The sequence below is a fragment of the Abrus precatorius genome, unplaced genomic scaffold, assembly GCF_003935025.1.
Source record: "Abrus precatorius isolate BTA unplaced genomic scaffold, Abrus_2018 Scaffold2, whole genome shotgun sequence".
Lineage (NCBI taxonomy): Eukaryota > Viridiplantae > Streptophyta > Magnoliopsida > Fabales > Fabaceae > Abrus > Abrus precatorius.
The window spans coordinates 25959529-26030457 of NW_020874362.1; the positions used below are offsets into that span (position 1 = coordinate 25959529).

At 29.1% G+C, this 70929-nt stretch overlaps 10 protein-coding genes and 4 non-coding genes across 17 annotated transcripts in view; 7 read left to right on the forward strand and 7 right to left on the reverse strand.

Annotated features, from left to right (window-relative positions):
• The window catches only part of LOC113858008 (zinc finger CCCH domain-containing protein 13), an 8744-nt gene extending 8351 nt beyond the window's left edge, over positions 1–393 (forward strand). The window contains exon 13 of one of the 4 annotated variants that reach the window (XM_027490400.1): positions 27–335. In XM_027490400.1, the coding sequence (XP_027346201.1) occupies positions 27–104 (78 nt within the window). In that variant the 3' untranslated portion in view covers positions 105–335. Of the gene's footprint in view, positions 1–26 lie in introns of all 4 variants that reach the window. The other 3 variants (XM_027490398.1, XM_027490399.1, XM_027490401.1) reach the window with 3 other exon arrangements.
• A 2666-nt stretch (positions 394–3059) lies between these two features.
• On the forward strand, positions 3060–7798 carry LOC113858459 (traB domain-containing protein). Its single transcript, XM_027491124.1, has 9 exons — positions 3060–3600; positions 3844–3891; positions 4020–4079; positions 4611–4694; positions 4831–4935; positions 5731–5844; positions 5943–6043; positions 7067–7178; positions 7486–7798. The coding sequence occupies exons 1-9, from the start codon at positions 3142–3144 to the stop codon at positions 7612–7614; spliced, it is 1212 nt and encodes a 403-aa protein (XP_027346925.1). The 5' UTR covers positions 3060–3141; the 3' UTR covers positions 7615–7798.
• Positions 7799–9731: 1933 nt separating this feature from the next.
• Positions 9732–9858, reverse strand: LOC113860458. Its single transcript, XR_003503910.1, has one exon. It is a non-coding gene; the product is annotated as a small nucleolar RNA snoR80 (small nucleolar RNA).
• A 143-nt stretch (positions 9859–10001) lies between these two features.
• Positions 10002–10108, reverse strand: LOC113860448. The gene has a single exon (XR_003503900.1). It is a non-coding gene; the product is annotated as a small nucleolar RNA Z152/R70/R12 (small nucleolar RNA).
• Positions 10109–10182: 74 nt separating this feature from the next.
• LOC113860447 lies at positions 10183–10266 on the reverse strand. Its single transcript, XR_003503899.1, has one exon. It is a non-coding gene; the product is annotated as a small nucleolar RNA R11/Z151 (small nucleolar RNA).
• A 151-nt stretch (positions 10267–10417) lies between these two features.
• LOC113860446 lies at positions 10418–10515 on the reverse strand. Its single transcript, XR_003503898.1, has one exon. It is a non-coding gene; the product is annotated as a small nucleolar RNA Z157/R69/R10 (small nucleolar RNA).
• A 1595-nt stretch (positions 10516–12110) lies between these two features.
• LOC113859040 (peroxidase 3-like) lies at positions 12111–13606 on the reverse strand. Its single transcript, XM_027491857.1, has 4 exons — positions 13367–13606; positions 13085–13276; positions 12603–12765; positions 12111–12523 (listed from the first exon to the last, which is right to left on the reverse strand). Exons 1-4 carry the CDS (start codon positions 13580–13582, stop codon positions 12111–12113), a joined length of 984 nt encoding a protein of 327 aa, XP_027347658.1. The 5' UTR covers positions 13583–13606.
• Positions 13607–25455: 11849 nt separating this feature from the next.
• Positions 25456–28754, forward strand: LOC113858006 (protein translation factor SUI1 homolog). Its single transcript, XM_027490395.1, has 5 exons — positions 25456–25516; positions 27700–27801; positions 27899–28104; positions 28291–28344; positions 28438–28754. Exons 2-5 carry the CDS (start codon positions 27765–27767, stop codon positions 28480–28482), a joined length of 342 nt encoding a protein of 113 aa, XP_027346196.1. The 5' UTR covers positions 25456–25516; positions 27700–27764; the 3' UTR covers positions 28483–28754.
• A 1779-nt stretch (positions 28755–30533) lies between these two features.
• Positions 30534–33860, forward strand: LOC113857577 (putative pentatricopeptide repeat-containing protein At5g37570). Its single transcript, XM_027489617.1, has 4 exons — positions 30534–32430; positions 33021–33226; positions 33415–33468; positions 33562–33860. The coding sequence occupies exon 1, from the start codon at positions 30733–30735 to the stop codon at positions 32377–32379; it is 1647 nt and encodes a 548-aa protein (XP_027345418.1). The 5' UTR covers positions 30534–30732; the 3' UTR covers positions 32380–32430; positions 33021–33226; positions 33415–33468; positions 33562–33860.
• On the forward strand, positions 32421–33697 carry LOC113859716 (protein translation factor SUI1 homolog). The gene is made up of 4 exons (XM_027492421.1): positions 32421–32430; positions 33021–33226; positions 33415–33468; positions 33562–33697. Exons 1-4 carry the CDS (start codon positions 32421–32423, stop codon positions 33604–33606), a joined length of 315 nt encoding a protein of 104 aa, XP_027348222.1. The 3' UTR covers positions 33607–33697.
• A 10744-nt stretch (positions 33861–44604) lies between the features above and the next one.
• Positions 44605–47526, forward strand: LOC113859247 (isocitrate lyase 2). The gene is made up of 3 exons (XM_027492057.1): positions 44605–44634; positions 45558–47160; positions 47432–47526. The coding sequence occupies exons 1-3, from the start codon at positions 44605–44607 to the stop codon at positions 47524–47526; spliced, it is 1728 nt and encodes a 575-aa protein (XP_027347858.1).
• Positions 47527–52892: 5366 nt separating this feature from the next.
• On the forward strand, positions 52893–53528 carry LOC113859717. The gene has a single exon (XM_027492422.1). The coding sequence runs from the start codon at positions 52893–52895 to the stop codon at positions 53526–53528; it is 636 nt and encodes a 211-aa protein (XP_027348223.1).
• An 8483-nt stretch (positions 53529–62011) lies between these two features.
• LOC113859277 (vascular-related unknown protein 1) lies at positions 62012–62853 on the reverse strand. The gene is made up of 3 exons (XM_027492087.1): positions 62497–62853; positions 62290–62355; positions 62012–62176 (listed from the first exon to the last, which is right to left on the reverse strand). Exons 1-3 carry the CDS (start codon positions 62851–62853, stop codon positions 62012–62014), a joined length of 588 nt encoding a protein of 195 aa, XP_027347888.1.
• Positions 62854–65233: 2380 nt separating this feature from the next.
• On the reverse strand, positions 65234–67881 carry LOC113858391 (RING-box protein 1a-like). The gene is made up of 5 exons (XM_027491038.1): positions 67633–67881; positions 67494–67544; positions 67347–67406; positions 65689–65760; positions 65234–65590 (listed from the first exon to the last, which is right to left on the reverse strand). Exons 1-5 carry the CDS (start codon positions 67760–67762, stop codon positions 65553–65555), a joined length of 351 nt encoding a protein of 116 aa, XP_027346839.1. The 5' UTR covers positions 67763–67881; the 3' UTR covers positions 65234–65552.
• Between the last annotated feature and the right edge of the window lie 3048 nt (positions 67882–70929).

Here is a 70929-nt window from a genome sequence, read left to right on the forward strand (position 1 = left end):
TAACAGCACCTTAACTGTATGTGCAGTACGAGGGTAACGACGAGAATGTTGATGTGGATGGTCTTGACGAAGATGCAGCAGGGGCACATGTGGACATAATGTAGTTAATATCGGCTATTTCTAACTTTTTCTTTTGGTTTGGTGGCTCGAAGTTAGTTTGTTGAAAGCGTTAATAACTTGAACAGGAGTATTTTCAAATAGAGGGATAGTATGCAAAATAGTAGCACAAGAAACAAAAACAAAAGACTTGCAAGGATCTAAGGATACATTTATATTTGTGGATATAAATTTCATAGCATTCATAAAAATATATGCCAGCATTTGTGGTGGTCCTCTAGCTGATTGTCTATTGACTGCAGTACGTAATCCTCTAATGTCTATGAATTTTTGTAGTTTTCCGGATCTAAATTATTGGGAAAAAAATAATAATTAATTACCGAACACGTAACGTGCAATTTTCTACATTCAACAAACCTTTTTCTGTTTTTGTTTGGGTTCTCCATATCGAAGAGACTAATGGGATTTCCGTTTATCAAATTTACATGCAGAAGGTCCCTTTTCATGATTAGTTATGAAGGGTTTGAGAGTTGTTTCTGATCAACCTGGTTGAGGGTAAACACTCTTTCGTTTTATCTTTGTAAGGACAATGTAGAACGTGACGGGATGCAAAGTGAAGAAGTATTACCAATCTTTGTAGAGAGAGTTTGCATTTATCACGTTCCAACTAGATGTGTTGGGATTTGACCTTATGACATGCAACCGACGCGACTTTTTTCAGTCGATCAATTCCTTACACAGGATTTGGAATGGATGGATTTTTGATACATTGATCTGGATGATAGATAAACAAACTTTTTTGTATAATATCAACATTAAACTTACTCGTGTTCAAGTGTTTAAGAACATCGCACATAATACCAAACATATACGAGGCAAATCTTAATTGTAATGTACGAAAAAGGGTTTATTTAGAAAGGTAGTTAAATTTAACAATTTCTATGTTTTGACATAATCAATCTTTAATCATAGTTAGAAAACACCCTTAATGCATATAAAAAACTCCGACAGGAGCACGGTAACCAGTGGTAAAACACAAAAATATAATATGAAGCCCATACGACATTATCATAGTTCCTTATACTTCCTAATCTCTCTCCTTCAGTCCTTGTCTAATATTAATTCGCCTCATTTCCCTCGTGGACTCGGTGAATTCAACGAAGAATCCTCGAGTTGACTAAAACTGTTTGGTGTCTAGTGACTAGTGATAATAAACCTTGTGGTAGAGCTACCAAGTAATGCAACATATGATTGGGACGAGGCCCTTCTACTATTATATACTTTTATTATAATAGCCAACATCAATGTATTACGACTTCCAGGGTGATATTTTTGCTTGAGATTTGTTGTATATTCGTTATCTAAGTTGGGTCTATATCACCCTTACCAGCAAAATTATATGGACAGGGCAATTTTGAGCTATGGGCAACACCAATCGGGCGAGCACTGTAGGAATTGAATTTCTGTTATTAGAAACAAAGAATTTAATATTTGAAGCTTAGGAAACTATATGTTCGACGTATCATGTCAAGTCCTTCACTGCCAAAGGTGGTGAAATAGAGTAGGGAGATTAAGGAAGACATGCTGCTTTAGAAATTATCCCATTCCTTCAACCTGTTAGAACATTCCAATAGGTTCCCTTGAAAATTCATGTCAATCATAACAAAACAAGCATAAATTAGGTGAATTTCATTTTTCATAGATCACGGGACATAAATAAGACGTGACATGGATATATAGGAATATGATTAATTTTTAAAAATTATAAAACACCACAGGATTATAATATAACACATAAAATTAAAATGAAAATTAAGATAAAAGAGAATATACATTCATCTTTCTTTCTCTTACAAAATCCTAAACCGATGTCTATTAGAATTCTTGGTGAATGTAATGTGATAATATTTTTCTAGCAAATTGAATGTTCCGTGCATGTTTTCAAGACAGTCATCTAATTTGTATGAGACTTGTTTTGTACAACATTGCAATTCTCTAAACAAATCTTGAAAAAAGAGTTGATGTTTCCAAAACGAGTATAAGTTATTGTAAGTACCATAAATATTAAATTTTATCTAATTATTATGATATTCACGAGTATTCATGTTAATTTTAAAAACTACAAAAAAATATACAATGCAATTGTATTTAAAGTGTATGTGAAATATATAAAAATAAAAATTATTTGATTATATTATAATTGTTCAATTTTTGCCGAATTCAACAACAATAATAATGATGAATAATTATAATCTAATAGTTTAATTAATAAAAAAAGACAGAATATTAACTAATGTTCCTAAAGTACTGGGTTAGGAATTAAAAAATAATAATAAAAGACTCTCTTTTTCAAAATTTTAATGTGTTTTTAATAGTAAAAAAAATTATATATATATATATATATATATATATATATATATAAAGCTTATTTTTACAATTTTTTGTTAAACATTTTCATGTGTGATTTCTGTGAGTATAATTATTTGTGATTAATTTGCAACAGAAGTACCTTAACTCCATTACCACTTTTTAGTAATACGCAATTGATAGAGAAAAGTGACCAAAAGATTCGGTTTAGGTAAAGAGAAAGAAGTTTAAGTATATTTTTAATTTTTAAAATATATCATATTTTAATTTTAACCCTGGTAATTTATTTTATTTTAATGCTTATGTTTTTAAAATAATCAATTTTATACCTTTACTCATGTGACTTTATTAAAAAGAAAGAAAGATACACAATATAAAAATATCATTAATTACATTGTCATTTAGGAGTAACTAAAAAGTAAAAATTATAGTTAATAATTTTTAAAATATAATAACTCAAAGAATAATTTTATAAGAATCCAATTTAAAATATAATATATTTTAAAGTACAAGAACAAACACTTTTTTGTTTTTCAAAAAGAATATTTCAAATAGAAAAAAAAAAAAAAAAAAAAAAAAAGCTCTGTAATTCCTGAATGGAACACGTTATTAGCTAGCTCCTCGAACACTCTTGGAATAACGAGAGGGAGAAAAGGGTCCACACGAATGCACTATTTTCACTTTCACGGAGAACCCAAATTCAAGTTTCTATAGCTTATGACTCACCTGGTCACTCACACCCAACTCGCCCGAGTCACACCGTTCATTCATCGCTTCAAGCCTTTACTCGGAACCCCAATCTATCGTTCCCAAACCCTTTTTTTCGCCCAATTCTCAACCAAAACTGCCACCATCCGCCGCCGAACTCACCCTCTTCTCCGGCCGGCGATGGACGCGCAACCGGCGGAATCCGGCACGCCCGCCGTCACGGGCGAAGACTTTGTCCACATCGCGGATCTGAAAATGGAGAGCTTGTCCGAGAGTATGGTTCGAATCGACGTGACTTCCGATGCCGACGCCGCTTCGTCCGGTCCTGAAGCGCCGGCGGATTTTGATCGCCGTCCGGCGATGCTCCCGGAGGAGCTCTGGAAAAACGTAGTGGTTCTGTCGTGCGAGTCCACAGCCGAGGGCGGTGTTTGCGATGTCTACTTGGTTGGCACCGCTCATGTCTCCGAGGTATTTGTTGCTGTCATTTGGAAGAAGGTTGTAGGTTTGGTTGCATTATACATTGTCACCGTCTTGAACCAGAACAAAAATTTAGGGTTTCTGCTCTATTCGCGTCAATTGGAAATTTTTATTATGTCATTTTGTAAAGGATGAATGATCTTGTCTTCTCTTCATCATGTTGAGTCTTGTTGTAATAAATTAGTTGGTGAATTCATATTTAGAGCTTCATATTTATGCTGAATTTTGTTGCAGGAATCCAGCAGAGAAGTTCAAGCTATAGTGAATTTTCTGAAACCGCAGGTGTTTTTTTCCCCTTTGAACTTCTTTGATGGATAGATCATTCGCAGCTTGCTTTTTATTGCATGCTGCCCCTTCTTCACCTGGTAAAATTTTGATGATGAAACCCAATGGGCCTTTGTTTGCCGCAGGTTGTCTTCCTAGAATTGTGCTCGAGTCGTGTGGCAGTGCTTTCCCTTCAAAATCTCAAGGTTTCTATTCTACTCTTTAACCTGGTTCTTTTTGGTAAATTTTATATCGCTTTCTTTGTAGCTTTCTACCCTTTTGTGCTGTCTTGTTTCAATTTGTAGTTTATGAGCATAAGTATGCAAAATCTGGGAAAATATTTTACTGTTAGATAATTTCAGCATCCTTCAGTTCCATCTTAGATGAGTGAGGGTTTGAAAGATGAAGTGTCAGATCGCTAAATATTTGTATGGCTTACTGGTGTTTCACTAAAGGAGGAACATTGTCAGTTGAAAAAAAAAAGTTGGCTTATTTACCTTGAAGATTTAAACCTTTTAGTTTCAACTTATGAACAGTTTATTTTGCCTTTTTCACAAAGGTGAAACAGTCATCTCCTGAAGCTGTAAAATGATAATTACAATTATTGGTGTTTAATGACCTATATGCATGATTCAAATTTAGCATCAAATTTCCTTTATTCCATCATTCATAATTTTGGTTCTCATTCAGTTATCTGTTTGTTTATATACTTTTAAATTTTCTTTTGCTTCTTGTAGGTACCTACTGTGGGAGAAATGGTTGCAATGTTGAAGAAAAAACATAACATGTTTGAAGTACTTTATGGCTGGTTCCTTGCCAAGGCAGGTTTCTATGTTTGACTATCATATGTATCATTCCTGTTAGATTTTCAAATATTATTCTTTGACTCCTTCTTACTCTAGAATGCTGTATTTGATATTTCTCATATACCATGCTTTTCTCTCCTTATACTGACAGATTGCTAGTAAGCTTGAGGTCTTTCCTGGCTCTGAGTTTCGTGTGGCGTATGAAGAAGCCATCAAGTATGGTGGCAGAGTGATACTTGGTGATCGCCCTGTACAGGTTGGATGAGTTTTTGAATGATGGGAAGAATTCTAGTCCTCATTTGATTTAAACTTTTTCAATAAATTATAGAGTCAGTTTATTTGAATGCATTGTTCCCAGAATATGACTCCTCCATGTACACATTGTGCTGAAAAAATTGTTTTTTTAACACTTTTCTCTAGAAGCTAAAAAGCTGGTAATGCGAGTGTACTGTAATGTATTATATGTTAGAATGGTTTGGACTCTTGGTATACTCTTGAGGTTAAATTCATGTTGCATAATCACTAGAAAGGTTGATAGTACATTTAGTGACTGGACAAGGATACTACATCAATTTTTTGGGTCGGGGGAGTGGGGTGGTTTTCTGTGTTATAAGAAGTTCCTTATCTCCTTTGTAGCATATTTTGTAAATTAGAATACACTTCATCTTCGGAAGTAGGGTTTCCCCTATATGCGGTATGGGGAGGGTTAGAGTCTGTCACAATGACTAGAACCCATGGTCACTGTGTAACAAGGCAGCATTTTAAGGCTTGCCCTCTAACTCTTCTATCCTATGCAAGAAATACATTTTCTTGTTGAAATTCTCAATCTCTTAAAATACTGACTGGACAATGTTCAATGCTTACAAATTACTTTTAATTATTTTTATAAGCATGGGAGAAATGTTGAAATGTTACAGTTTAATTCATGTAATTTTTAGTTTCAATATTTATTATTTTATTATGTGTGCTTTCAACTTGATTCATGATGGGTGGGTATGCCATGGAACTTTCATGCTTACTAATTAATGGGTTTTGACTTTGATTGAGACAGATTACATTAAGGAGAACATGGAGTAAGATGCCACTTTGGCATAAAACAAAATTGTTATACTCTCTACTTTTCCAAGCAGTTTTTTTACCCAGCTCAGACGATCTTAATAAGATGGTAAACTTCATAATCCTCATGCACTAATTATAAGTATGAATTGATTGTGATTGTGCTAAGTTGTCGTCTAGGTCCTGACTTTGATTTGCTTTCTTCAGCTGAAGGACATGGATGACAGTGACATGCTAACTCTTGTAATTCAAGAAATGAGTAAGGAGTTTCCAACTTTAATGGAGACACTCGTGCATGAACGAGATCAGTAAGTCCTAGTGCACTTAGTTCAATTACTGTTTCATTTATTGCTTGTTACATGTGGCCTGCTTTCTCTTTCTTTAAAGAATGCTTTGGTGAACATTTGTCACCCCAGTTGTATTACCATTTAGCAGCTGGGTCCTTGGAGGGTATCCCGGATGTGGTTCTCACATTGACATCATCTGGATATTCTAGCATGGAAGCTTGGACTAAGACCTTGAGTGTCTTTTTGTTTCAGAGCATAGGAATCATAGGATATGGAAAAGCCTTTGAATTGATTGTTCTGTAGAGATATTTTTGGGGTGGGGGTGGGGGTGGGGTTGATATTGTCTAGCTATGTTTCTTGACTAGTCCACCAGACAGTGGTGGTGATAGATGAGAAAATTTTTAATGTTTTGGGGATACAATGCTTCAGAAATCTAAAAAAAAAAATTGTAATCTTTTATGATTTGAAGAAATTTAAGGGGGCTACTTGATGCCAGGGCATACTGGGGGTTTAAATTAAATAGCTTCTTTACAAATGCAATCTGCACTATATTATAGTCCCTATCAGAAGGGACAAACCATTTTCCAAAAAAAGTATTTTCGGTGTCTATGATTGTGGACTGTACGTGTATCCATGAAGAAATTAGTGCATACTTTTCTTCTCTATTTCTTAGTGCTTTAAAGTGCTTCTATGATATTGGAACAAAAGAAAAATTGACCATAATTGTCTGAAATAGCATCCTCTGCTTTCTAATGGTGTTTTGGATGCTATTATTAATATAAAAAAAATCTTTGGTATGCCTTTCTTGCTTTTGATAACTCGAGCGTCCTTGTAATGTCTACTATCCGACAGTCTCTTCTCCCATATCTACTTAAAATTAGACCATGCAGAGACATTGTTAATGGTTTGGTAAATTCTTCAGAGTAGCACCGAAGATTATGCACGTTCAATTAGCCTTTGCTTTGTCAAGAGTTTTTATACAATTATGTGCTTATATTGAGTTCATAAATTATACATGATTTGACTTGTACTGCGTCTATCCAGGTACATGTCCTCCACATTATTAAAAGTGGCAAGTGAAAATAGCTCGGTTGTTGCTGTTGTTGGAAAGGGACATCTACAGGGAATAAAGAAGCATTGGAAGCAACCTGTTGTGGTTGGTTAAGTTATTTTTATTGTATACTAATTGCGATAAATGCCAGAGCTTATCCTCTGTGCGCTTTAAATCGGATATACCTGATATATATATATATATATATATATATATATATATATATATATATATATATATTAACTGCTCCAAAATATTATACAGTATTTTTAAATTTTGGCTCCCATTTTACCAATTCTAAAAGGAACCCAATTTTTCCTTGTTTTGCAAAGTTTTTCTTTCCAAAATCATAGAATTATTCTTTTATTATTCGTTTAGATTTTAACCTCAGTTTACCTATAAATTGTTTCAGATGAAGGATCTCATGACAATTCCATCTCCCAAACCAGCTATCTCTGCTATAAGAATCTTTACATCTGTTGGTGTTGCCGTGGCTGGGGTGGCTATAATATCAGGCGTCTATCTTTCATGCAAGAAATGACTTTTCTTGGAGAGATATTGTCATCTATAGGAACGCTGACGGATGAATTTAATTATGTAACCGATGAGTCAATCATCAACAAAGTTGATGCATAACCCATTTAACTTTTTTTTTTTTTTACATATATATCAAGAATTACCTTTTTTTAAAATCATTCCATGGAAATCTTTGTGAGATAAGAGTTAATGACAAATCAAATATGATACGACTAAAATCAGATAGTTCCTTTTTAAGCGGATGCCCCCGAGGGATAGAAAATTTTGCAGTTATTTGAATTTCTTATGCTATTTTCTAGCTTGCAAGATGATTTTTAGACCTACACTAAATAACAATGCATTTTTCTCTTTTTTTATGGGGGATTTAACAGATGAAAGGATTTTACAATTGGTAATGTCAAATAACACTTTTCACACTTGTATATAAACTAAACCCTAGATAGATGAAAGGATTTTACAATTAGTAACGTAAACACTTTTCTCACTTGAATATAAACTATATGGGAATAAATTCTTATATACTTTATCTGTCATGTTTAAATTGAGCGTGTTTGGAATAATTGTGAAAAGTATATTATTTTAATACTTGATGTCTAATTAGTTATTGTAATTGTTTATTACAATAGAATTTCTTATTAGATTTTATTTGTTAAAAACTGATTTTAATATGACCTATTTCGCTTGAATTGTGTAAAAAAATTATAATAAATTTTAAAATATAAAGTAATTTGTTTATGTTAATATTTTTTTAATGCGGTAATTTTCACATTTAGTATCAGTCCTCTATTACAAAATTGGATTTAACTAGAATATGTTTATTCTAATTGGTTTTATAAGTAAATTAATCATAGATCATCATTATTAAAATGGTTAATTTTATGATAATTATTATAAATTTTTTCTCTATTTGAGGTAACTATTTAATCTGCTACTGGTGTAAAAAGTTTACATTAATAGTATATTAAAATTGAATTATATAAAATATCAATACTAAAATAACCTGCAGTTAATAAAAATCTCATCATAGAATAACTTTTTAACTAAAATAACCTTTGAAGTTTTCATCAGCACCCTCCTTCAAACACCTCAATTCTCAAGGTTTACCTTCCGTCCACTGCCTTTTTTTTTTTTTTATTTCAGAAAATTAAAAAAGGTAAAGTGGTCTAAAATTAAAAATAAAATGAAAGTTTACGATTCGCCATATAACCAAGGGTTGAGATAGTTTTACATTTAATAACTTAACCTTCACAGAGAAAAATAATATATTTGAAAAACTTAGTTTAACGATTGAATAGCATTGAACTAGAGTGTTAAGTTTGTATCTGTAAATAAAGGATTTAGGATGATTGTATACATATTATAGGAATTGGAAATCGCATTCCATTCGGAAAAAAGTATATATACACATACGAGGGCAAAAAAACTGTATACGATACCCAGACCAATGTTTCATCAAATTCAACTCCCTTGTGATATGATTGCATCAGGCCTTATTTATCCACAAGTTTGTTTCAAAACTGCGTTTGTGCTTTAGTTTTCCTGGCATCATGGGTTGAACATCTGAATGCTATTTGGATGTTTTTTAACTTGCACGGAAGAGGAAATTATTCTTATATTACAAATAAGAATCTTTATTTCATCATAACCCTCATACTATATTACAAAAACCAAGTGTATTTAGTGTTTTTAATCTTATTTTAAATTCCAAATTTATTAAATTCAAATGGAATATTAATTTTTTATTGTCCGATATGTCTGAACTGGAATAGTAGAATATGCCACTCAGTCTGAGCTAATGAACGTTTGGCTGCAGGAATCACGCACTCAGCAACCAGATTCCATGTCACTCCTCAAGCCTGTACATGTTCAATCTGGAAGATTTGCTTTGAAATTATAGAGTTCAGGAATAAACACAAGTTAAACACATTTTGTCCTGATTCAAAATAAGTTTGCTGCGAGATAAGCATCACATGTAATTTAAGATATTTTAGATAAAATAATCAAAATAAATTCTTCCTACCTATAAATTAAATAAAATTTTCACAATATATATTCCTAGAGGATCTCAATTCCCAGATTCAGCTTCAAAATTATTTAAAATTGAAAAAAAAAAAGTGATTAAAATGTTAGTGGCGTTTCCAAGACCAAATGGTATTGAGAAGAAACCATCAATCAGGATGACCACATGAATGGATATGGCGTCCGAGCCATTATACCAAGAGAAACAAAAACATCCCCCGGAATTGGTAATGGACGCAATGAAAATATAGAGATAAAATATTGAAAAACACAATATAACAACCACAAACCATCAAAGCAAAACAATTAAGCTATTATAATCAGGCATTCATTCAATTTATTCACACTTCATAATACAAGTTTATCTACCAAAGTGCTCAGTGGAAGGAGAAGTCGTTAAAAATAAGGGCTCACGGCGAAACCTTGTGGTATCGTCCACTGCCCAAAAACACCTATGTGCTTCGTATCATCATTGCACCCATTACAACAATTCCTAGTTACAAAACAATTAATAACATTCATCAGAACACAAATAAAAATTAAATTTAGATAATGGCTTCAGTGTGTGTAACAATCAGATCATTGATGGAAATCTCACTGAAATCCGCTAAGATAATTAAATTATCATCATAAGCCACATTTAAATAAGCTTTGCGAAAAAATCAATGATCTTGGAAAAAACTGAAGGCTAAAAAGGAAAATAATTTTGGGAAAGAAAATTTTGGGCAGATCAAGAGAATATGAATTATTCACACAAATCCCCTAATTACCAAGAAATTGGGAAATTTGGGTGTGCTCAGACAGCCAAGGGTTTGATAATCAACTTCTGAGTAAATTCCCAGATCAGAAACTCTAGTCCACAAAATTGCCTCGTCACAGCACACACAAAAACCCTAAAACTGTAATTTCAAAAGAGAAGGAAAAGATTCATGGCACAAATCATAGAAACAACGAAACCCCATTTCAAAAAGATGAAATCTATATGAATATTTTAGCTACGCATGGCACAACATTAAGAACCCCATTACACTATTTGATTGCGCTGACGAGAGAAGAAGAAGAAGAAGAGATTGATTAAAAGGAGTGGCAATAGGTTCGATTATATAGGCAGTGAAGGGTGAATCCCAAATTAGGGTTTATGGAGTGTGGGCTTAGCATTGAAAGATGCCCGTAATGTAGAGTGGGCTGGACCTTCAACTCCAAATCCAAAATCCACTTCCCTCGTTTTCTTCCAATATGCAAATAATTTAATATATTTTTATTCATTTATATGCATTTTATTACTGGATCTTCTAGCAATTTTGATTTCCTTTTATAAATTTATATAAAATATTAAAGTTTTACTCTCTCTCTATCCATATCATCAAAATTTGAATATTATTTATTTAGCTATTTAATATAAACAAATTGTAAAAATTACCAAAAAAAATAAATTATGTGTAGAATCAACAGAGCAGCAAGTATTTGACATGTTATACTTTAATGAAATAAATATAAGATGAATAAAGAATTATGTTATAAATAACATTAAGGCCCGTTTCTTCTTCTTTTTTGTGTCTGTGGAATAATTTTTCAGATCGTTTACAATAAGTAACTATTTTTAAATTATAAAAATATTGCTAAAAAATTTTTAATTTTATTTTTTAAAATTACACAACTATTGCGAGTTTTTAACTAGAAAAATACATTTTCTTTTCCTTAAAGAATACGAACACTGAATGAAAATGCAAAACTAAATTACCCAAAACATAAATTATAATTAAATTAGTTATATATAGACCCAGTTTGAGAACTAAACTTCTAGATAAAATTTTATAAAAATAAAATTTAATATAAAAAATTAAAAAAATATCTATAAATTTAAAACAACTTGTCTCATTAAATTTTAAATATATAAATAAAAGATTCAAAAAAATAAAAAAACATTAATTAATTTTAATTCATGAAAATAATTTTATTCATTTTACCACATAATATTTGACTCATATGAATAGTTATTGAGTTATCCGAATTAAGCGATTGGTGTATATATATAATTGTGGTTCAAGTGGAACAAAGCTATAATTTGAAATAGTCTTAAGTCAAGACATATAAAGCTTAGTGTAATATTTCAATTAAATCAAATCTCATACTTTAACCGCATAAAAGGGAAAACAATCGCGTCTGAAGAAAATGCTAAAAACCTTATACCCAAAATCAATAATAATGCACTCTCAATGCAGCAAAGGATTTATTGTGCTGATGACCTGATGTGTATCACAAGACATTCTCTCTTTCTCTTCTCCGCCTCTTATAACATGACTTCCCATCATCCCCCATTGGTTCCCACATTACTTGCAAAAACAACCACACCATAGGGTATCATATCATATATTATAACACCACTAGCTTAACATAAATAACGTACAAGACCAAAAATAAATAGTGCATGAAAAGTAGACGTAGAAATTGCACTAGGATGGGTCATTATCAACTACTTTCTTAGCTATTTACTAGTGCACAATGTTTCCTAATCTCTGCTTCAGTCCCAGTCTTGACTTTATTTCGACCCATTTTTTCCATGGACTTGGCGAATTCAAAAAAGAATCTTTGAGTTGACATACGTTGTTTGGCAATAATAGACCTTGTGGTAGAACTAGTAAGCAATGCAGCATCTGATTGGAACAAACCCCTTCTTTTAACAACTTGATTATAATACCCAAGATCAAATGTATTGCGACTTCCAGGGTCCATCTCAAGAAGTGTGGTGTTATCATTGATATTCTTACACTTAAAGGTCTTGAGATTTGTTGCATATTCACTATCTAGAGTTGGGTCTGTGTCACCCTTGCCAGTAAAATTATATAGACGAGTCGCAATTGTTGAGCAATGGGCAACACCAATCGTGTGAGCACCTAAAGGAATTCAATTTTTGGTGGTCAGAAACAAAGAATCTAACATGTGGAGAAAAGGAAGCTTATGTTTTTTACATACCGGAAAGCACGACAAGGTCATTTGCATCAAGTCCAGCATCGCCAAAGAGTGTTAGGAGGGTGGTGAGGTTGTGAAATGGAGCAGGAAGGCTACGCAACACATCTGCTGCTTTAGAGATAACCCCATCCCTTCGACCTGTTGGAACATTCCAATAAGGTCCCCCCTATAATTTCATGCCAATCATGGTAAAATAAACAAAGGGTCATTTCCATTCTTTAATTGTGAAAAAAAAAATGTAGTTAGATTATAAAATTAACATAAAACATAAGTTCCATTGAAGAGATGCCAATGTAATTTGTTTAAATAGAACTTTATAGTTCCTTTAATTATTGCAATATTTACATTAGTATTGTTATATAAAAAAAGTAAAATATATAAATAAAATGTAACTAGGAGTATTTGAAATGGAGGACAAAAATATGTGTCAGATATGGATAGGCATGACTCTACTTCCATTTTTGAAGTGTCGAATAAATACTTACTATGGAATGGACAGAGTCTCTGGCAGTCAAAGCTAATATATCAGCACAAGAGACCACCCCAGGGCATTCAGCTTCAACAAGACTCTTTATTTTGTCTATGAAGCCAAAGCCTCTAAGTGTAAGATTTGGAATAGAGTCCTTTTCAGCTTGATTGTTTTTTGTTGAGTTCAGAAGCACTGATCCATCACAACCCTGAAATCAATGCTAGATGTTAGCTCCTCTAAATTTACAAAATAATCATTAACTATAAATGAAAAATAAATATGAAATGAAAGCACAAACTTCAACAAAACAGTCATGGAAGTGAAGTCTTATGAGAGCAGCTGCTAATGATGGAACATGGGGGATATGCTCTTCAACATACTTCAAAATGATTTGTTCGGCTTTTGGACAACTTTTAGTATAGAAATCCAGTTCTAATTGAGCATGAGTTGATCCAATTAACGTTACAAGACAGATAATCAAAACCTTGAAGTAACCTTGGCTTCCCATTCCCATGTAATTGGCAAAGACCTTAGTTACCAGATATGGGAACAACTCAAATACTTCTTGTAAGAAGCAATTTCATTTCATTGTTCATTCCAGAATATTGTCCAGTTATTTATAGTCCTCAGTTTGGGTTACAATTAACGGGGCAAATCATAGAGATGGTCCACGCAGCATGTGATGTACATGTTACTTTATCATATAGTTCCACATAATAATGTTAGTAGTCAGATAAAAAAATAGTTAGTTGGGCATGTCCTTATAGGATAAGTGTTAATAAATTCCAAATAATATATATAGACCATTTCTTTTACATTTGCAATATCACATCTTCTTCGGACTGCATAGCTTTAATTTATTGGTCAGATTGAATAATAGTTAAAATTTTAAGAGTTTCTTGCGGTGGTTAACATACATGTACAAAGAATTGATGTGTATTTCCTAACAGCAAATTGAATGACTGTTTATAAGCAGGATTTAAGGAGAAATTTAAGAATGAATAGTTGACTTACTTGCTTTATATATGAACCCATATGCGGTATCCTGTCACACAATTGAGCTGTCCATGGCTTAAATTAAATTAACGATAGCTTCCTGTTGCCACCTATAGACTATTTGTTTGGACATATGAAATGAGAACGTGGCACATGAATTATAGAGTGGGTGAACAAACAGTTGCATGGTTTTAATCATTATGATTATGTATAAACACATAAAATACTAGATGATGACAAAGGTAAAGACAACACAGCTGGGGAAGTCTTTTAGTAAATAAGTCAGGAACAGCTTCTTAATCAGTTCTTATTGAATAGGTTTTTATTGTTCTAATTCAATGTCAAAGGAAAATAACAGTTGTAAAATACTGTATATATCCATTTGGTTTATCGTTAGAATAAATTTAGATAGAACTGATATATATATATATATATATATATATATATATATATATATAGATAGATAGATAGATATATAGATAGATAGAGAGAATATATCTAAGAAACTAAAGTTATTGGAGATTAACAAAAAACTTTAATTGTAATTACTAAACAGTACTAAGAATATCTAAGAAACTGCACTTAAGTTTTTTGTCTATAAAAATGGAGAAAATTATATTAAAATGTGTATATTTTTTAATGGAAGAATGTGATAATTTTTAAAGGTAAAATGAATGGGCCAGTGTCTTGATTTACAAGTGCCTGTTTGTTAAAACTTGAGAATTTGAAATTGTGTTAATTTGCAGGGATCTGGTCTAAAGGCACGTGGATGTAAAGTTGACTACAAGCATGCATTACAGTGATAAGCTTTAAAATTACAAGTCAAAACTACGTAGAGGGAGATAGTTATGGCTAATGTAGTGGAGAGAATATTGTAGCGTGAGCTTGACCAACATTTCTTGCTTAATATGTAAAACTATGACCTGGCTTTCCCTACCATTCAAACGAATAAGGATACCGGAAAGCTTACACCGGACCACCCCAGTACGAGTTGAAATTTGTCTGTATAAAATCTCTCTCTCTCTCTCTCTCTCTCTCTCTCTCTCTCTCTCTATATATATATATATATATATATATATATATATATATATATATATATATCAATTAGGGTATCAACTATAAACTTGATTTTTCAGATTCTAATTTTATTGCTATCATTTATCAACGTGTGTTTAAAAAGTCAAATTTCCGAAATATGACATCAACTTCAAGATATGATAAACTAATGGAGCATAAAACAGAAAATAATTAACTCTATTTAGCACTCAATGCAAAATAAAGTTATTTTAATATTAAATTCAAACACAATATCTCTGCATGCATGGCTAATTTCAAACCATAAAAAAGAAAACCTTAGAGTTCATAATTTATATGTAATATTTTACCACAGAAGCTAAAGAAATTAATAATATATTCCCCGTCCATAACTCCATGTTGTTGATGCAATCTCCAAAGATAGACCTTTAAAATTTTCAAAGGAACTAGCATCTATACTAGCTAGTCTTAATTTTAGTTTATTTTTTAGCTACAAATAAAGGCGAATAACTTCTCTTTCTACTCGTTTATTATTATTTGATTAAAACATTTTAAGAGTTACATGTAAAAGTGATTTATTTATTTATTTATTGCTTGTAACTGTTATACTATATAAAGTTTTATTTTTGTGCGACTCATGTCATATGATAACATTAGATTTTTTCCTTTTTCATTCACTCTTTTCCTTTCAAAATTTTTTATTATTTTTCGTCAATTTTAATTACAGCTTGATAATAAATAATAGATATATATTTCAATAAAAATCAATCAATCAATTAGACACCAGTAAAATATTATTATGGTAAATTTAAATATTAATATAAAAAATTAATACAATATTGATATTTTATTGCGTAATCAGAGTTTGAAAACTATATTATAACAATATAAAAATTTAAGTCAGTCTAAAATCACCCAAAAAAAAATCAATTAATTAAACATGAGTCCTCTCAATTCAATTAAATAAAGTTTCACACATAAAAATGATCTCATTTGCAAATTGCACGTAATTCATCAGATATTATAATTATTTCAAATAACATTTCTTTTTAAACATATAGATAATTCACACAAAAAAAAAAATTCTCTCGTGTAATTTTTGTTGCTCAATTTATCATTTTTTTAAGTCTCGTCTTTTTTATTTTTTATTTTCTTTTTAAGATTTTTTTTATTTTTTCTCATATTTAGCATTTAGTTAATTTTGTTTGCTTGTGTTATTTTGTAACTTCTACATTTTTCAATTATTAAAATGGCACGAAAGTTCAAAGAAAGGATTTCACAAAGAAGAAAAGGGAGTCATATTATACTGCAAAATAAGGTTAAATTTTTTTATCATAGTATTTTATTTCTATAAATATTTTCTTCTTTCTCAGAGGAATTTAGTGTTTTCATTGTTTAATTCATTTTTTTAAATTTTATCTTTTTACTTTTTCTTTTGATTTCTAATCTTCGTTCTCTAAGCTAAGCTAGACTTCTATGTTTTAGCGTTGGAAATAAATGAGTATACTTAATTAACTGTTAAATGCTTTATATGAATAATTTTTATATAAAATTAAATCATTGAAAAAATTTGATTTGGCCTATACTTTAGCATAATATAATTGAAAAATTAAAATTTGAAAAAGTCACTTCCTTTAATAAATCAATTCGTTTATTAGATCCAATAAAATTCATTTTGACATAAACAAGATTATGGAATGGACTAATAAATAATTTCAAATCAAAATTTAAATTAATATTAAAATTAAACTCATAATTAATTATATGTAAAATTAACTAATTTTATAAGGTATTAAATCAATAATATAAGTAACTACTCTACAACGTAAACTGCGAGAAGTAGGGGAATACATTGACCCCAAAATGGAGGACGGATTTTAAAACTGTCCAATTGCTGAATTACATGTTTTAAATCTGCCCCAAATGAAGAGGTAGCATGTCAAAGGTGAGACTACCATAGCCAACTTGATGTGTAAGGCAACGAATAGTGCTCAAAGCCTAAACAATCTACGTTACTACTGCGTGTCAAAAACAACCATATACTTTTTAAGTCAACTAGATGATGCCTTGAATTCATGAACCCCATATCTTGCATGGTCTTGTATCTATCATGCTTCGTGTACTAGTTCAACGATCCATGTTAACCAATGATTAGTTTTCATCAATAAAGAATAGCCTCTTCTTGATTGCAAGGGGATCGGATCTTGACGGCATGAAATCAAGAATGGAAAAGTTACAAAATATAAAAGAAAAAGGAAGATTCATATCACCTGTGGCCAAGGTTTTGATCTTTAAGCCATTATATTTTACACAAACACACAGAGAGAGAGAGAGAGAGATTTATTTCAGGTCCTTTATTTAAATCAATGAATGGAATTTCTCAAGCATAATCATCTTGTTTGCTATTGCATTAGGCTGTCGGCAGCTGGGTGAGGCCACCAGTGTCCTCGTGCTCGAATATTATATGAAAATGATCCCTTTGAATTTCATTTATGAGAAAAGACAATTGGGAAATTTTATATAATTATCAACATATGGGTAAATTTTTGAATTACCTACACCATGTAAAAGAAATTTTAAATTCATAATGCATACTTTCTCTTATGAAGATTCAAATGCACTGCATGGATCACATGCATGTTTTGACCTTGACAAGTGACTAGCAATTTTTTGTTTTGATTATATCATTCATTAATATGCCCTTGCTAAACAACTATGATATATCATTCATTTGTCTAAGTTCATCTTATAAACCCAAGTAAACTCGAGATGTCATATATATATGATATAATAACTTTCAAATGCTCAAGCATGCACATGCAAGGAAAAAGTTGCAGCTGCTCTTCATTATCATTATATTGGTTGCTTTGGGAGTCATAATTTCCAGCTTGGCACCTTCAGTTTTGAAATATTGAGAATATACCTCTAAACAGATTGTTTGTCTCTTCGGCAATCTTATTCTTCATGATGTAATAATAAATTCACAAAAGAATGCCAAAGATTCGTCATGCAAAAAAAAAATGAAAAAGGAACACCTTTTTGGCTTTTAAAAAATATAAACATGTTCCTCTCAAAGACCTCTTTTCTCAGATTTTTCATCAAAGCTAGCTGTTTATCTTTCGCTTTCTGTATGTCTTTTCTTCTCTATTCAAATACTGGCCCCTTGCGTTGTAAGAAAAATGTGTTTTTTTCTATTGTAAGTAATAATTTTGAAAAGGGAAAGAATCATAATTTAGCAGAACATGTTTCTTTTGAGGCGCAAATATAAGGAATAGAATGCTGCTATATTCACTCATTCAATAAGGAATGTACTTCTACCTACTACGTATTTCATATCTTATTTTTTATGCTCCACATTTAAAGCATTTTTTAAAAATATATTTATAATATGACTTGCCTAAATTTACTTAATTTAATGATGAATGGAGAAATTAACTCTGCCTATAATTTCATAGTTACGGTTTCAAGTTTAGATAAAGGAAAAAAGTTGTGTTTGCCTTCAACTACCAACATAAAATTTATTTATTGAAACTTTTATATAGATTACATACGATAATATTATATTAAGATTATATCGTTATAAACAAATAACATAATATACAACTCAAGTATAATATCAAATAAGTTAGACTCATTGTATTATCACATGAATGTAATGCTAAAGGAGTAAGAATCATATTTTAGTTAAATGAATATAAGTAAATAAGTTAATCTAAAAACATGTGTTTATGTTTGGTTTATAAAATATTAGTACGAGAAAGTTATTGAAAATAATCAACACTATAATTCATAAAAAGATTAACATTAAGTGTTTTAAAAAAATAAATATGAAAATAACGCTAAAAAGCTACATATTATAAGTTTCAAACTTTGATACACAAAAAAAAGTAAACAAAGAAGAAGAAAGAATAAAGTAAACATAATTGTAAATAATATTTAAAAAAAAAACATAGTAGAAATAAAAAAGATTGAAGGGAAGATATTGTCCTTAAAGTTATTGATTGTACAAAATAATATTAATATTATCAATGATTTTGTATTCTACAAGTTAGCTTATAAACTCATTTAAAAGCAAAATTTTAGGTAGATTTGGAGGGTTGATCCATTCTACAAATTAAAAAAATTTCAAAAATTAAAATGTTAAGGCATAAGTGGACAAACAAAAAAATGACAAAATAGAAAATAATAATATATGACAAAAATATTAGAATAATAATAATAATAATAATAATAATAATAATAATAATAATAAATCATTTAAAGTGATTTGGTCATATATAAAGAAAACTTTTAAAAACATCAATAAAAAAATAATTACATAACTCTTAATTTAGTAAAAATAGATTGAAAGAGACTTCAAAGACCTTTAAACAAAGTTATAAAATAATATTTATATAAGTAAAGCAATATCAATTAATGAGATAAAATTTAATTGGTATTCTAATGATAAATGGAAAAATTAAGAAAGATAATTTACATAATTAAATTATTTTGAGTTTGATTGGTTTGTCGTTGTTGAATTGGAAACCGATTTTGAAAACGAAAATCAATAGTTGTAGTAAATAAAGCACAATTTGTGAAACACGTTTAATGGTTATTGTGATTATCTTTTCATTCTCCAGAAATCAATTCCAGCAATTATACAAAAAAAAAAAAAAGCACTTAGAGTTACTAGAATTGATTTTAAGTATATAATAAAACAAAAAATTATTTTAAAATAATTAAAACTATCAATAGAAATAAAAAGTTACATAGTATATAGTTTTAGATAAGTACCTAAAATATTACAATTGAAATAATTAAATGAGAGCATAAAACTATATATATATATATATATATAAAGAGGTGATAATAGCGAATCACAATCTGATTTATCGACAGCATCTCGTCAGAAAAATTAAAGTGTTGGAAAAGAAATGCCAACTAATCAGTGGTCAAGTTGTTGGTTGGTCAATTTCAATCGTTAACCATATTTTATTAAATTAAAGTCTCACATAAATAAATGATAAATTTAATTTATATTAAGATTTTTTTATTAATTATTAAACTGGTGTATTAAAAATTAATAGATACAGAAAAATTCTTAAATTTTTATAAACAAATTAAATCAACAAGTCCAATAACTCCTGACCTGTATAATCCAATTTAAAATGTGAATTAGGCAAAGTTAAATAGGTTAGTGTGTTTTAAATTCTCAACTCACACTCAGCAAGTATACAATGAACTCAATATAAGTTCGATCCGTATTAACATTCTTATCTTTATTTGTTTATCTATAATTTCTAAAGAAAATGAAAATATTACAAATTTATTTGTTTATCTATAATACACATCCTATATAATTAACAACTAAAACATATACACTAAAATGAAAAATAAGAACAAACAAAAGCCTCCTATAAAATTTTAAATTTATAAAAATAGCACATCTCGACACAATAATACTCTGAAGGAAAAAAATTAGGGCAGAATAAAAAAGCCTCCATTTGTTACTAAAAAAATGAAAAGCTTTTTATTCCAATAGAGAGACTTTTTTAGGTATAGAGGAAACATTGGCCCCTCCTTTGTTATTTGAATTGGTCCATTTTAGTATTTTTAATGATTACACATGCTTATTATATTAAAAGACCAACATGAACAAGTTACATAGATAACGACACAAAGTCCCTTCACATCGTTTCATGGTGGATCTTAAATGTACTCTTTCTATTTATTTTTATATGACACAGGTAAGATATCAAACAAAAAATTAAAAATAATATTTTTATTTTTATGAAAGATGTTAATTATTTTTATGCCCCTTCTGTCTTTTTTTTATTAATAATTATTATTTATTTTAAGGGTATAAATAAAATATATATATATATTAATAGTGTCATAAACTTTTTAAAATGACATATAAATGAAAATAGTTTTTTTAATATGATAGACAAAAGGAAAGAAAAGTGGTCTCATTATTTTATGTTTCCTTCGAAAGAAGATTTTATTAATTTATATATTTTTTAAATTTTAATTTAAATATATTTACGGTATAATGATAGTGTAAAGATTAATTACAAGATTATCATTTAATTGTAAATTTTCATAATAATAAAAAATATCATTTGTATATTAATTAATATAAAATTATATTAATAATGTATTTTAATTTGTTGACAATATAAAAACTTTTACATTGACTGTATATAAAAATTAAAATTTTATTCTTAATTAAAATTTAAAACAAAATTTTAAATGTTACTTTGAAATCAACCTATATTCACTGCCTCTGTAAAGCAAAAAAAAAAACAAACAAGTTATATGTTAATTTCATCCTAAAATGTAAATTAATGGATTTAAGATCAATAATGGGTTTAAGGGAATAAAATATTAGAGTGAGGTAGATGTCAGAGAAGAATGTCTAGTTATTACGAAATTTTGCTTGCTTGGGAAGTTCTAATAGCACTAATGATTGATATTATGCGAAATTTCAAAGTAGATCACAACAATCTAATAAAATTATTAATAATTTACTGTAGCAGAAACAAGCCTACACACAGTTATCACTGTCATTCCCTGTTGGATAATGAAAATGGAGACTGTTTTGTGTTTTCACCCTCACGCCAAGGCATGCTACACCACTATGCTACTTACTCTAATAAAATTTAGTATTTGAACTTGAACTTAAGAGTTAAAACTAAAACAAACTAGTGTAACAATAATAATGCAATCCATTTATTCAACGAGGATTCTAGATATAAATGTGATTTCAAAAGGGTCGAGACCCAGTGAATCACTGGATTGTATCAAAATCATTCAAATGTTTTAACTTATTTTATTAAAAAATCATAAACATGTTTTAATGAAAAGAACGGATAGACATTCTACTGCATCCAATGCAATGGAATTCTTCAATTCATTGCCAATTCCAAATATATGCTAACACAAACAAACTCGAAATCAGATATTCAAATAGTAACTTCGAGGAAATCTCAAGCTCTTACATTCAATTATTGTACAAGCTGACACAAAATAAAAATTAGTGTTTTATACAAAAGAAACTCATACATGAATACATTACAATTAAAAAAATCGTAGAATTGTAATGCACTCTTTAATAAATAACCAGCATACACATCTTTAATACGAACGTACAAATTAGAGATCATGGAACTTAACTTTAGAAACAAAAGATTCTAACCAAGAAGAAATTCTGGCCAAGTAAACATAAAATGATCCATAGACTCATCTTCAATAGGATTGAAGAAAAGGTAAAGGTGGGACCCATCTTGGACTCCACAATCAATCAGAGATGCCTTTTCTTCTTCTTTGCTCATCATAGGACTACGATCGGCGTCAAGTACAAGGATCAAACGCTCATAGGGGAGCTTCTGTTGGACCTCAATTTCCCTTTTTAGATCTTCAACCGTGGCATCATTTTCCACTTGCACGTGGAAAAGTGTTCCTGTCAAGTTCTCCACCACCACCTTCATGGCCCTATACACCAATAACGATTACCAGTGCCCCTTTCTGCCATGTTTACTCAACTTAAAGAACAAATGGGTAATGGGGAATAGGAGAATAGGAGAGTTTGGGTCGGAGTTACACACAAAATGCTCAAGTTATTCATGTGTGCTGCGTTTTCGGTAGTTAGTTTGTGCGAGTTCAATGCGTTGCGGTGCCAAAATTGTCCATTTTATGTATTATTAGTTTTTTAATGTTAACACGATATCCAAATCTTCAAATTTGAGCAGATGTTAATTGAGAAACAAATCTCACTGCTTTTTATTTGGAAATTTAATTTATGTTAATTATAAATTAAAATTAAACTTAAAGTGTTTGTTGCTTTGAAATTTTCTTTTACTTTTTTTTTTCATGTTTAATGCTGTGAAAAAGGATCTTAACTTTCTTTGATCCGAATTAGATGGCTCCCCGTTAAATCACAATGTTAGAAATCATGAGTTTATTAACCTATCCTTTGCTTTTGATAAATTTTGAAAAAAAGAGAGGAAAAGTATGATATAATTTTTTTGAAGAAAAGTTTCTATTTATTTTAAAAAAATTGTATATTAATAATACACTTTTGACACTCGTTTTAATATTTTTTTTTTTATTATTATTATTATTATTATTATGATTCAGTAAAGTATTCCTTGAGTTTGAATCAAGTTTGACGTGATTTAGCCACAAGACAAAAACCAATAATATGCTTTAAGTTGAAAACTTGCAAATAATGTTTCCCTTTTAGCATTGAAAATAAATTGCTAAAAAACCTGTCTCAGTTCACCCCTTCATCATGCCAATATGGTCAAATCACTGGTTCATGAGTTACAAATTACAACCTTAACATATATAAACCAAAGAAATGTAAATTTTCTGTTTCAATTAATAACAAAATAACCAGTTTGAGAAATCACTTTAAAAAACTCAAAGGAGAAATATTCATTGACATTCAAGATTGACACCTGTAAAAATATAATTTTATTCTGCACTCTTTCATTTAACTTGTACATCGTTTGATTTAATTTAATTGAACTTTGTTTTTTAGTTTTTAAAATTATTTAATTCATTTTTATGAAATCTTAACATATTTTTTAATTTTAATTTTATATTTATTTTACTTCTATTATTTTATATTTTTTTTATTTGAATAATCTCTCTTAATTAGAAACAGTGAATAATTTTATGCAATTAGTTTCATAACAATAATCAAAAGTCCAAAAGAATTAATAATATATATATATATATATATATATATATATATATATATATATAATTCTACCATGACAAGTTGTATGATATGACATTAGTAGCAACAGATTTGAAATTCTTCTAACAACTCTTGAAATTAATTGTGTGACTTAAAAAAAAAAGGAATAAAAGAAGTTTTAAAATGCAAACTCACTTGAATGTAGTCTATTATAACAATTATCCTTCATTTTTATGTCACTTGATTTAATCTCACTTTTTTATTTTTAAAATCATTTAATTTATTTTATAAAATCCTAGCATAGTTTTTAATTTATTTTATATTTATTATTTATTTTTTAGTCTGTTAGATTCTTCAATTTCTTTAACTCTTTATTAATCCAAAAACAATAATATTAAAAAGTACACGATCTAAACGAAAACAATTAAATACATTTTATTGTCATTTGTATTTATATTTTTTATTTTTTGCTCATTACTTAATCATCCAAAATGTTAAAAAAAAATTTGAAATAGGCAAAGCCTTATTATAAAGTTCAAAATGTGTTTTTATAAGGACTAAAAAGTGTTTGAAAAAGAAGTTTTTAGAGAGAAGAGAAGAGGAAGAAAAATTTTATATTTTAAATAAATATATTTAAAATTAATATTTATTCAAAATTAAATATATAAACCATATTAACATAAATGTAATATATTAATTATGATTATTATCATCTCACTTTTACATTGACAGAAAATTAGAATTGATGATTGCTCAATTTTTACCTTACCTCACCGTATATGTGCAAATGTAATATTATGGGTTAATGTGAAATAAGATTTTTTTTTTTTGTATTTATATTATACATATAAAATCAATTTATTTAGTTTGAGCTTCTGTATTCAAATTGTTTTATATACATAATTCTCTTGAACTTGTAACAATTATAACTTACAAGTAGAAAAATAATCAAAGATTCTAAGTCAATTATTTATGAAAAACAAAAATAAATATTATTTTTCAACCTTTTTTATGTAACAAACAAAATTTCTTTTGATAAAATTAACTAAAAACTTATATAGCGAAAAAAAAAATTAACGGAAAACTCATAAGTTTACAAGCAATTGATTGAATTATAATTGTTTAGTAAGATTAGTTAACATATATTAAATAATTAAAAAAACTAAAATCAGACGAAAAGAAAAGATTAAGAATTATATTATGTATAATTTATTTTTTAAATAATATACTCGAGAGAAAATTATTAATAATTATAATTTAAATTCTATTTTATTTTATTTTCAAAAATTAAGTTTTTTTTAAATTTTAAAGATATTCTACAAACTTAAATTTTTTTAAAAATATATAAACTCTTAAATAAATTATAAATTAATGTTACGAATACAACTACAATAATCTCATCTAAACACGGTATCTTTACACATATAGATTATCCATAAATCCTATTCCAAGATGCAAGCCTTTGTATGCCACTAAATACTTTTTGAAAATTTAAAACTACGGAGATTATTTATTACTATATCTTATATAACATAAAATAAAAATATTATAATTTAAAAAGTATAAAAATGGGAACCGCTGGCTCCTTTGCGTGGTAGAGAGAACTTCTCTCGTATCTAAACCGCCCTATATATAAACCTGACCCAGTTTAGGCTCCAATTTTTCTCACGTATATCGTTAATTCCTTCATTCATCCATTTTACTTTCTTCGTCTTTCGTAACTGTTAGGTGCGTTCACGATCCTCTTTGCTTCTGTGTATTTCTTCTTCTTTTCTTAATATCTTGTTTTGAGTGCTCTGTGTCATATGCTGTTTTATTTGGTCTTTGATTTGCGGGGTTTCCTTGCATTCATAACAAGATATACGTAACCAAGTTTGTGGCTTTTTAGCCCTTTGCCTTTTGTGAATGAGGACTTTCTTTCATACCTTGTTATTAATTTTCGTGTTGTATGTGTACTTAATTGGTTCTTTGTAATGTTAAGATAACGGTGCACTTGGGGATTTGAAGATTGTTCTCTTGTATCTTCATTTTGCATGATCATAATATCTGTTTCACATTTGAATAAATTTTTATGAATCTTTTTTCCTTTTTAATTTGGGGCTCAATATTTGCCTTTATTTTATGGTCATGCAATCTTGATATGGGGCTTTATTATCTTTGTTCCTTTGAAGTTTAGGTGAAGGAAATGGCTGGTGAATCATGTCTTTTTTGTGGTCAATTTGTTTGGCTTGTAAGTTCAGTCACTGTTACCTTGTTTCTGTGATTTTTCTTTTTTCTGGGTCAGGAGCAGGTAGCAGGTTAGGTTAACCTTTAGTTTCATGGAATCCTTGTAGACTTGTAGTCTCAAATAGATATACGATCCCATTTGAGTGTAAAGTAATGGATTTTTCTTGATCGAGTGCGTTCAAACAACAGTGTTGTAGTAACTTGTGAGGGAATCGGGTTATGCACATTCTTTGGTATCTTCGTATATACTGAATATATAAGGAGAGTGTCTGGTTTGTTTGTTTATTTGTTTTTTTTTTTTTTTTGTGTGTGTGTGGTATGTACAAGCATGTTTGTATGTCTATGTATTCCGAGGGCATTCATTCATGAGACTAATCAATGTTCGGCTGTGGGAACACAATAGGTGGCTTTGTTCTGATGTCATGAAAAGGGATAAGCTAAAATAGTGCACGTGAATAATGCAAATGAGTAATGACTAATGACACAATTTTCTTCTTCCTGGCTTGTGTTTCTTTTATTGATTGTTGAACTATTGATAATGGTAGAAGTTGAAATTTGCATTGTGGGATACAACAGTTTGTACATGCAACAGTTTATGTATAAGAATACAATGGTCTCACACATTTGTCAGGTAAAACAAAAGTGAAAGTGTAACACATTAGACCTACTACAGCCACATTATTTATCATATTTGGAAGACAAAATCCAACCTGCACTTCTGAACCAGCAAATTGAGCAATATTATTATCCTTGCATAATTTCATACTTGAAGCCACGTGACAGTAGCAAAACAACACCTAATGACTGCCTGAGAGCATATAACAGATCACATGAACAATGTTTGCCTTGTCACTACTTGTGAATCTTACCACAGACTAACTACAATGATTACCATAATGAACATGGCATTGAACTACAATAATGTCATCTACTGAATAACGAGATTGCTGGAAAATAAAACATCCTGCTGCATACACTTTTAACATAGATTGATTGTTGAACTATTGATAACGGTGTAAATTGAAATTTGCATTTTGGCATACATCAGTTTGTACATACGAGACCATGTAAATTTGAGGAGTCAAAGGTGCTGTTTAAAGGTAGTTGTTGCAATCAAACTTTGCATCTACGTATAAGCATTGAATCTAGTTGTGAGGAGTCTAGATAAGGAGCAAATGGTTGGAAAGAATATAACTGAGGCCTTGCATGATTGCTGCTGTTGGAGATATAAAATCATTCACAAGTCTTCATCTTATAACATAAGCTTTTAGAAGAGTTGGGCCCTGACGTTTGTGAGGGTAATGTGGGTTTCTTCTTTGGCATCATATTATTGATCTGTCATTTTTTACTGATATAAGGGACGTGTCATTATGGGGAATAATGATTTATGGTCCTCTGTTCTTTTATCATAACTGCAGAAAATCTTGACCTTTTAAAATATTTTATTTCATATCTGGCTATAGATGGTAAACATGGTGTAATAAATGTGAATGGCTGGTATGAAGAACTCCACATTGTGCAGTTATTTTAAAATGTATGCCTCTGTACAATAAAACTTATGTGGTACAGTTGCTCTTTATTCTGTTACAATTCATTTAGGGAGTATGATATAGAAAGCAACAGCATCTTCTGAAATACCATTTGGTGCATCTCATCTCTGACTCAGTATTTTTCTTCTCCTTTAGTGCTTGGCGGCAGTTGATCACATCAGAAAGACTTTATTTGTTACAAGTTACCAAGGGCGAGTTTCATGTCTGAATTCGACACAAACATCCCAACTACTTTTGGTGGGTGTTGAATTTCTCAGTTCATATATATAATTTTGGTATCAAAAGGGTTGTCGGCTATTTATCATTGATTATTGATGTGATTTGATAATTGAAGATCCCTTTGCTGAGGCAAATGCTGAGGACTCAGGAGCTGGGGCAAAAGAGTATGTTCATGTTCGTGTTCAACAGCGGAATGGAAGGAAAAGCCTAACAACTGTTCAAGGATTAAAGAAAGAGTACAGCTATAGCAAGATACTCAAAGACCTGAAGAAAGAATTCTGCTGTAATGGTACTGTTGTCCAGGACCCTGAGTTGGGCCAGGTTTGTGTTCTGTTCTTCATAAGTAATGTACTGTGTAATTATTTTATTTTGCAATCGTAGAAGAAAAAAATAGCTTTGTATTTGTAATCCGGTGGAATTTCTTTCTCTGTTCCCCAGCATATATGGTCATTCTCATTTTATGTGATTTTCAAGAAAGCCCTAAACATCAATTTTGTATGGGTGCAGGTCATACAACTTCAGGGAGATCAAAGAAAGAATGTTTCTACTTTCCTTGTGCAGGTAAACATTACGATGACTTGTTATAATGTGGCTGTTGTTCTTGTTGTAAAATAGTCTTGTAGTTTCTAAACTCCTCCATCATGTTACAAACAGGCTGGCATAGTAAAGAAGGAGCATATCAAGATTCATGGTTTCTAAGGCCTAACCAACAGTGGCAATTTAGCTTTCATGTTAAATATACAGCCTGCTGACTACATTTAATAGCATCAGAGCAGCAGCCTATAAATCTGAATTCAAGCTATCAGTCGCAGCAACATTCTGTTATATTGTAGTTAAGAGTTATACATAATATGCTCTTCTAGTTTTTGCCTTTTTTGGATGGTTATTACTGGGTTTGTGTGTTAAGGATTATATGTCTGCATCTATGACTGCTATCTTGAATAAATTTGTCATTGATCCTCCTTTTGCTCGTACTCAGCCTCATTTGGTTACTTTTTGTTTTGGACTCATGAATGCCAAGTGTTTAACTGTTCTGGGAACTATAACAAGTTTAGGTTTTGACCAAACTAATAAAAATTAAAACAGTATAGGTCCACCCAATAAACGATATAATAAAATAAGTATAGGAGAACGAGATAGAGACCAACTTAAATGAATATTTATTCACAACGATAAATAGTTTTCATTTTTAGTTTAATTTTCCAACTGAATAATATTCAGAATGAAAGTTTATTTCGACCATATTCTTTTGCAAAACGAGTTTGTGACAGTACAAGACAACGTATATCTTTTCATTTATTTAAATTATATATATCTATATATAATATTTATGATTTAATTATTGAATTATAAATATATTATTTTAATTATTTGTGTTAATTTTTATCAAAATTGAACATTTATAAGAATATAATTAAAATATTTTTATAACATGTGAATGAAATTAATTAATCAATGAAACACAATTGATAATTTTTATTTTTAACATTTTCTAATTTTTATAAACAATGTTTTAAATATTTTCTTTTACAAATTAAATAATATTTTTATCATTAAGAGAACAAAAATTATTTTCTAAACTTAAACAGCTGCTTAATTTAATAAATAATTTTTCACCTGTATAATATTGTACAAGATAAAAAAGTTACATATAATAAACTTTTAACTGTAATATTTAATAGTTTTAATGTATTAAATTCAGTAACTTAAAATTAAAATTATTACATATAATTTTTTTTACAATGCAGTTAACTATTTTATTAAGATTTTTTATTATTCAAATAATTAGTTGCTTACATTTCTGGTGATGGACAGAATGAATATCCCGTATTAATGTTTGATGAACACAATAAACAGAAGAATGATAAAAACAATAAGTTTAAATACCATCGTTCTCAATTTAATTATGTCTATAAATTCATTAACCGCATTTAGACCTCATTAATTCCTCCATTCAACTACCATTAACAGATTAACTCCACAAAATAATATTTCACCACAGCACCAATATTTTGTTTTATTAAATTAGCTGAAAATGTATAATTGGTAGCTTTTGATTGACAAGTTAATTAAAAGTTTATAGATGTAAATTTATAATTTATAACTAAATGATTGAAATATTTTTTGTTAAAATTATTTGTATAACAAGATGAAGTGTGTTAAGTTAATGATTAAAAAAAGTGTTAAAGTTATTTAATATTAATGTAAATTATTTAAAAGGTTAAAAGTAAAAATAAAAAATTATTAAAAACTAACTTTTAATAAGATGCTACTTAGAGTAACATTTTATGAACTAAATTATCTTTTAAAAAACTTTTTATTTTTCAAACTTATTAAAAAAATTACAAAGTCTTAAATAGTTTATAAACTTGAATTACTGAATACACCTAAAATCACTCTCTTAGACCCTGTGTGAGATGTTTTCATTCAAAAAGTTTAAGTAGTACAAGTTCCACTACTAATATTTTTTTAGACAATTTTGAATAAAGCATACATAGCTTAAATTTATCCTGATAATACCTAGTCTTAATTATATTATTAATTTTTTAAATTTGAACTGTCACAAGTTTCTATTAACTAATTAAGTTCTTTCATTTTAAAAGTAAGTAAATTTTATCCATCTTTCAATTTTTTTAATTAAAATTGAAAAATTAATATTTTTTCAAATCAATTGTAAATTTAAGGTGAGTGCGCTTGTGTCCCCCAATTCATCGTCTCATTGTATATTCAAATTACGAAAAAAGAGGCCGCCATTTTCTGGGGGTAAAAGCTAAATTCTTCTGCTGCCATATCCAACGGAGAAAACTTCACATTGTGCTTCCCAAGTAGAGCTTCTCCCACCCTTTTATTGTGTTCATATAACCCATTGATGCAATTAATCATTAGATTGAAGATCACCGAGGAAAATAACCTGAGCAGGGTTTCACTCTCATTTCGATTTCCACTTCCATGCCTTCATTTTGTGAATCCTCACGTCGTTCAGCTGCGAGCATAGCGACCCTACTGAAAGCCTGCAAAAGCAGACAACATCTTCAGCAAGTGCACGCTTGCATCATCCACCGAGGCCTCGAGCAAGATCACTTCCTCATTTCCCACTTCATTGTCCTCTCTCACTCCCTTTCTTCTCTTCCCTATTCAGACTCAGTATTCCACCGCGTTCTCGAACCTTCCACCTTCCTCTGGAACATCCTCATTAAAGCCCATTGCCAAAAGAGTCTCTTTTCCCATACCCTCTTAGCTTTTGTTCGCATGAAGGCGCAGGGTGCCCTTCCCGACCGCTACACTTACCCTTCTGTCATCAAATCCTGTTCAAGCAGGTGCAAGGTCTTGGAAGGAAAATCGGTTCATGGGTCCGCGTTTAGGTGCGGTGTAGAACAGGATATCTTCGTGGGCACCAGTTTGATTGATATGTATGGTAAATGTGAAGAGATTGGTGATTCTCGCAAGGTGTTTGATCAAATGTCACCGAGGAATGTGGTTTCTTGGACTGCTATGGTTGTTGGATATGTAAACGTTGGAGATGTTCTGGAGGCGAATAAGCTGTTTGAGGATATGCCACAGAAAAATGTGGCTTCTTGGAATGCAATGATGCAGGGGTTTGTAAAGGTAGGGGATTTGAGTAGTGCTAGGGGCGTGTTTGATGCTATGCCTGAGAAGAATGTTGTTTCTTTTACCACCATGATTGATGGGTATGCGAAGGCTGGTGACATGGTTTCTTCGAGATTTTTGTTTGAACAAGCTACAAACAAGGATGTTGTTGCTTGGTCTGCTTTGATGTCTGGATATGTCCAGAATAGACAGCCTAATCAGGCGTTGAAAGTGTTTCTTGAGATGGAATCGATGAATGTGAGGCCTGATGAGTTTGTGTTAGTTAACTTGATGTCTGCTTCGGCTCAGTTGGGTCAGTTAGAGTTGGCTCAATGGGTTGATTCTTATGTAAGCAAGAGCTCTATTGATCTTCCGCAAGACCATGTAATTGCAGCACTTCTGGACATGAATGCTAAGTGTGGAAACATGGAAAGGGCATTAAAATTGTTTGAAGAAATGCCTAAACGAGATCTTGTCTCGTATTGTTCTATGATACAAGGGTTGTCAATTCATGGACATGGGGAAGAGGCTGTGGATCTGTTCAACAGGATGCTGATGGAAGGGCTAACTCCAGATGAGGTGGCCTTCACGGTCATCTTGACAGCTTGTAGTCATGCTGGGCTTGTTGATGAAGGCTGGAACTACTTCCAGTCCATGAAGCAAAAATACTGTATTAGTCCTTCACCTGATCACTATGCGTGTATGGTTGATGTTCTAAGCCGGTCAGGGAATGTAAGGGAGGCTTATGAACTAATGAAATTAATGCCTGGGGAGCCTCATGCTGGTGCCTGGGGTGCACTTCTTGGGGCATGTAAACTATATGGTGATTCAGAGTTGGGAGAGATTGTTGCTAATAGACTTTTTGATCTAGAGCCTCAAAATGCAGCTAACTATGTGCTCTTGTCTGACATCTACGCAACAGCAGAGCGATGGATTGATGTTTCCCTTGTGAGAAGTAAGATGAGGGAAAAGAGATTGCGGAAGATACCTGGTTGCAGTAAAATTTAGTCCAAGTGATGTGGCTAAGGCCGCACTTTATTTTGCTAGTGATGATTCAAGGTATGTCAGTGACCATAAGTTGCACATAGACGGATGCTTCAGCATTTAATCGCTTGTTCCATATGTTTCAATACCCACAGTCTTGATTTTGTCTACTATGAAGAAGCAAGAGATATTATCTGTGGGTAGTATTTTAAAACTTACAATAAGGACTCATATATTGAACTAGTGTATGTTTCTCACTATGGCTTCTAGCTTAGGCTTTTTCTCTACCTTGTATATTTGTATTATTTTAAGAAATCGTCCTATTTGAGTCAATACAAGAATAAATCGAAATACATTTTTATCAAAGAAAAAAAAATTTATGTATAAGAATACAATGGTACTCTTGCCTGTATATAGAAAGTCTATACATCATTGTAAGTCTCACATATTTGTCAGGTAATACAAATATGAAAGTGTAACACATTAGACCTACTAGAGCCACATTGTCATATTTGAAAGCCAAAATCCAACCTGCACTTCTGAACCAGCAAATTGAGCAATATTGTTGTATTGAATTTCTCAGTTCATATACATTTTTGGTATCAAAAAGTTTGTTGGCTATTTATCATTTATTAATGATTATTGATGTGGTTTGATAATTGAAGATCCATTTGCTGAGGCAAATGCTGAGGACTCAGGAGCTGGGGCAAAAGAGTATGTTCATGTTCGTGTTCAACAGCGGAATGGAAGGAAAAGCCTAACAACTGTTCAAGGATTAAAGAAAGAGTACAGCTATAGCAAGATACTCAAAGACCTGAAGAAAGAATTCTGCTGTAATGGTACTGTTGTCCAGGACCCTGAGTTGGGCCAGGTTTGTGTTCTGTTCTTCATAAGTAATGTACTATGTGTAATTATTTTATTTTGCAATCGTAGAAGAAAGAAATGACTTTGTATTTGTCATCCGGTGGAATTTCTTTCTCTGTTTCCCAGCATATATGGTCATTCTCATTTTATGTGATTTTCAAGAAAGCCCTAAACATCAATTTTGTATGGGTGCAGGTCATACAACTTCAGGGAGATCAAAGAAAGAATGTTTCTACTTTCCTTGTGCAGGTAAACATTACGATGACTTGTTATAATGTGGCTGTTGTTCTTGTTGTAAAATAGTCTTGTAGTTTCTAAACTCCTCCATCATGTTACAAACAGGCTGGCATAGTAAAGAAGGAGCATATCAAGATTCATGGTTTCTAAGGCCTAACCAACAGTGGCAATTTAGCTTTCATGTTAAATATACAGCCTGCTGACTACATTTAATAGCATCAGAGCAGCAGCCTATAAATCTGAATTCAAGCTATCAGTCGCAGCAACATTCTGTTATATTGTAGTTAAGAGTTATACATAATATACTCTTCTAGTTTTTACCTTTTTTGGAAGGTTATTACTGGGTTTGTGTGTTAAGGATTATATGTCTGCATCTATGACTGCTATCTTGAATAAATTTGTCATTGATCCTCCTTTTGCACGTACTCAGCCTCTTTTGGTTACTTTTCATGAATGCAGTGTTTAACTGTCATGGGACCTATAGTAAGTTTTGGTTTTGACAATAAAACAGTATAGGTCGACCCAAAAAACCATATAAAAAGGGGTATAGGAGAACGATGTACAGACCAACTTAATGATTATTTATTGGCAAGGATAAATGGTTTTCATTTTTAGTTTAATTTTCCAAGTGAACAATATTCAGAATGAAAAATTATTTCGGCCATATTCTTTTTCAAAACAGATTTTGTTAAAGTAGGAGACAATTTATATCTTTTCATTTATATTTTAAATTATATATCTATATATTATATAATTTAATTATTGAATTATAAATATAATATTTTAATTATTTTTGTCAATTTTTAACAAAATTGAACAATTATAAGAATATAATTAAAATATTTTTATTTATTTTTAAAGTATATGCTATATAATTAATGACGATTGATTAGAAAAATTTTGAACTTTTTTTATCCTCACATGTATTCTTAATCTAGTTTCTTTTTCTGTTCTCGTAATTGTATTTGTTCCTTCTGCAGTATAGTTTAAAACTAATAAGTGTGATCATTTTGCATGTTTTTGTTTTGTTTTTTTTTAAATAAAAAATAAATAAATAAGTAAATAAATTTAAATAAAAAATTATGATAAAATCTATTTAAAATCTTAAGAAATAAAGTTATATTTTATTATGAAATAAAAAACTTTAAAAATATTATAATTTTAAAAATTAAACAAACAATATAACAAAAATTTGTTTTATCAATCATAATTTTTATTTTTTATTTGTATTTAATTTTTTTGAACTAACTCAAATTGACTTCTAATTTTAAAATAAAATAAGAAATTAGGACACAATTTAGTATTCACCGTAATATTTAATAAATTTTTCTTGCTTGTAATATTTTAAGACCGATATTAGTAAAACTGTAAAATTTATTTCAAAATTTAATTAAAAATTATTAGATGATCCTTGTTTTCTATTAGTGGATTGTGTAGGAAAGTTCCAGGTAGGGTCATTGCATTCCATGACTATCAAATTTTTTTAATTGTGCGTTTAAGTAATATTATTTAAGTGTTAACTATATTTTATTAAATATTATATAACAAATAATCACATCTTTAATATTTTATATTTTTTACATCTTATGATGTGTATATAGATGCACAATATCTATATCTATCTAATTTTAATTTTATTGCATTGATGTGAAAGGCATTGGTTCGTGATGAGCCATCACTTAATAAGATATTATTTGCGGCAAACTCTTCCAGAAGCTCTATGCCATCAAACGAACATCGTTGTCATTGGTCTAATACTTACAATGAGAAACTCTTTGGATTATTTAATTATTTAAAATATTAATTTCATAATTCATTTGATTTATAAGAAATAAAGTTAGAGAGAATGAATAATTGCTTTTAAATGTCCAATGAGTCAAAAGAGAAAACTTACCCTGTTTATTTGGAAGACGAAAATTATTTAACTCAATGAATGATACTGAATACCTCTCTCAAGTACAAAAATTAAATAGTTTAGCTTATCACAAACTATTTTTATTAAAGTTTAATAATAATAATAATAATAATAATAATATATTTATTAATTGATCTTATATAAATATAATAAATATATCATAATTGATATTAATAAAAAATATTAATATAACAAAACCTGGTTACATATTCATTACTATATTAGTTAATATAGTTCAGGAGACGAATGAACTTTACATTTGTAGTAGTGGAACCCTCAATGCACGTTGAATTAGAAGCAAGAATTCTTGACATGGAGCTCTTAAAAAATGGATTGCAATGGAGGTTTATTTTTACGTCAAGTCTTTCTATATATAAATTTTAAAACTAGTTAAATAAAGTGAGATGCTATGAACTTATAATAGATTTTTAAAACATTTTATTTAGTCAAGACTATATTTTTATAAAAAAAGGTTAATTGATTTACTTTTATAATTTTCAATCTTAACGTGATGTAGTGAAGTAATTCTAATTAATCGTCAATCATTATTTGATAATTCACCCGATACTTATAAAAACTATATATTGAATATTTATTGAATTAAAATAATTCTATTTGATAAAATAACTAAAATTAATCATTATTAACATTTTACTTAAAGTAGCATTTACTCTTTTTAACTTCGAACTGAGAATGTTATTTATATTTTTATTCTTCATATTTTTTTCATAATATGTTATTTATCCTAAATAAATTTTTTAATGAACTAAAATTAATTTGAATATCTTTATTTAAAAGAACACATTAAAAATAGAAAATAAATAAATTAATGTGACAATATTTGTTACTTCTGAAAATAATAGATAGACTACACCTTTCTTGAAAAGAAATTAATAAAATGATTAAATCTGTTTTTTAATGATATAAAGTTGTCAAAATAATAATACAAATTTATTTGTATTATTTAATTTAATAAAACAATCTGTTAATGATAATAAAATAAATATCTTAAGATAAAATCATTTAAAATAAATTAAAATATAAAAGTCTATAATTATTAAATTTAAAGTTAAATAATTAGTTACATTTTTGTCAATTATTTTATATTCATCAACTAGTTTCAACAATGAATTAATTTCAACAAATTGATCTTTTGATTTTGCTAAACACACTAAAGAATGAGTTTCTTCTAGACGCTCAAGGATCACTACCATCCAATTAATAAAATATTTGCTTAAAGAAAAATAAAATAAGAGATAAGAGGGGTGATTGATTGTAACTTGTAAGAACTTTGGAAATGGTAGTGTCTCTGTCATGGCGTTCTTATCCCTTTTGAAAAATAATTGATGACTCACCATCTTTGGTGCAATTGCATTAGAAAACAAATCAAAACAAAACAAAACATGTCTTTGTTTGATTGTACAATGATAAATCAAGTGGATGATAAAGGTGTGAAAGATGTTCAAGTAAACGCAAAGTCATTTCTAATTATACCAAGCTCCTACTCTTGGTCAACATTCAACAAAAGCATATAAAAGTGATTTTAGAGTCATCAAAATTTGAATAAAAACTCTCAAGAGGGTCTAACGATAATAAAGGTGTTGTCTATAATGTTGAATCTAATAAGACAAATTCTTCAAATGAAATCAATAAAATTAACGTGACATTGTCAAAGAATACTCAAATGAAAGTCATGGTCTTGCATGAGATTCTAGATGCATGTTTAGTGTATTATTAATTTCCCTTTTGGTGTGAATTATATTTTTACGTAAAGTGTGTTTTGCGAGGTCCTTTTCTTTATTGTATTTTGGCATTCTGTGTATACCAGCTACCACCCCATCAACAGCTACTTCCCATAATCATTTTTATTATTATTTTAGACTACCAATATTTTATGAGAGATAAACCTGTTTGTATTTGCTATATAATTATATATTTAAAATTTAAACTTCAAAATTATTTCTTTTATTATATATTCTTGATTTTGTGACAATCTGCATAAAATTTTAAGAGAATAAACTACTTTTAATCCTTTAACCAAAAACAAAATAAAAACTTCATTAAATTTATTAGATTTTCACTCTTTCAAAATAAAGTATTTCAACAATAGAGTATGAAATGGAAACACTTAATTTTGTTATATCTGTATGGAATCTATTACGATCTTAATTATTAAATTTTGTTATATGTCCTTAGTTCATTACATCTGTATTAGACTTGTGCAATTCTTATTTTAATTTTTTCTAACATATATTTTAAATTTTTTCAATTTTGCTTCATTATTGATGTATTTTTTTATTAACTAATAATATAATATTTTTATTAGAATTTTAAGTGAAATGTTTTAAAAGTCAATAATTTTAATTAATGTGACAATACATTCCTAGATGACAGTGTAAAAAAACTTCTACATTTTAAAATGTATAACTAAATTCATATATTTTTTTCTCTCATTTTCGGTTACATCACTCATCTGATTTCATATTTCTGTATTTTTCTTTTTCTACCTAATTTTTCTTGTACTGCGAAGAGTATTACCAAATTTTAAGTGAAAAAAAAAATTAAATTTTTATTTAATCGTACTTATTTTACTAGTCAACCTCACTCTTTATACTCTTCTTGACTTCTTCTAACCATCTTTAATGAGATTATTTTTGTTTAATTTGAAGCAATCCTTCCAAACTATTTTGTTAAACTTGATTAAGTCCAAAATATATCTGAATGTGCAGAAAGCACAACCCTTGATAAGAGTAATAATCAACACAATACCAACCTTTGTTACATCATTTTACTTTTTATTTTTATAGATATTTGAGTGCATCTAACACTGACATAGGATTTGTCATCTACAAAACTCAACTCCAACTAACACGAAAATGCTCAGCTACCAAACAAGTTAGACTGAAATAGCATGTGTTCAACTACCAGTCTTGTTTCAAATTCGTTTTCACTCCCCATTCTTCAAATTTTGGCTTCCACTGTCCAAGAAATTGACTTGCTCCTATTAATACTCATCAATCATTGCATTATTCTATTGCACACACATCTTCAATATAAAGACTGAAACATTCAAAACTCTTTTGAACTTGCTATTGCAATGGCTGATATAGATCGCTCCTCTGATAACGTTTCTGCAGATTCTACAGGTAACCTTTTAGAATCCATGTCCTTTATCTTGGTAATTATATTTTGAGATTAGCTCTTAATGTGTCTACAAACTTGAGCGTACACACTGATGACTGATCTCTGCACTTCTATTTCAATGCTTGTTTTGGGCCATTCTTCAGTCTCTTGATGCCATTACATTGGCAAATTTGGAAGGCAAAAACTTTAGAGCACCCATTAAGAAATTAAAAATGAAAAGTTTTTATTCAAAGCTGTTATTAATGTACTTCTTCCAGGATTTTCAATGCAGTTTTAACGTAATTTATAATAAAAAGTTATTGCTTTTGATTTCTTAATCAGTGTTCTTAAGACATCGGTTAATAAAGCCCAATTTAGAACATATACTTTCTGGGTCTTATTCTCTTTTCCATTTCTCCTCTTGTTGGGATTACCTTGATATCATGATTTCTGAGTTGAGATTACCGGCTTTTCTTTCTCTTATGAACATACATAAATATTTTTAATACTTACTTTCTTTCAATAATTGAAAGTATTTAAGATTTATAATATAAAAGGCAACCTTTCATACATACAAGATTTAAAAAAGTGATCTGTGTATCTCAGAGCAATCCAGCCAAGCTTTAAATGTTGAATTTTCTGAAGATGAGGAAATCCTTATTGCCATGGTGTATAATCTGGTTGGGGAAAGGTAAGCATACTTTCTTTTGTTACCAAATTTCACTCTCATCCCAATTTTTAATTTTTTTTTTTTCTTTTTTAGCATTTGAAAGATGAAGGTCATGAAAAATTATTTTTCTTTCTTAGGTGGTCTTTGATAGCTGGAAGAATTCCTGGAAGAACAGCTGAAGAAATAGAGAAGTATTGGACATCAAGATACTCAACTAGCCAATGAAATGGTAGAGCAGGAAACAAGAAAATGTTGGGTGCCTGCCACTGGTAACAGTGAATTTTGTGGGATATGAGCTGGGAGTTGATCCTATTATATATAGGTACTTGTATTTGCAATTTCCACGTAACCAAAAAGGGCATGCCATTATAAAAGCATTGTCATGTTACTTTATCTTGAAACGTTACATGTTGTTTCAAACAATCTTATTCCTTCTGTTCATGTAGACAATAGCTTATAAACTATTTTAAGTTTACTTTAGTAAATTTTTTGGTATAACTTATTAAAATAAGTTATTTTAGTAAATTTTATTGTTTAAATTTACGACTAAAGTCATTATTTTACAAAATAATCCTTAAATGAATATTTAAATAAGTAATTATTTAAATGCAAGCCAACTGCATGTGTATTTCTGATTTATTTAGTTTCTTGCTATTAGTTCTACAGTTGTGGCTACAACTTGCTTGGGCCTTGGACTCTTGGCCCATAGTATTCGATTATGAACCCTACTTTTGTTTATTGCTTGACATAGCTCTTGTAAGGAAATTAGCAACGTTTTGGTTGACGCTAATCATTGCACTTTATATTGTGTTTAATTTATGCAGAAGAATTAGGGAAATAAGAATCAAACCACTTGAAACAAATAAAAAAATAAAAAAAAAACCTGCTAACTACCTATTAAACAATTGGATTTAATGGAAGAAGTTAATCTTTTGTTAAGTATTAATAATGGTTGAAATTTTCCTTTAGAGATGCCTACATTGAATGCCAACATGCCTTGAGCTGTTTGAAATAGAAAAAGAAAACTCTTAACCATTTAAGGTTTTTTTTCTCAAACTTTGCTACGATTGGTTTTTGTCAGAATTAATTATAAGAAATTAAAATAAATTGCGTCTTATATTTTACAAATGAGTAGAAGAGAAATAATTTGTTTAATTGGTAAATAGAGCAGTTGAGGGACTAAACTAAACGGACATTCAGGCTTTGTACTATGCATAGTTTTTTCAAGGGCAAATTTTTTACTTCAACAAGTCAAACTCCACTTGAGATCAGTTAAATGACAGATCTTTTAAAAAAATAAAGAAATATAAACTTTTTTTAACATAAAAAAATTAGGTTATATTTAGATAAATTTTTCTATAAGTATTTAGAGGCATAAAAAATTAAATAATAATATAAATCAAATTTATCTTATTAGTTAAAATTATTTTCTATTTTTCTATTTTTTAAAAATTACTCTTATTTAACTTCTCTAAAATTTAAAAATTATTTTTAACTTATAAAAAAATTTATATTTATTTATATATTATTTTTCTTCTCATGTAAAGACTTATTTACAACTCACTCAAATTGGACCTTATTATTTTTTACACTATTTTATTTTTATAATTACTCAACAATTATATAACTTCTTATCCACAATATTCTTATTGACTATATTAAATCTGGATCCAAGCAGCGGAGGGAGCCCATGAGAAATATGTTAGTTTGTAGGAGGAATACACACAAGTTATCTCATAGTGTAGTGACAAAAGTTGAAGATAGTATGTACAAGATAGTTGTTAATTATTGATATAGTTCATCTTATTCAACATTAATCAAGTATATAATAACAATTAAATTTTATCTCACTAGATGAAGTTAATTACATGAATCACATGACATTATTAAATTTGATCATAAACTAAATTTTCATAAATTTAGTTAATTAAAAGATCTCTTTTAATAATTTAGTTTAAGATTATTTTGGCTCTTTTTCAATTTTTTTTACCAAACTAAGAGTCATGTAATTCATTCTACTTATTGGTACCTCCAAAAGTCTTTTATGTACATGACTGAATCACCTTAATAATTTTTAATCATATTTTTTATTATAGATATTAGTTCAATATTTTTTCATAATTATTTATATCTTGTCGTGTATTCACTCATCTACTTAACATTCTCATTTATGTTACTTTACTTTTTTTTTTTCATGTTATTTCTTTAAGGCCTAATATTAATTACCATATAGGATAGTTGATCATATTATAGTACGATAATTTTTTTTTTTAACTTGATAGGTACTTTCTAGTCACAAATAACTTTTAATATCTTTTTCACTTTAATTATTCCACTTGTATTATACGAGTAACATTTTTATAATTTTCTCATGCTTGTGTTATGTGAGTAACATCTTCATTAATTTTATCATCATTTTGCATAATTAATCTCAAGAATCTAAAACTAGAAACTTATAATATAATATTTTCTCTAATTTTAATTTTTAACGCATGATTTTCATCTTATTTTTTTGTTAAACTTGTAATACATATACTCTATTTTCCTTTTAATCAAATAAAAATTCTTAAATTTTAATGTCTTTTTCCATGACTCAAGATTCACATTAACCTCTCCTTTTGAATTCTCAATTAATACTATATCATCTTAAAAAAAATATGAATGAATAATATTTTATATGTCATTTGTAAACACATATAAAACTACATTAAATAAGTAAAAGTTAAAAATGGAATTTTGATATAAACCTATTCTAATTAGAAAGTCTACAAAAAATTTTTTTTATCTTTTCTAAAATTTTTCGTAACATTTTTTTTGGGTACTCGATCGTAGTATCTCAAAAATAAATCTAAACACACACATCTACACACATATAATATATTATTAAATTTTTATAATTGTATAAATTTAACCATTAAATTATTAAATTATTTTTTATTATTTTCATAAATATTAAATTTAAATAATTTAAATGTTTATAATTATATTATCTATAAAATTTAATATTTTCTTAAATTTTAAGAAAAATATTATATATTAAAATAAAATAATGAAACGATGACACGCACGTTTGTTGATAAAGTATTAAAGAGTATTATTAAGGAGTCATTTTAAAAAGGATGAAACATTACTGATGACCATCTTGGTGAAGTAAGATTGAGTGATACAATCAGAACAAAAAGGGCTAATATCTAAAACACAATTGTAATATACCTCTCCACTCTGTACACCTAAAGTAAATGAACTGAACGCTCTTCAAATGAAAAAATCTGTTCAATAAAATATTTATACATATTAATTAAACACATACGTCTATTTTAATTCTCATAATAATAATATGTTGGGAGAATAAAAAAAGTTATCCCATATGGGGTAAGGTAATAGGATGTCTTTCAATGGAATTCAAACCCACAAGAAACCTCAGAAACATGGTCGTCTCGAAATGCTAAAAGCCACCATCAATATTCAGGACCACCCTCATATATGTATATAGCGGATCATATTTATCATCCACAACTTGATCAAGTAGTTTCATTCAACAGTAGTCCCATAATTCATTTTATCACTTTTGCATTCAGCCAACTACACTCCAAAATTCAAGACTTTTCGAACATTGTATAATCATCTCTTATTTTTTAATTCCTCATAGGTTAACTCTCTTTTGTATTGTTATTATAAAGGGTATTTTAATTGTCCACGTTCAACTTCTTGTCGTAATTAAAGTTTAGAATGTCGTGTGTACTTCAACATTTTAATTAACTTGAAGATGAGACGACATTAACAAATCTTTGTAATTCAACGCTATAGACTGGGTGTGTGTTTGGATTAATGTTAAAAGATTTGTTAATATGAATTTAATGCAAAATTATAATTAATAGCGTTGAAGTAAATATAAAATTAAATGCAAATTTCGTTCCTAAACACTGTGTTTTATATTACGGCATATATACTTGTTTTAAAGTGAACCTGTTGCCTGTTGATTTTTCTTCCTACAGAGCATACTTGATATCAGAGAGCTCTCATATGTACAACAACATTAACATTTTAATCGATATCCATGATATTTTGATGTATTCACTACATTTAAATGATTTAATGATGTAGTGTACTATAAACTATTAAATGTATTAATACTGGTATTATTATTGATCACTTGAGTGTTGAAATGTTTTATAAGATGTTAACTAAATTAACTTTTATTATTTTCAATAATTATTATCTAATTTCACTTGTTTTGCAACATATTGATTCAAAGGTGGAAAATTCCAACACTCTAGGTGGAAGAATTTGAAAAAGGAGAGGGACAAAGACGATTTCGTGAAGAAACCTCCAACCTCATAACTAAAACAAATTTGAAGTCCTTAACTGTACTTAATTAGAGTGAAAGCTCATTTTATTGTGAAATTCACGAATGGAAAGAAAAATTCAATGAGGATCATACAAGACAGTAAAATGCCATTGTCAAGTAGTGTTCATAAAACTCTAATTAAATAATAAAAATTAAAACGTTTTGTATAAAAATATAATATTCAATATTAGTAATGTACTTTTACCGTAATTTTAATAAAAATATTATGTATTAATTTTTAATCAGTACTGTTAAAAAGCTCATTAACAGGAACGCGTAATATATTAATCAACATATTCGAAACAAATCCTGTGATTGAACTATTAGTATTAACTGCATTTGGTGCAAATGTAATCCAAGTGGCCTTAGTTAAATTCTCTCCTCTATTTAAAATTATTTTATCATTATAAAAAAATTAGTTTTCAGATTTTCTGTGATTAAAATGTAGCTGGACATCATGATTCTTACTATATTAGGAAATTTTAATTTATTCAAAAATCATTTTATTTTAAAAAAATCTTATAAAACTATAAAAATATATTCTAAAATTGATTGATTCAAACACATTGTTTTTATTGAAGTTTGAAAGTGTGTTTAAACCATTGAAATGTGATTCTGTGAGTCTAAACACAAGTGTCAGAATTTAGTAAATTTAATTCCGTAAAACAAATTTAAAGTGAGTCAATGTGAATGTGTCATATGATAATAATAATAATAATAATAATAATAATAATAATAATTGAAAGAGAATCAGTTACTTTTGCGGTATTTTGGTGACATCATACTAAATGAAAGATTACAAACAGGAACGTTAGCGATGTGGCACCACCATACGTGCCTGCAAATGCAGCTTTCAAGTGCCATAGTTTCCCAATTTTCATGAGGAAAACAACTACAGACATTAAATGAGATTAGATAAAATTTCTTAACTTCTGTTTGTTTCTCTTATCTTCACTCTCATCTCATTTACCATTCTGACAAGGGTGTCATCTATATGGGTTGCCCCGTAGTTATATAAATTGAGAAGCTTTTTCCTAAGCTTCTCACAACTGTTCAAGTAACATTTACCATAAAAAGAAAAGAGTTCTCATCATGGCTGCATCATTCTTTATGCCTTCATCCGTAAGCTCAATGCCTCCACTTTGCTTGTTTTTAGTTTTTGAACTTCACTGGTGTGCAACACCTTGTTTAATTTTATGCACTTAGTAATATACGGTTTGTTGCCTATTAATTGAATTAGTTCTTTGTTAATGCCAATTCAGCATAGTTGTTGTTCACATTCAACACCTATGTTCAATTTGGATTTCGGCAAAAATTTATATTTTTCATGTTTTATTAGTTGAATGGCTCCATCTCCAGCCATAGCTCATGATTTTCCTTTTAACTTTTTGTAAGCAATTTTATCGGACTTAAAAAGGAATTGTGTCATACTGTCATGTAATGTACAAGTATTAGTGGATGAGCAAGAATCTAAAGCACAGTTCTTGATCACTCCTTTTTTTAATTGGTCCTAGTCAGAGATGGAAAAATATTGAAGTTCATGCTTTTTAATTATTCAAGGAGAATGTAGTATTTCTATCTAATTGACAATTTTAACAATTACTGGATTGAGATGTACGAACATCAGTGATTGAAGATAAAAAATTCTTGTACCGTACAAATATCTTTTATTTGAGTTCTTTGTTTTGCATTTTGTAAAGCAGTAGCAGAATATAATTTGCAATTATAGTCTTTTAGATTTTTTAAGTAAAAAAAGACATTATGGAGTTCTGTTTTTCCAATCATGGACAAGAAGAAAAGCATTAAGAATCTAGAATTGTCTATTAAGAGAGGAATGGTTGATTCCCGTTGTGTGACTTTGTCTCCAAGAGACTAACATGGTCCTATTGGCACATCAAAAGATTAGTTGGAATGGCATGATAGCATGATATTCCATTATTCTGTGTACACAAGTCTCAACTGAACCTTGGAATTGATCCTATAAATAAATCAAAGATAATGGTTTCATTGTTTGGTGAATGTTAATGCAAGTTATATATGAACAGATAGTAGAGGAAGAAGCCAGGTTTGAAGCTGAAGTAGCAGAGGTGCAAGCATGGTGGAACTCTGAGAGGTTCAGGCTAACCAAAAGACCATACTCAGCTAGAGATGTGGTGGCACTAAGAGGCAACCTGAGACAAACCTATGGTTCAAATGAGATGGCTAAGAAGCTGTGGCGAATTCTCAAGAACCACCAAGCCAATGGCACTGCCTCAAGGACTTTTGGTGCACTTGACCCAGTACAGGTGACCCAAATGGCTAAGCATTTGGACACCATCTATGTCTCTGGGTGGCAATGTTCAGCCACTCATACTACCACCAATGAGCCTGGCCCTGACCTTGCTGATTACCCTTATGACACTGTCCCCAACAAAGTTGAACACCTATTCTTTGCTCAGCAATATCATGATAGGAAACAAAGAGAGGAGAGAATGAACATGAGTAGGGAAGAGAGAGCAAGAACCCCTTATGTTGATTACTTGAGACCCATCATAGCTGATGGTGACACAGGTTTTGGTGGCACCACAGCGACTGTTAAGCTTTGTAAGCTCTTTGTGGAGCGTGGTGCTGCTGGTATCCACATTGAGGACCAATCTTCTGTGACCAAAAAGTGTGGCCACATGGCAGGAAAAGTGCTTGTTGCCATCAGTGAACACATCAATAGGCTTGTGGCTGCAAGGCTTCAATTTGATGTCATGGGGGTGGAGACAGCTTTGGTGGCTAGAACTGATGCAGTTGCAGCTAATTTGATTCAATCCAACATTGACGCAAGAGACCATCAATTTATATTAGGTGTAACAAATCCAAACCTTAAGGGGAAGAGCTTGGCAACTCTTATGGCACAAGGCATGGCGGTAGGAAAGAATGGAGCTGAGCTTCAGGCTTTGGAGGATGAGTGGCTATCAAAGGCACAGTTGAAGACTCTTTCTGAAGCAGTTGTGGATGCAATTAAGAACATGAACATCGGAGAGGAAGAGAAAAGGAGGAAGTTGAATGAGTGGATGCATTATTCAAGTTATGAAAGGTGTCTTTCCAGTGAGGAAGGAAGAGAGATTGCTGAAAGGTTAAGGGTAAGAAACCTCTTCTGGGACTGGGATTTGCCTAGAACTAGAGAAGGTTTTTACAGGTTCAAAGGGTCTGTGAATGCAGCAATAGTAAGAGGCTGGGCTTTTGCACCCCATGCTGATCTAATATGGATGGAAACTGCAAGCCCAAATGTGGTTGAATGCACACAATTTGCTGAAGGGGTTATATCAAAGCACCCACAAATGATGCTGGGCTATAACCTTTCTCCATCTTTCAACTGGGATGCTTCGGGCATGACTGATGAGCAAATTAGAGACTTCATTCCAAAGGTTGCAAAGTTGGGGTATGTTTGGCAATTCATCACAGTGGGAGGCCTTCATTCTAATGCACTCATCACTTCAACATTTGCAAGGGATTTTGCCAACAGGGGAATGTTAGCCTATGTGGAAAGGATTCAGAGAGAGGAAAGGAACAATGGAGTTGACACACTTGCTCACCAGAAATGGGCTGGAGCAAACTACTATGATAGGTACCTCAAGACTGTGCAGGGAGGTGTAGCATCAACGGCTGCAATGGGAAAAGGCAAGTCCTACACCCTAACAATAACTAAAATTTCAAGTATCAATCACTCTAGTCTTGATTTTATAAAATCTTCACTTTAATTCTTGACTCTGTAAAACGTGATTCATTTGAGTCTTTTTTATCTAATTTTTTATTGGAGTTTTGTATTAAATAATCACTAATTAAGTGAGAATTTTATGAAAAACATGCTTTAATTTCTTGGTGCAAGCTTTAGGAGAAAGATTGAAAGTTTTGTTGATAATTTTGTTTTTCCTTCTACGTTGTTTTGTAGGAGTAACTGAAGAGCAATTTAAAGAATCATGGACTAGGCCAGGAGCTATAGACATTGATAGAAGCAGTATGGTGGTTGCTAAGGCCAGAATGTAGAAGTGCTACATCTGCAGAACTATGCTACTGAGGATGAAACTTTGGGGGAAATTTACCAATTCCTGTGTTGAATTGGAAATAAACGTCCACAATAATTGAATAGGACACTGAATTATTCTGTTACATTTTGGTTGCATAATTTCTTTCATTTCTTACTTGTTCAGTTCAGACTTCTTAAGCCTTATGTGTAAGGGGAACAAAGAAAACATATTTTAGTGAGTTTGGAGACATTTTAAAAAATTATAGACGTAGATCTATTAGTATTTAAATACAAATGCAAACACCCTATTACTTCGTGTGCACTTCTTTCTTGCCTCCTTTTTCTCTCATGCATAAATTTTCTCGAGTCAAATAAATGTACAAGAATCACTTTTACATCTTGAAAGCTATGCATAATTTCTTTAATGGAATAGAATTACTCTTTTCTTAATTTCAATCATCTTCCATTGCCTAACATTTTTACACTGTACATATCAACTCATAATTCCCAACGCATGTAAACCCTGCGTATAATTTTGTTTCCATTTTTTAAAATATTGTAATTTATTTGGATAAACTTTTTAGTAAATGGGTCTATTTTGCTACCTTTTCCGAAATATTAACATATGTTACTAGTTTTAAAGTGTTATTATTGAATTTGAAACTTTAAAAGATGAAATGAAAATTTTGAAACTATATGTTATTTTCTTAAATTTTAAAATTGATGATAATAAGATACTTAAAATTGATTATCGCTGATATTAAAAGTTATAAGAAAAAAATATATTTAAAAGTTGAGTTTTGTTAAACTCAATTTTTAAAAATGAGAATAAACAGCTAATAATAATAAAATTTTATTAGAAAGAAAATTTTTTATCATATTTTTATAACTTTAATATAATAATATTTTTTTTTATAATTTTTTTTTATTTGTGAATACTTAAATTTAACTTTAAAAATAGAGGTTAACAAAATTTTCAAAAGTTTTGTTAATAGTTATTTTCTATAGTTAAGAAATTTTATTAAATTAAAATAAATTAAAGTGTACATTTTGTTTCTTAAGAAAAATCAATGTAATCCTTTTACACAATATGATTTAAAAAATTCTTACAAAAGAGAGTATAGTTTACTTTTTTTTTTTCCCTTTTCATATCTATCCACAATTAGACCATTTTTTTTCATATATATATAATTTAGGAGGATTTTTAAGTGGGCAAGAACATTTCTCTTTTCAGAAGAAGAAAAAAAGTCGTTAAAAAAGAGACATCCCTATGCGTGTACATTATCAATTATCATTTATCTTTATAAAATTGTCAATATAAATTTTCAATAAAAAAATATGGCCCATTTATTACCATAAAAGCTGATAAAAAAATGAGCTATAAAATTTTAAAACGATTACATTAAAATTTTTAAATCTTACTTAAAAGCACTTGTAATTAACATAAATGTATAAATTTTTTATTGAAAATATTGTTTTAGACATTTTTTTTATTTAACACTTATTTGATTTTAAATGATGAAAATAGGCTAGTAGGTAATAGGGTATGATGTCACGTGGATGTTTTTTATTTTATGGGTCAACAATGTCATGTGGATGTGATGAGATAGTTGCCAACTGCTAACATCGTAGTTGGGCCATTCATCTTGCTTTATGGACTCGTCTTCTGTTTAGCAAAGGACATAACCTATTCATGGTTTAATTTTTTATATATGAAATTTGAAAACAATAAAAAAATAAATGCATACATGTTTTCATTGATCTCAACAAAGAATCTCTTGAATATTTTTTTTGTTTTTATTTTCAGATTTGTCTAAAATTAAATTTTAAAACTATGTAGAATTAAATTAATCAAATAAAAAAGTGCACCCAACGCTTTGTGTTTCATTAGCCTCCATTTCTAACCTCTCGTTGCCTCTTTATTAGGAGCCCTTCATCCCATTCCTATATTTTTTTAAGTGTTGTTATAAATAAATAAATAAAATAAACTATTATGTGGTGATTAAAGTTATTATCTTGGCTTATCCAATGTTTAATTTTGCTTCTTCAGTTTAAAATAGAGTAAACAATTACGTCGTGAGTAAAATCATTATCTTGAAAGTTAAATTTTCATTAATCACATGTATAATTTGATAGCTAATTTGTTCTTTAAAATTAATATACTAAGATACTTGAGTTTAAGTACTCAAAACTAAATCAAAGCTAAATATGATAGAATGTCTCAATAAATACTTAAAAAATAAACAATAACAAAATAAAAAGATAAAAGAATTATTCATTAGAATATATATATATATATATATATATATATATAGTCAGGATTAATTTATTGATACGAGGATACTTATATTACTTAATAATTTTTTATAAAATTAATCAATTTAATTGTTGAATTATCTTATATTATTCTTATGATCATGTAAATTAAATTTAATATAATTTAATCATTTATAGGTGTATTATTTAAATTTTAATATTTACTTATATTTTTAAAATATTATACATTAAAATAAAATAATGGAATAAAGTATTTTAATTTTAATTTTGTATAAAATTTTATAAAATTAATTTACTTAATATGGATCTTTAAACTAATAATTAAATTAATTAATCTTATATCCTATAAAAAAATATTAAATAAGTGTCTAAATTGAATATATAATATAATCTAGCTAATTATGCATGCATGATAACCTAATTTTCTGATAGAGTAATATTCTGCTGTATTATAACAAAATATCAATGGAAGAGTATTCTAATGGATGATGATTCTAGATGGCTGGTGTATGTACATAAAACCATTTTGGCCACCCTGATTGTGACAAATAACAGGGCTTTAAAGTTTATGACTAATTATTTAATTGCGTCCAAAATATAACTTAGAGATCTGCAATTAATAATTGATGGATAACGATTATCGTTTAAAAGATCATGTTCCATAATTAATTTTTTGCCTATAAAATTGCTTAAGTAAAATCTTGGATTTGAGTTTTTATATATACAAAAAAAAATTTAATAATAAATTCATCCACTACATCTATGTGCACATCAGATCTGAATTAAACTAAATTAAAAAAAAAAATAGTCACCTTCCTAGTCAGATTCATGCATATCATATAAAGAAAAATACCAGCTACTAATTTAGTTTCTCAAAATTAAACTAAAAATCCTTAATTGATCTTTAATTAGTGATTATACGCGTGATTTAAACTTATTATTTCATAATCATTGATATTCTATTATCTTTATAATTGAGGGTGTTAGTTGTGATTATAATCTTTTGTTCAGAGTGCAAATGGAATATAAGATGCAGAAGCATAAGGTACATTGGAATGTTAGTTGAAAACTAGCCCAATATATGAGTGAGTTATAAAAGAACTTTTCGTACTGAGTTTAAGTGAATTACCCCGTGTTAATTACCTATATAAATATAATCAATTTAAAACACAAGATATGTTCAGATAATAATAAAATTTGTATTCCAATTAATGCACAAATTAATTTTAATATTACTTTAAACTTTTGAATCATTGATCGTGTCGGTTATACAATGTATTCATATAAGTATTAGTCTTAACTCTTAAATTCAAGAATTATTATTTATGTATCTTTACACTTAAGAGGGGAGTTGTCAAAATAAATTTAAGTTTGTTAGCTAATTTGTTTCAATTCAATTTATTGATAAGTTGGATCGTAAAAATTTGAGTTCACAAATTTTTGGAGTTATTATGTTTTGATTCACTCAACTGGCAAGTTAAATTGAATAAATTCATATGAGGTGAATTAGGTTTAAATTTTGAAATTTCTATAATTTATTTTTTAATTTTTAAAAAATGTAATAATCTTGTTCATTGTATCATGTATTTTTTATATTTAATATTTATTCTCAAGTCAAATTTATTTTGAAATCTAAATTTTGAAATTTCAATATTTATTTCTTAATTTTAAAAGTTATATTTTTTAATCTTATTTAATACAATAAAATATTATTATTAATACATTTTTGAAAAATTATAATTTTATTGAATTAAAAAAAAAACCATGTGTATACTTTAGTTTTTTATTTATGAAAAAATAATTTACCAAACTTGGCATGTGGGCCACATGGATAATGCAAATAAAATTCACTAGCGGTTAATAGAAAGCAAGGTCATTAAATTTGTTGCGGTAATCCAAGATAATGTTATTTGAATTAATAATCGTCTGGTTGAATTTATGGATAAGGTTTTTTTTTAAAGCAAAGAATAATAATTTAAAATAAATTTATTTTATTTTATTTTATTTTATGAAAACTAACTCAAACTCAGCCAATATGATTAACATATCAACTAAGATCACTTAATCAACACTTATCTTATTTCAACAAAGCGTTCAGTATATAAGGGGGTTAATACTTAATACCCCGCATAAACATGATCTGTTTCATCACTCGCTACCTATTTTTGCATAAACACATAGCATTGAAGTATCGTCTACTCACTTGCGATTTCCGAGGCTCAACGGAGTATTCATTGACGAGAAGCAAATCAAGATTTCAGGTAAAACCAAAATTCAAATTTAATTTGTTTCTCATTTTCTATTAATATAATTGTTTTATAATAGAAAAATCCAATTCATTCATCCATAGAGATTCACTCAAGAGACAATCCATCCCACCCCTTGAAACATTGCGTATGGGGAGGGGTCTAATCATATCGCTCCGTTAATCTTTATGAAATTAGTCTGACAAGGTGAATTAGATAAATAAAATATTATAATTATTAGTAATAGTTATTATGGTGTTAATACTGTAGGAAAAATTAGAAGAACAAGAAGAAAATTGATAGCTTAAGGCGTGTAAAAACATTGTTCTTAAGGATTTATTTATCAAACATAATAAAATTTTAATAATGCAAACATCTGTAGGATTCAATATTTTGTTCTTTTTATAAACCGTACCCAAGTGATGATAGTAATAATGGATAAAATTTTGATAAAGTAAAATTTATCACAAATTAGGTTAAAAACAAATCTCACAAAAATATATTAGATCAAATAAAATTAACTACAGTAAAACCAACTTTTGGAAATACACACAATATCCAACAAATGCTTTGTATTTCATTCACAGTGTTGTCATCATCATATTAGTACTACTTGTTGCTTTCTGCATAAATATGCATGTTTTGTATAGATACCAGCATTAACTAGTTCTCGTGGGTTGTTATCTTACTAGGAATCATTTGCCGAAGTTTTAGGCCACATCCAACGATTGATTTTGATTTCTACCAACCAAAAACCCCCAAACTTTCAATTCACAAACCTCACGGAATCACATCTATACACAGGAACACCCTTTATCCGTTCAAGTTAGAACAACAACTAAGCCCTATCTGTTCAAGTCACAATGAAACATAATCCAATAGAATCACAAGTTTCCAAAGGCAATTCCGATTCTCCTACCTACCCAGAACCAGAAATTCTGGCTACTAAAGGTCGAGGCCTCAAAATTTGCTTGATCGTTTCTTTTCTTTTTTTTATCATTATTGCCACCGTGCTAGTGACCTTGTATTTTACCATATTTAAACCCAAGAACCCAGATATATTTGTCCACCCAGTAGACCTTGATAACTTTCAGTTATTATCACCCAATTCAACTAATGCACCTCTAGGCATGGTAATCACAATAGTGAACCCAAATTACGGAAGTTTCAGCTACAGTAATTCCACTGGTTATGTAAAATATCGTGACACCATTATAGCTGAAGTTCCCTTGGTGTCAAATTCAGTCCCTGCACGTAGCACTGTGAATGTGAGCACTTCTGCTGGTGTTATGACTGGAAAATTGTTAGGTAATGTTGATTTTTTGTCAGATATTGAAGATATGGTCTTCAATTTGACATCAATGGCCACATTGCCTGGGAAAGCGAGTGTGCTCAATATTTTCAAGTTGAAGGCCACGGTTTATATCTCATGTGACATGTCTTTCAACATAAGTGCTATTGAGGCTGATTCCAGCTGCACATCAAAAATCGACCTATGATTGTTAATTTCAAAGGGAAGAATTTTAACAGAAGCCCTGCTTCAAATTGACTTTGAATTTTCAGTCAATATTCTCTTGGTTAAGCAAAGAATAATGGGAGGGGAAAAAATTGTTGTTTGCTTTCTCTTCAAATTGTTTTTTATTTTTTATCCCTTTGACTCGTAGTTGCTGCATTATTTTTTCAGTTTCGTTATTTAGACATTGTAATATTGGCACCGTATGTGATATTATGTTTATATTACATATTGCAATTAAGAAAAAACAAAAAACATCCCTCTTAAAATGGTTTTTGTAGTATTAAAGAACAAGTAGAGTTACTCTACTAAATCCCTCTTATCAATTTTATCAATTTATTTATATTTAAAAAAATTAGACATTAAAATAAATTTTCATGATGAACTGCTAATTAATTGTGTATAATTCTTTATAGACTTCACTTATTTAATAAAATTTTTAATTAGTAAAATTTAATATTTATAGAATTATTAATTGAAATAACTTTTATTAAAATAACTTTTATTAAAATTACTTTTAAATAACTTAATTTTCATCTTTTTCGAGTAATATAATACAGTTTTACAAATATTGACAACTCAATATTTCCTTCAATATTGAAAATTAAAATTGAAAAAAATATATAAAAAAGCTCATATATAAGTCTTTTACGTGCAATAACAAGATGGAGTAAGGTTGCAAATCATTTTTTGTCCAGTTAAAAGAAAAAAAAAGTTTCCTACTAAAATAATTTCAGGTCAAAGGTTTTAATTGAAGCTTAAAGAATCTGCATAAAGGAGCTTAATATGACAAATTTTTTATTCTATAAAATGACACGTAGAGTTATCTTAAATAAAAATATTTTTAAATAAATATGATTATCTTCATAATTTTGTCACATAATTTTTTTACATTTAATATTTGATTTTTAATTCAATAATGATTTGATTTATAAATTTTAAAATCTTCATAATTTATTTTTAATTTAAAATTTTTTTATCTCTTTTATTCATTCCTAATTAATATTATAGAATACTAATTATCTTAATAAAAATATTTTATTTTAAAAAAAAAATTAAATTTTGTTAAATTTAAAAGAGTCTTGTAATGTAGTTTATTTTATTGAAAAACAAACTTATTTTATTTTAATAATATATGTGTAGTGTAAAAATAATTCACAAATATAAAAGTTTAAATGTATATATTAATCAAAGATAATATATTATAAATTCTTAGAAATTATAATAACAGAACATTAATATCATTTTTTTATGGAGAATAATATTTTCACATTAATATAAGTTTAAAAATTCTTATATTCAATCTGAGTCTTTCATTTAACTTACATCTAACGATCACTGAAGTAATCAATTATAAAAAATAAATTATAACTTATTAGATATAAGGTAAATAAAAAGTGTAGATCAAGTATAAGAATTTTTTAATTTATATTAGTATGAGAAGATCCTGCTCTTTTATTTATTGATATTTTATCATAAAAAAATAATTCTATAATAATACATTACTTTAACTAAAAGACTAAATGGACTGATTTTTTTAATTTAATTTTTTTTTATTTAAAAATTTTATAAATTTAAAAAGAAAATATTATAATTATTAATAATAAATTTTTTACTATAAAAATTAAATTTATATTAATATTTAATTAAAAAATTTGATATATAATACATTATGTATGTTGAGACAGTAAGAAAGTAAAGTAACTTCCAAAATTAAGAGTGTAGATGAATTGGATTTTTTAAGACTAATCTAAATCCATTTTAAATTTAATTATATAAATTAGATTTTAAATTTAGAATTTGTTAAAAACCAGTTTTAAATTTAGTTTTAGTTAAAATTAATTTTAAATCCAATTTTGATCAAAATTGATTTTATTTTTATATAATATTAACCATTTTGAGGAAAAAATTCTAATCAAAACTATGTTTATTTGAAAAAATTATTCAAAATAATTTTTTAAAATGTCAGTATGTACTAATAAATCCTATTAATTTATTTTATTAATAAATGTAATTTAAAATATAAATATTGATTTTATTATTATTTAAATGATATTTTGGTTACGAGGGTGAATACCTATATTTTGCATTCTTTTAAACATTGTATTATTAAAAAGATAATTTAATGTCAAATGAAAATTATATTTAAAACTTTGAATTTAATATTTCAATCTTATCAAAACAAATAGATAGATTTAGTAACTTATTTTTAAAAGTCATATCCACAGTATATTTTAATTAGTTGATAGTATAAATTTAATTTAAATATACTGATGGTATAAAAAAATTTACGTTGACATATGTTGTCTTGTTAATTAGTGACTTATTAATTTATATTAACAGTGCATTAAAATTAAAATTTTCTCTTTTAAATTTAATAATGATTATTTTGCATGAAAATATCAATTTTTTAAAGTATTTTACAATTCTATACCAGTATGTTCTTGTAGTTAACATGAATATATTGTAACAATCCTTGGACATCATCTCACATTTGTTTTGTAAAATAAATATTAAATGAAAAGCATATATATTTATTATAATAAAAATATTAAAAATTAATATTTCTTGTTTAATAACTAAGAGAATTAAAAATATATATATGTCCTCTAAATCAAAGTTACAAGTCTATTAGGTGAGTAGTTGACGCTGAAGCTTGCACTTATGATAGGAATTCCATTGTGGTACGTAAGTGCAATACAAGTCTTGAAGACATTATTGGCAAAAGAGGAGGGAATGTGGTCCAAATCCCAAAACTAATTAAGGTCCCTTTTGGCCCCATAAGATTCGTGATTAGAGCTTCATGGATATTATTCTCATTATATTCCTCAGTTGTTCCCTAGTTTATGCATAGGTTGTTAGCTGCCGGCCATTAAGAATTGACACTTAGAATGTTATTTAATATATTGTAAAAGTAATATTGCTGCTTAGAGGTATTTGATTTCGTCATCTATTTTTGGGTCAATTGCAAAATGTTTGCAACATGTTTCTGGGTCCTTAAGAAATGAAACATTTTGCTTGAGAGTTCAATGATGCGATCATTTAAATTTAGTTGATTTGTTCAAAGATACGATCAATGTTAATGTACCTGATATATCTGATATATATATACATATGCCTGCTTTTTTATTATCATGAATATATACGAAAGCCAAGTAGATGAATGCGTTTGTCACAGTATTTGGTAATCTTAAGTGGAGTACTACACATTAGAGTTTTAGAAATGGAGTCGATCTTTCATTTACGAAAATATCTAACCTATAAGTTTATGTTTTCATTCCAACATTTTTTTGGTAGCCATTAATTAGCATAGTATTGCTCCTCATTCTTACATATTCAAGTGTACTTGTGACTTTAAGAGAGCTTCTATAGTAATAAAGATTGTTATATTAGATGATAAAATCGAATAACATATCTATAATTTTTTTAATATAATTTTAATTGTTAATTTTTTATATAAATTATTAAAAAAGTGACATTTATTGTATTAAAAATGAAATTTATATAACTTTAACAAATTTTAACTAATTAAAAGAATATATTTAAAAGACTATGATATAAAATTTGTTACAAATATTTCTCACATATACACACACGAAATTATTCTTAAATATATTAAATCTAAAAAAATCACAACATTAATTATAAAATTTTATATAAATATTTAATTTGTTTAAAAATTTAATATATATAATTAATATAAATATATAACTTTGTTTGATATAAGTTAATATTACAAATAGTTATTAGAAAAATAAATAATGATTATTTATACATAAATTTATGTGATTAAACTATCTTATAATAAATGATAAATTTCAATAACTAATTGAAAAGCAAATTAACGAAAGTGAAGAGTGAGATTTTGTAAGAAGACACACACAATTAGTTTGATTACGCAACTCTTGAACGTGTGAGTAGCTTTTTCAAATCAACGCTAGTTGTTCACTAATTGGCGTAACTTTTCGATTCACGGGTCTAAGATGAGTGATTAAATTGTTGTGAAGGGGACAAAAAGAAACATGTTTTCTACACTAAGTCTATACCAATCACATCAATGTGCAATACAAAATTACGAATACGACTTTTGAAGCGAATAGAGTGGATTAAAGTTTGAAGGGTCACATGCTGTTTCTGATTTATATACTTTGATGGGAGTGGGAAAGGTATAATTTGAAAACCAATGCCTTTCCCTTCAATTACTTCTTTGTTCCCTTTTCTTTCTATGGACCGAAAATCACGCGAACATGCCATACCTTTCCACAGGAGAGTGATCATATCAAATTTGTTCTTATAAGAACAGTTCTTCATTATACCATCTACTCTTCCTTTCTGCGTGCATATCTGCGACATCTACACTGTGTCTACATATTTGACATTTTAAGTGAAAATTGCTTTCTTTTGTTATCTTCACCACACACTTATATGTATGTTTATTGTATAAATAGACATAGATAGACACAGGAATCATATTAAAGGAGAAAGGTATTTTATGTTAGAATAAGAGACATGAATATTGATAACTAAAAATTAATATAAATGCATGTCTAACCATACTTACGAATAGTTACCCACAATGGAAGTGAATTTGTGACTCCAAAGATACAAATCTGTAGGGCGCGTTTTTTACCAATGAAATCTCCTTGAAAAAAACATTCATTTAACTCTTATATTTTATTTTCCTGTTAGAAGTTATTTTATTTTGTCCAAATGATAGAAGTTCAAATAAAGAAAGGGTTATATATATATATATATATATATATATATATATATATATATATATATTTATTTATTTATTTATTTTTATTTTTATTTTTTTGTGGACTTTAGGTTGCTCTATCAGAATCGTCTCTCTGTCTATGTATCTATATTTAAAAGCAGAATACAGGTTGAAATTTTTTTTTTACAAATATCATTGTTTTAAAATCTTAGGAAAAATGCTTCACAACTCATTAAAATTTAACCTTTAATTTTTAATGGCCCACTTAGACTACAAAATCTTTCTATTTAATCATTAAACTATGATAATTTAATTTAGTCTAAATTTATGTTCAGTATAATTTTATATAAAGAAAAACATCAACTTTATCATTGTCAAATGGTACCAAATTCTTCTATATACGATCTCACCAGCTAGCTGATTTGTGCTCCACTGAGATTTTTTTATTTATTCTGTTTCTGTTATTGGTATATATATGTCTGTGTGTATAGAAAAATTCAGCGAATAAAAATAAAATATAATTAAAAAAACAATATAAATTAGATTAAATAAGCTAGAATGCTTGTTTGTTTGGAGTTGTAACCCAGTAAAATCAATTTTGAATAAACAAACAAACGATCGATTAACATAAAATGTTCCATCACTACTAAAATGTTGTACAATTGGAGTCTAAGTGAATTTTACAACCGTTAGTGAATTCATAGAAATTGAATGGAAGTGCTTATGGTAATAATTGCTGCAATTTAAGGATTTAAGAAGAATATACCATTTGTAAGAGGTATATGTGGGTGTAGTATTTTTTTTATTTATTTATAAATTTAATTCGTTAGAGAAAGAGCATAACAATGAGCGAACTCGTTAAGAGTCTGCCTAGACTTGCGTTTTTCTGCTCCAAAAGCTTGCCTAACGAGGTAGAAAAAGAAAAAGTTAAACTACTTCACAAGTATAATTAAGGAAAAATAAAACAAATAAAGAATAACATAATTCAAGCTTTCAATACTTCTAATCTTCGTTCTTTTTTTTTTAGGTTATACAGAAAGCTAAATGGGTTTAGATTATTACCCTTCAAATTAAGAAATATGTGTATGTGTTTTCAAATATGCATTACAGATAAGCTCTATAATGTCCATGATTATGTTAGATATAAATGCTGCGGATGCAGGGATTAATTGACGATTGATCACCATGAAAGGTGACCTTGATTCTCTATTATCGGTTTAGAGCTTGAATTAGACCTTTGATCTACCACCCCATAACTCAAATCACATCATTAGTGGTTGTTAACTATTTTGATGGGGTACCTAACGTATGATGTTAACTAAATTTTAGCCAAGTGGTTCAAACCAATTGTCTTTTCAAACTACTTGTAAGTTTTATCCTGTATTAATTGATGAGGAGGCTCATATAATTATTTGACGTAATGCATTTGAATTTTCCTCTATTCCTTTATCAATTATTAGCCTAATCTCCAACCATCTCATGTGAGAAACTATGATAATCTTGAAGTCGCATGCGATTATACATAGAGATCGCTGTCAACAGTTTCGCCATTTTAGTAGTATGTATACTTTTTGATGGAGACTGGTAAATTAACAGACAAATTAAACCATACAAAAGTTGCTACCATTTGAAATGCTGAGCTTTGGCAATGGATTGCACACACACGTATCGAGTATTATAGAAGCTTTGAACCATAACTTGATGTTGACAAAATGGGCAGGGCTAGCTGTAAATACTACATAGTATTCACAATAATTATGGAATGGGATCAGCTAGCATTCCCATGTACGAAAAGATACTAAAAATGAATGAAAAATAATGTTAGCTTTTAGAAGAATAATGGAGCTGGGCGCGAGAAAGCATTTCATGGTGGAATTTGTAAGTAATATGCTTATGTAATTCGCGCAATCTTCCGTTTTCTAACCTGTTTTAAATGCTTGAGCACATGGAGGGTTGTTTTCTTGCTGCCATTTCTATGTATTCTTTATTAAATGAATGGCCAGCAGGAGGTAGTAGAAGGTTTCATATATAATATTTAAACTTATCAATCTACTCTTTTCTTTTAATTAAATATTATATCCTATAAACTAAACACTTTTGTGGGTACAAAGGAAACTCTCTCTCTCTCTCTCTCTATATATATATATAATAAGCATTATATTAACCACTGGCATATTCGTATGTAGAACAATACATACTTTTTGTTTATTATGAGGGTGTATCTTAAGATATCATATAGGATAGGAGACCAATGCTCATCAAGGGAATACACTAAATGGATATATATATGAAACAAAATTAATTTCGCTGATTATAAAAGATGATTAAATGGCATATGAGTAACAAACTAAAATATATTTCTAAAATATGTGAAAAAAATCCTTAAAAAATGTAAACATTATCCGCACGCCAATAGCGCAATACATCCTTCTTTGATTTTGATGTAAGCAGTGTATCTATTTATAATTATGAGTACTCTTGCTAGCTAGTTTTTTTTTTTTTCCCTTTAAATAATGCATGGTATTTTTTTTAATATAAAAAAATGTAATGATATAAGGTGATACGATAATGTTACCAAAAAATTAAAGATTCTTTACAGGGTACCGGGCTTGACACGCTGTTGGAATCCAACGACTTGCACGTTCTCTCTTTTCTTTTTTTTTCCTCATTGCCTATAAAAATAGATGTGTCATCGTCACTGATTTTTTTATTTAATTTCTTATTTATATAATCTCATAAAAAATTATTTGTACAATTTTAGTTGTTATCCCATTATAACTTACAAAAGGGTTGTGAAAGTGTTATTTGAGAATGTGTAAAAGCATATTTCTTAATCATTACAAACTATTTGTAGTATGTTTGGATTCTTGAATCCGACAAATCATGATTTTGTGTAAAAGTTATATCATGCTAATTCTTATACTTAAACCATAATTTAAAGATTTTTAAATAAAATTCAAACATGTACGAAAATTTGCACTAAGAAGCATGTGTATGTGTATTTTTGTATTAAAAGATTAATAATTAGAGACTAATCTTTTTTGAGATATGAAAGTTATTATATTGGATTTTACATTTCTAAACAAAACTATTTTATTTTTTTTTATGCACACGGAAAACACATTTATTTGTTTACTGTTTAACTCAAATTGGCATTGCTACTTAATTAGATTTGGTTATCTTACCAGTTTTGGTTATCAAACATCACATAATTTTTAAGTTAAAAAAAGATTGACCAACTTAAACCTTTTGACCCACCTGATTCACATCGACTGCAATACCAATCTTTTGCCTGTATTCATCACCATTATCAGCATGACTAGTGTTTTTAATCTCCCTATTCCATTAATTCGTGAGAATCCACATTTGGTTAATTTATTAATTTCACATTTATAGTAAGGACATCCACCACATGATAGCGAACATTATCTTAATAATATGTTATATCCTTTTTTATTTTCATATTTTTATACTTCATATTGAGCGATTAATATGGATAATAATTATGGATAATAATTAAGAAAAGCGTGTGCTTAAGCTTCCTTTCAAGAACAAATTAATTACAAGCACAAATGTATCAAACTGTTAACTAGGATTGGTATATACATACAGATTGTACATCACAGTCATTGATCATGCTCTATAGTATACAATTCCACAACTTGGGCCACAGAGAATTAGAAACACAGAGAAAAGGAGACAAGGAGGGGTAGACAGAGAGAGAGAAGCTATATAGACAAAAGTATTAGTCACCCCAAATAATTAACTAACAAGGACAAAGGAACCAGGCATAGCCCCCTTTTCTTCAAGTCTGTGCAATCAATGTTCTTTCCATTATATTTTAATTCATGCTCATCATCATCATCCCTCTGCAAAGCTGAATAATTCTCGGATGATGTGAATCCCTTACCACCCTACACAATCATGATCATGAAACCACATATAGAACATGGTTAGCTACGATTCAGAACCAAATTTATTTATTTCTTCTCTTCAGATCATGAAAAACATTATAATCCAGGTTTACCATAGAACCTCCTAGTTGATCATCAACCTTCCTGGAAATGATTTCAGTTGGATTCAAGTCCCTCACCTACACATAATTAATAATGATATATTATATTAAAAAAAGTGAAAAGAAAATATCACCATCCAATTGCTCACGAAAGAGGAAAAGGAGAAGAAAAATCAAATCACGCATAAAAGAAACAATAATATGAAGTTGCTGTTTTACCTTGGGGCTATTGACTGGAGAGCTAGCAGTGTCTTCCAAAGGGTCATCTTCTGATATATGTTTGGTTCTTGCTCTCTTGAAACTTAGTTTCTGAGGTAGATTCGGCGCACTATGACCACTAGCTTTAACTAAAGAGCAAGAGAGAAGATGATTGTGATGAGATAATTTCCATGCAGCAGAAGAAGCAGCATCTGAAAGCAAAGAGGAACCATCCAAGCTAGAACAAGAACTGGGTTCCATGCCTTTTGAGAAATCTTCCAAGTAAGATGTCCATCCACTTTCCTGATCAGAACCACTTAGGTTTTTGGTGGTAGCTTCCACCCTTTCTCTTGATGAATAATTCAGAGAATGATCCATTATTCTAACTCTAACAACAAAGCCAACACAATATATAATAATAAGATATATAGTGTTTGGCCAGAAGTTGAGAAAACCTTTTGTAGAGACATTTATAACCGAAAGTTATGAGTGAAGAATGGAGAAAAAGGGAAGCCATACCGTAGAATCTTGTGGTGGGCCACACGGTGTTGAGGAAGTTAAAGTAACAGTTGAAACTCCAACTGAAAACCAACGCTAGAGAGAGAGAGAGAGAGGGTTGACCTATGTGGTTCAGAAAGGATTTTGGTTTAAAATTAGAGGGCATTAATCATTTTTTCCTTTTCTATTGCCTTCGAAGTAAATTACAAGTTAGACAGAAATTCCTATTTATTAATAATATATATATGTGATCGTCACAAGAATATGTTCTTGTTCTTAATTATATTTTAATAATTTCTATAGTACCTTATAAATTAATAAGACATTTTATGTTATTTTACATATAAAAATCAATCTTATATTAAACATGTATAATAAAAAACAGAAATTAATAATTTTATTAAAAAAATATATAAATATTTTTAAAATTTTAAAATATTAGAAAATTATAATGAAGATGTATAATCCTCTGTTAAGTATGTGCAACCATTGTTTAGAAAATTGAAATGGCTCGGCTGATCTCTGACCACTTTAGTAATGTTTAGCCTCTTAAACTGGCGACTTAATCGGCCATTGAACCGCCCTTCGTCACTATCCCATTACTTCTTCACAGTTTGTGCAAACTATATATATTTAACATATTACATTCAAAAATGTTTCTATTTAACACTTATTTTATCTAAATTGCAAGCTATCTAATATGATTGTTTTATACTAAGATTTCTCAAAATTTAATCTTTTACTATTTTAGTTATAATATATTATTATTATTATTATTATTACCTTCGATTACGATTTAACCATGATCGGACTAGTGAATCTAAATAAGTATCTTCGATGGTTAAAAGATATAGTTTCCAACGTGTCAAACTGCATTTTAAAATTAAAATTAAAATTTCTTATATTTTCTGTTTCATAACTGACGAACTGTTTGGAGGGTTTCGTAGTCGCAGCAATGTTGAGGGGTTAGTAGGACAGTGCAAAAGAGATTAATCCCCCGTTAAGATATTCCAATAATAAACAAAAAACAGAAATATGATGCTCAATTTCTGAACAAAGAATTTCATGACACACTAATTACTTTTGTATTTTTCATCAGCTATATGCTCGTTACACACCGCAATAAAACTATCTTATTGAACTCAAACATTGACCATTATTGATAAAGTAACGTTATTTTTATAATAATTTTTATTTTCTCTATCATATTATTCATTTTACCTCATTTTTCTCTTTCTATCTCTCTCCTTTATATAATTATTGTCAGATTAAATGATGTTACGTAAATAGCATTATTCTTATAGTTGCACGTTTACTTTATACTATTAATTCTCACATATTTTCTCTTATATTTTATTTACGCTCATTTTTATCACATCATTCTTCACAATTTTTTCCCTTTATTACGTATCTCTCTTTTCTACATTCATTTCACCCCTCAAAAAGTTGTGTAAAATTATTACTACTCTTTTCTTTATCAGCTTCTGCACCCTATTCGTTTTGGTCTTATGCTTACAAACTCCAGTTTTTAATCAATAGGTTGCTCGCTCCTCCATTGCATGATAAATCAGAGGATCCATGTACTGGATGGGTATTAGCTCAAATTAACTTTTATTTATTTTTTAAATAATGCTAGCAATACATTCTTTAATATATACTCTTTAACACATTTTTTATTATTAACTAAAATTTATTGAAAAGTATAAAAATCATGTAAATCTTATTCTTTTTCTCTTCTAAATTAATTTTTAATAAATTTTAACCAATAATAAAATATGTACTAAAGAATGTGTTAAAAAATGTTACTGTCATTAATCTTTACTTATAACTTAACTGGACATGTTTCATCAACCACTGAGTAAACAGTCTACCAAGGACACCTGATTCCTTTAATAATAATAATTACCAGATTAAACATTTTGGTATTTCAAGCGACTCAAGAGGCCCAAACACTGGTGGTACCAGCAAAATCACTCGTCAATGGAAACATTGTTTTGAAAGGAGCACCGAGACAGGAAACACTAGACCATACACTTGAACAGATTATAATTTTTTCTAACGTGAGAAAGAAGAAAGGTAGCTCTGCTTGAGATAAAATGACATTGCGTGTAGAAGAGATAGCGAGCCTTCACGACTGACGTCATAGTGACAAGGCCAGATTTGATAATTCAGGTGACGGGTAATCCACTCAATAAGAAAACGTTTATGGAAGACAACCAGTGATGACACTGCAAATATGCTCGAATGAGATTTAAAATTGACGCAGAAGTAAAAAAGATCCATTAACATCAACTGCAACGAAATATAATGTAACGGGGAAGCAGGAAAAACCAGCACACACGGTCCAAAAGCACCACAAATAAACAGCCGAAAGGGAGAGCAAATAAAACACATACATCAAAATATTAAAATAATACTTTACATGTAGTCTGTCCACATATACCAAGTTCCACGAGACAAACTGCTCTCTTGAAGGTAAATCCAGTAGACAAGCAATCGAAAATAATTGGGACAGCTGTTAATATGCAAAAGCTAGGATACGAGTGCAAATGTCGAAGGAGCTCAACTGCGTCAAAGTTTTAGTGACCGTATTTCTGAAACTCCCACTCACTGTTATCTGCAAACGCACAGAAACAATTGGTAAATAAGAAGTGCATTTCTTAATCCATTAAGTCCTAAAAGAAAAGAAGGATAAAAGGAATTAGGCTTGCATACCTAGAGGACATACTTGACGGGTCTTTAGCCATCGACTAATACAATGGAAGTGAAAAGCATGGTTACAAACCCCTGTATAAGATAATGAATGTAAGCCAGGAGCAAGTAATGAGTAATCCTGCATACACTAAGCAGAATAGTAACAACCACCGAAGCCTTCATTATTAGAGAATGACCTAAAAACTATTATTTGACGTCCCAACTGATCAAAAGAATGTAACCTAAACTGCAGAATTATACAATGAAAGATATCTATAAAGAAACAAATAAAATCATGATCTAATGCACTTGCATAAGATAAATGACCTGTAAAATAGCATGCAGTAATGAATGGACAAGCTAGAATTAACTATTTGTTTGGAATGTCGTTCTACAAGGAAAAGGAAAGGAAAATGTATATTGATTAGACATCATCCCCAGTTTGGTATCAGGGGTGGAAAGTGAGAGATTAGGATGGAGAAAGAATCCATGAGTCCCAAAATTTCTCATCCTTACTCCTTGGGTGGATTAAGGAAGGGAAGAAAGTAAAGTGAGCCAACATGTGTTTTTATCCATCTCAACATTAACTAAAACGTCCATTTTTTTCATGCTGAAACCAAACAAAGGAAGGGAAACTTTGTTTCTTTTCCCTCAGATAATAACAAAAACAGGAAATAATTACACTTCTCTCTTCCTTTCTTTTCTTTTCTTTTCTTTTCTTTAATATGATCACATATAGTGAAAAGAATATGTTATTTTTCCTCAGTTAAGAGTTCTGATTGTATTCCCCTGAATTCTACTTATGAATAGATATATTGAGAGATAGATAGAGGGAGAGAGAGAGAGCGTAGGGGGGTGAGCCAACAAAGATAAGAAGGATACCTATTCTAACCACCTGAAAAGCCACATCAAAGTGAGGCAGAGGCAGTAGCCACAATGTTAAGCAGCCAAGTTAAAAGAAGATACTAAAATATAAAAGTGTGGAAAGAACTACAGTATGCATAAGATCTTGAATTTCCTTCAGTTCAAGAATGGAACGGAAAAATAAAAAAGGTAAAATACAACAAAGGAGGAAAATCAGCCCTAGATAATGTTAAACAGAGAAATATCACGAGAGTAACTATGTCCAGCTTACATCCCATCCTAAGAGTGAATCACACCTTTGTCTCACAAGATCAAGGAGATAATAGCAGCCATCAGTGACCATCCCAAAATCTTACACAACACATATAGCACAAAGAGCACCAGGAAGAATTGGAGGATCAAAAGTTATTTTCCTCAGGATAATAAATGATAGCATTCAGACAAATGTTTTGAATCAAATTCCCAGTTACTTTCCTATACTCATTTGCAATTGTATGCTATAAGTGAAATATAGTTAGCATACCAAATGGTCATAGTAAACCCATTTTGAACTTTACAGCAACAATTTAGGCGTAGCTTATGAAGAACAAACTACCTAGACATTTCCTTGCAATCGAGATTGAAGCATTCTAAGCAAACAATATATTTAGTATAAATTATATATATTCAAATTATATTTACAATAACATCTCAACAATTCTATCTAGCTTCAACCATAACATGGCAGCTAAAAATAATATATTTTAAAAGATATTTCCAACAAAATCACAAAAACAGTGTAATTGAGATAGAAATAAGAGGGATTCGGAACATACCCCAAGCCACAGTGCATTCCTCACTAGTGGCGCTAGCCTGGTTGGCTTGGCACTCAATACCTAAAATCAGTGTCCAAAATTCAAAAGCGGAACGAAACGAATCGCTTCAAACTAAAAGCCCGTTTTAGATTAAAACAGCATGCTTACAGAGATCCATGATGTGGTTCCGGCAGATAGCACAGTTATCGACAACAATATCTAGAAAAAAAAACAAAAAAAATATATAATAAATTTTAACCCAAAAACGAAAAATACCCTAAAAATTAGGGTTTAAGATGGTAAATACCCCAAGCCCAGAGAGCGACGGCGTTCCATTTCTTGATCTCGAATCGCTTGGGCTTCTTAGATGAAGGACCGGCACTGCTTGAGGGCTCGCCGGCGGGAACCATCGGCACGTCGGAATCAAGTGTCGCCATGTTCCTCTCTCTCTTTCTCTTTCGCTCCTGTCTCTGTTGTGTATAATTTGTGCAGTGCTTCGTCAGTTGAGTTTATTTCTCCAACGTGGTGGAATCAAACAGTGGCAATAAAGCGTTTTCTACTTCTACATCTACGCTTCTACTAAATACTGTCATACGTATATGAGTATCCCTTTACAATGGGTTGGGCTATTATGTTTACTGGGCCTACTAAACTATTGGGCCAATTCCAAGATTGTTCGACTCCTCTTCTTCCTGGACTTGGCCCACAATATGAAACACAAAACTTTGTGATACTTTGATTTATATATTTTTGGTGATTCGTGTGATCTTTAATTTGTGTTTACCTTAAGTTTGACCGAAAAAACTAAAAACCTGTTTTTCTAAGCTTCAAAACCTAGTTAATGTAGAGAACATGCTTTTATAAATATTAACTACGTTTCACATAATGTTAAAAGTTATCCGATTTCTCTTCCTCGGTGATAAAAGTGATATTTATTTAAAATTTTGATGCTATTCCTGCAACTAGAACTAATATATTTAAGAATTAGAAGAAAATGAAAATAAATAGACACATAAATTAAATTCCATCCTTTTCATCATTTAATTTCCTGAACAAACGCTAACTTAACACATTGCGTTTCCTTGGTTTTGTTGTCTGACAAAAATGGGTTTTGGATTTTCAGTTGCGTGAAAGAAAATAGAAGAAATTAAATTTGGGATAGAATACAATTTGTTCAAACATTAATTCTTTAGAAGCTCTCAACGATATATGTACTAAATCTTGGTTGATTGTACAATGTAAGGACCTTTCTTTTGTTTTAATATATGCTCCAAATCATTTATTGTAGGGAAATAAAGTGCATGCATGAAATCCCTTTCTTCATTGAATCCTAGTAGTTGTTCTATCATGGGTTGTAAGCAATCCGCATCCTACCAACGTTGAGACAGAAGAAAGAAGATTTAAATTTCATAATAAATCTTCTACCTACAATATCTATTTCAATAAGAAGTGTACAGTATAAAATTAAGATCATTCAATTAATGTTCATTGCAAAGTTTCTTAGTTTCATTAAAGAAGCTTTCAATTACCAATCTTACGTTGACATTTATCACAGTGTAGTCTCATTGATTTGTCAACGACAAAAGAAATACATCCAATTAATATACTTGTTTAATTGGAATGATGGAAGACAAATATGAATTCGAAACTACAGTCTGTGAGGAACGGTTCAGTGCTTTATAACAGATATTACATCCAAGTTACAGCCAAAAACAAATTACAAGTATAATTGTTATTTAAGATTGTTTTTCCACTGTCCTTAAACAAAGACGTTTATCCACATAACAACAACAATTTTAAGGTTACTACATATGCTACAATGGTCACGGAGGCTATTCAATCTTCAGCCTATTTTTCCAACCTTGTCAATTTAATTCATTTATTTATCATCTATCTTTGTTTCTATTACTTATTATCTCTTATCAACGCAAACTTTGTTTCTCTTGTGAAATAGCATTTACTTCTTTAAATTAAATTACATAATTATTTGAGAATTTAATTCACAAAATCGACTTTCATTAAATTAAAAGGATAAGAGAGGAAGAAAAAAAAACTACTCTATTGTCAGCCAGCAACTCTAATTTAAAGCACACCTAACCCGATTAGAATCTAGAGCCCAAAGCAAAATTTAAATTGCTAAAATTAAACCAAAACTATATCAACATAAAGTATAACAATATAGAAAGCCTATGTGGCTAATCAACTAAGTATGTAGTTCTATCTTATTCAATGCCCGATTACAATTACACCAGTATTGAAATACCTTCCGAATCGAAAGATCATAGGAACATAGTCATGATATTGTTGCCATTCCATGGTATCTTAATTTCTTTTGTCAGTGTATAGAACATAATAACATATTGTATTTTTCTTTGCCTTAATTGTAATGCTTTTTCATAACCAGAAATTTCAGTAGCCAGGCCCTGGTCAAATTGACTCGTGTGAGTAAACATTTATTATAGCTTCTAGAAAAGAAAGACTAAAAAAGTAAATGCTCAAATTGGTTCCCGTAAAATATATAAACGGATTTTCTAACCTTTGCAATCTTATACAAGATAAATTTCAATTCCTAAATCATTTAACTAATGAAAGAAGAGTAAAAAATAATTTTTTAAAAATATTATGATAAAATAATTAATATAAATTAATTAAGTGGTGTATTTATTAAGGTTTATCCTTTGCAAAGTTGCACAAGTTAGAAAACTCCATATATATATATAAAACGTAAAGTTCACTTTGTAAAAAACTTTTACACTGATTTAATTTTTTATAATATAAAATAATCGTTAATTTAAGATTCAAATTAATGTCTTGATTTGGATTAAGAGACTATATATATTAATTATGAATACTGAATTAATCTCTAATATTTTTATAGGGAAGCATTTTGATGCTTCGTGTATCTTGGAAAAATTAACATAGGTGTTTATTGAAAAAAGAAAATTCTCAGAGAAATTTGATATCGTATTAATTTCCACAACAGGTAACCTAAACCAATATTGACCTCTGTTTATTTATATAGCTGACTTATAAAATGACAACTAGTCGTAATTGTACGTGCAGAAGGAAAAGAAGGCTTCAACTTCGCCACAGGACTTGCCATGGCTATCTGTTCAGTGTTTCAGTTGACTAACCTTGGTCATTTGAAAAATTGGGGTGTTTAATTTTTATCAATTGAGAATTTTTGTTTTTTAAATTTATACATTAAAATATTTATATTTTTATTTGATTATAGATTTTTATTTTAATAAAATTGTGAATATTTATTGAAAAAATTTATATGACAGAGCATTAAAATTATTTTTTATTATAATTTTATATTATATACGACAAATGATTCGTGTATGGGTTTTTGGAGTGAATGATGAGAAACATGGAAGGCACAACCACTTGCGTTTCCGCTGGGCCATGGCAGCTACTGCTACAGTAGAGCTCCACAGCTGCATATGGATATGGACTTACATCATCATGCCCCACAACAATTGGACATGCAATTACATTTGGGATTGGGAAACAACTAAACAAAACATAATCAATAAATAAAACAAATCATATCATAAATGAAACCCCCCAACTACCCCATATATATAAACATAATAGAAAT

Coding starts and splice junctions, on each gene's coding strand:
- LOC113858459 (XM_027491124.1), top strand. CDS start 3,142: ATGACTCACCTGGTCACTCACACCCAACTCGCCCGAGTCACACCGTTC. Junction 3,601..3,843: donor GCACCGCTCATGTCTCCGAG/GTATTTGTTGCT, acceptor ATTTTGTTGCAG/GAATCCAGCAGAGAAGTTCA. Junction 5,845..5,942: donor CAGACGATCTTAATAAGATG/GTAAACTTCATA, acceptor TGCTTTCTTCAG/CTGAAGGACATGGATGACAG.
- LOC113859040 (XM_027491857.1), bottom strand. CDS start 13,582: ATGGGAATGGGAAGCCAAGGTTACTTCAAGGTTTTGATTATCTGTCTT. Junction 13,277..13,366: donor TCCATGACTGTTTTGTTGAA/GTTTGTGCTTTC, acceptor CATTGATTTCAG/GGTTGTGATGGATCAGTGCT. Junction 12,524..12,602: donor TGACCTTGTCGTGCTTTCCG/GTATGTAAAAAA, acceptor GAATTCCTTTAG/GTGCTCACACGATTGGTGTT.
- LOC113858006 (XM_027490395.1), top strand. CDS start 27,765: ATGTCTGAATTCGACACAAACATCCCAACTACTTTTG. Junction 27,802..27,898: donor AAACATCCCAACTACTTTTG/GTGGGTGTTGAA, acceptor TGATAATTGAAG/ATCCCTTTGCTGAGGCAAAT. Junction 28,105..28,290: donor AGGACCCTGAGTTGGGCCAG/GTTTGTGTTCTG, acceptor GTATGGGTGCAG/GTCATACAACTTCAGGGAGA.
- LOC113857577 (XM_027489617.1), top strand. CDS start 30,733: ATGCCTTCATTTTGTGAATCCTCACGTCGTTCAGCTGCGAGCATAGCG.
- LOC113859716 (XM_027492421.1), top strand. Junction 33,227..33,414: donor AGGACCCTGAGTTGGGCCAG/GTTTGTGTTCTG, acceptor GTATGGGTGCAG/GTCATACAACTTCAGGGAGA. Junction 33,469..33,561: donor TTTCTACTTTCCTTGTGCAG/GTAAACATTACG, acceptor TGTTACAAACAG/GCTGGCATAGTAAAGAAGGA.
- LOC113859247 (XM_027492057.1), top strand. CDS start 44,605: ATGGCTGCATCATTCTTTATGCCTTCATCC. Junction 44,635..45,557: donor CATTCTTTATGCCTTCATCC/GTAAGCTCAATG, acceptor ATATATGAACAG/ATAGTAGAGGAAGAAGCCAG. Junction 47,161..47,431: donor AACGGCTGCAATGGGAAAAG/GCAAGTCCTACA, acceptor GTTGTTTTGTAG/GAGTAACTGAAGAGCAATTT.
- LOC113859717 (XM_027492422.1), top strand. CDS start 52,893: ATGAAACATAATCCAATAGAATCACAAGTTTCCAAAGGCAATTCCGAT.
- LOC113859277 (XM_027492087.1), bottom strand. CDS start 62,853: ATGGATCATTCTCTGAATTATTCATCAAGAGAAAGGGTGGAAGCTACC. Junction 62,356..62,496: donor CTCCAGTCAATAGCCCCAAG/GTAAAACAGCAA, acceptor AATTATGTGTAG/GTGAGGGACTTGAATCCAAC. Junction 62,177..62,289: donor ATCAACTAGGAGGTTCTATG/GTAAACCTGGAT, acceptor ATGATTGTGTAG/GGTGGTAAGGGATTCACATC.
- LOC113858391 (XM_027491038.1), bottom strand. CDS start 67,762: ATGGCGACACTTGATTCCGACGTGCCGATGGTTCCCGCCGGCGAGCCC. Junction 67,545..67,632: donor CGTCGCTCTCTGGGCTTGGG/GTATTTACCATC, acceptor TTTTTTTTCTAG/ATATTGTTGTCGATAACTGT. Junction 65,761..67,346: donor GGAATGCACTGTGGCTTGGG/GTATGTTCCGAA, acceptor TATCTTATACAG/GGGTTTGTAACCATGCTTTT.